The sequence below is a fragment of the Ruditapes philippinarum genome, unplaced genomic scaffold, assembly GCF_026571515.1.
Source record: "Ruditapes philippinarum isolate M1 unplaced genomic scaffold, ASM2657151v2 ctg2706_1_1_1_1, whole genome shotgun sequence".
In the NCBI taxonomy this organism is placed as follows: domain Eukaryota; kingdom Metazoa; phylum Mollusca; class Bivalvia; order Venerida; family Veneridae; genus Ruditapes; species Ruditapes philippinarum.
The window spans coordinates 21,062-93,150 of record NW_026855930.1 but is presented as its reverse complement, the minus strand read 5'-3'; the positions used below and the strand labels follow the sequence as shown (position 1 = coordinate 93,150).

The window sequence follows — 72,089 nt, the reverse complement described above, 5'->3', positions numbered from 1 at the left end:
TTCAGTAAAAACATTTACCTATTATTCTTATATATACAATGTACATATTTTAAATAAAAATAAAAACATATAAAAAGACACATCAGAAAAAGAGAGCAATTTGTATGTTCTTATATGTAAAGGAAAGTTACCCTTCTCTTAAGTATGTCAAAGCAGGTTTTGGCAATATACCGTACACAACTCGTATTTGAAAATATAAAAATAAACTTCTCCATAGTTGTCATTGTGTGAAAATGTGGGTTTTTGACACTCACTTTTTCAAATAGATCTACACGAATATCTTCATACATAAAACATTCCATTACAGTATGAAATTCACTTTCTACCTTGTCATTACAAAAAGGACAAAGCCTTTCATTTACTGGTAGGCGTTCATATCTACCTGTCTCTATTCTTAATGGTGCAGTTCCACATCTGAACTTAGCAAAAGCGGACCTGTGGCAACGCGGAAGTATGATTTTGCAATATTCCTCAGTTCCAAAAGTTGTCTTAAACTGCCTATATGTGCGCAGTTTGTTGCCACCGACCCCGCTTCTACTTCTTTCAGATGTAACATTAACATTCCACTTTGCAATAAAACTTTGCATTGTTCTAGATTGAACTTTTTCTAACATAGCTTTTTTTGATACTATATTATCAATATTACAAAATTCTGTACATTCAAGATCATTAAAAATTTGTTTTGTTCTGAAACGCCAGTTTTTACATCTTGTACTACCAACTGAATTAGCATACCTAAAAACTTTGTAGTTTATTCTGGACCTAGGCATTATACATAGTCTGTGCCAAAAATTAGAAACAGTTATCATCTGTCTACTTAAAGTTGGTTGCCAGCCCATATCACCTATCAGGGCTGCTGACGGAGGGAAACGGGATGTCCCTAAGAAAAGACACATAGCACGGTGTTGAATTGAGTCAATACAGGAAAACGATTTGTTTCCCCATATAGATGCTCCATATGCTACCACTGACCAAACCAACGAGTCAAATAACTTAGTAAAGACATTGTAAGGCATTCCCCCTAGAGACTTGTATTTAGCTATTAAGAGACCTAAAGCTCGGCTGGCTGACTGAGCAACAAACTTTGCTGTGACAGAGTAGTCTAAATTCTCTTGAAGTGTTAAACCTAAGTATACATATTTTGGAACACATTCAAGATTATCTGGTCCACATTTAAAGACAAAATTGGTCCTATTTACATTATTTGGTCTAAAATGCATTACATTGCTCTTTGTCGAATTAATTTTCATATGAGAGGCGCATGATCATTCATACAGAACATCTAACATACTTTGCAAATCTTCCTCAGTTTCAGCAATGAAAACAATGTCATCAGCATAAAGAAGTATACACAGCTTTTCTTCGTTTCCAATGTCAACACCTAGGCCTAATGCCTTTAGTCTCACAGCAAGATCGTTAACATAGAAATTGAAAAGGATTGGTGACAAGCCACAGCCCTGACGAAGGCCGTTGTTTACATTAAACCAATTTGTATGCAAATTGTTTACCCGTACACAAGCTGTTTCTAACTGATAACATTCACACATCGGTATTAACCTTAACTTTGAGGAAAATGACTTTCATAATGCTACTGTAAAACTTCCAACAAATATCAATCAAAAGTAATAACATTTGGTTGTGAAAATTTAGCCACAATAAGCATAATGTTTAATTATCAATAGGGAGAGTAGTTGCCCTTTGGTCTTTGACGTCATTTCAATTTTCAAGGGCTTAATTATTGGTCATAGTTGCTTTAACAAATTATTCTGCAATATTAAATTTACCATCAAAGAACACACTATAGTCAAAATTGGTACTTTATTTTTTTACAAGTATACAGAACTTGAAATATTTCAACCAATTTTAGGGTAGATTTAATGATTAATGCTTTGATTAGAATCTTTTCACTTAGTACATATAAAAATATGAAAATACTATAGACCTAGTATTTTTACTTATAGAATCACGATTTTTTTTAAGTATTATTTAAAATAGTCGGCCATAATTTGTGTCACGGGTAAACAGAGGGTAAACCATTACTATTTTGTATAATAGTTTATATATATCTGGAATATTTTAAAGAACAACATTTGACATTTTAAATCTATTTTGTATCTTGGAAACTTCTTTGCGTTTGTAAATATTTGTAAACAATCAATATTTAAAACATCTCAACATTCTAAAAATTCTAAATAATTCTAAGATGTCCTTTCATAGTTTGAAACATTAATATATTTGTTAATATTTGGAAAAAAAAATGAAATTAATTTGTGTCGTGGGAACTACTTTACTATATAAACGTACATAAATGAAAAAGCTTAGTTTTATTGAAGACCACTACTTGAAATGATTTAACTTGTGTTTGAAAAATCACTTGAAATATCTTTACTTAGATTGAGCCTGGAACAAAACTTCAAAACAAATCTTAACATAAGTTGGGTTATGAAGAATAATTGAAATATTTTAATTATGTCTTGAACAATAATTAAAATATCCTAACAAAGTTTGAGTTTTTTAACAATACTTGAAATATCTTAACTTAGAGTCTGGAACAATAATTGAAATATCTAAAATGAGCTTAAGTCTGGAAAAATACTTGAAAAATCTTATCTTAGCTTGAGTATTGAACAATACTTGAAATATCTTAACTTAGTTTGAGTCTGGAACAATACTTGAAATGTCTCAACTTAGTTTGAGTCTGGAACAATACTTGAAATATCTTTACTTAGTTTAAGTTTTGAACAATACATGACATATCTTAACTTAGTTTGAGTCTTGAAGAATACATGAAATATCATAACTTAACTTAGTTTGAGTCTGGAACAACACTTGAAATATCTTAACTTAGTTTGAGTCTTGAACAATACTTGAAATATCTTTACTTAGTTTGAGTCTGAATAATACTTGAAATATCTTAACTTAGTTTGAGTCTGGGACAACACTTGAAATTTCTTAACTGAGTTTGAGTATGGAACAATACTTGAAATATCTTTACTGAGTTTGAGTCTGGGACAAAACTTGAAATATCTTAACTAAGCTGAGTCTGGAACAAACGTTTGAAATTTCTTAACTTAGCTTGTGTCTAGAACAACACTTGAAATATCTGTACTAAATTTGAGTCTTCACTTAGTTTAAGTCTGGAATAATAATTGAAATATTTAAACTTAGTTTGAGTCTGGATTAACACTTGAAATATCTAATCTAAGCTTGAGTTTTGAACAATACTTGAAACATCTTAACTGAGTTTAAGTCTGGGACAACACTTGAACTATCTTAATTTAGTTTGAATCTGGAACAATACTTGAAACATCTTAACTAAGCTTCAGTCTGGAACATATACTTGAAATATTTTAACTGAGTTTGAGTCTGGAACAACATTTGAAATTTCTTAACTTAGCTTGTGACTGGAACAACATCTTAACTTAATTTGAGTCTTAACTTAGTTTGAGTCTGTAATAATAATTGAAATATCTAAAATAAGCTTAAGTCTGGAAAAATACTTGAAATATCTTATCTAAGCTTGAGCTGTGAACAATACTTTAAATATCTTAACTTAGTTTAAGCCTGGAAAATACTTGAAATATCTATATAAGTTTGAGTCTGAATCAATATTTGAAATATTTTAACTTAGCTTGTGTCTGGTACAACACCTGAACTATCTTAACTGATAGTTTGAGTCTTAAAGAATACATGAAATATCATAACTTTACTTAGTTCGAGGCTGGAACAACACTTGAAATAGCTTAACTAAGTTTGAGTCTTGAACAATACTTGAAATATCTTTACTAAGTTTGAGTCTTGAACAATACTTAAAACATCTTAACTGAGTTTGAGTCTGGGACAACACTTGAAATTTCTTAACTTAGCTTGTGTCTGGAACAATACTTGAAACATCTTAAGGTAGTACACCCCTAATGGGCACTATAAGGAATTGTAAATTTGACAACATAGGACAGTTATATGCCTTAAATGACACCTGTATGCAAAATTTAACCAAAATTTACCGTGTGGTTTATGAGTTATGGACATTTTTATGAACTAAAACTTTGCCATTAGAAGGGATTTTTTCAGAAATGAGGAAACTCTAAATAATCTATAATATCATCATTATGAAAAATGTTTTCCTTTTGCTCTTTGTTAAGAAATAAATAATGACATTTAGGTAACGAATTAAACAAGCAAAATGATTGTTTTTAAACGAAATGTTTTTAATATGTATAAAAATGTAACCCTACCCCACCCCCTTTTAACACTAATTTGACCATTTCCCTATGTAAAAAGCCTTATTTAAAATATCCCTAAAATTTTCCAAAATGAGGGGCTATTTTCAAAGTTTGCCTAAATTTTCTTTAATGTATATTTGTTGGTCTTGCAAAATATAAAATACTTTTACCGTTTAGTTTTGATTTTATTTAACTTTGAAAATATCTGGTATCATATTTGCTATTAAATTTGGCACTATTTAGTAAATAAATACTTACAATAATTATATAATTAAAATAAAACACTTTTTTCTTCCATAGGGGGTATGAAACCTTAATAAATAATGTTAAAAAGAAAAAAAAGAAAAAAAAAATTGCCCCTTCTGGGGTTTGAACCCACGCCCCCTCAGTTTCAATACACTTTACAGTGATTTTAGCCTATTTGAATACTCTTCAAAGTGGAGACAGTGCATTAGGGGTGTACTACCTTAACTTAGCTTGTGTCTGAAACAACACTTGAAATATCTTTACTTAATTTGAGTCTTAACTTAGTTTAAATCTGGAATAATAATTGAAATATCTAAACTTAGTTTGAGTATGGAACAACACTTGAAATATCTTAACTAAGTTTGAGTCTTAAAGAAAACTTGAAATATCTTAACTAAGCTTCAGTCTGGAACAATACTTGAAATATTTTAACTGAGTTTGAGCCTTGAACAACACTTGAAATTTCTTAACTTAGCTTGTGTCTTGAACAACACTTGAAATATCTTTACTTAATTTGAGTCTTAACTAAGTTTGAGTCTGGAATAATAATTGAAATAGCTTAACTTAGTTTGAGTCTGGAACCACACTAGAAATATTTTAACTAAGTTTCAGTCTTGAAGAATACTTGAAATATCTTAGCTTTGTTTGAGTCTAGAAGAATACTTGAAATATCATAACTTTACTAAGTTTGAGTTTGAACAATAATTTAAATATCTTAGTTTGAGTCTGGAACCATACTTGAAATATCTTAACTTCGTTTGGGTCTTGAAGAATACTTGAAACATCTTTACTAAGTTTCAGTCTAGAACAATACTTGAAATTTCTTAACTTAGTTTGAGTCTGGAATAATAATTCAAATATCTTGGTTTAAGTCTGGGACAATACTTTAAACAGCTAAACTTAGTTTGCGTCTGGAACAATACTTGAAAAATCTTACCATAGTTTGAGTCTGGAAAAAAAACTTGAAATATCTTAACTTAGTTTGAGTCTTGAACCACACTTGAAATATCTTAACTTGATTTAAGTCTTGAAGAATACTTGAAACATCTTAACTTAGTTTAAGTCTTAGAGAATACTTGAAAAACATAACTTGAAGTATCTTAACTTTATTTAAGTTTTGAAGAATACTTGAAACATCTTAACTTAGTTTAAGTCTTAGAGAATACTTGAAAAACATAACTTTACTTAGTTTGATTTTTGAACAATAATTTATATATCTTAGTTTGAGTCTGGAACAATATTTGAAATATCTTAACTTAGTTTGAGTCTGGAACAATATTTGAAATATCTTTACTTCGTTTGAGTCTTGAAGAATAGTTGAAATATCATAACTTAATTTGAGTCTTGAACAATACTTGAAACATCTTAACTTAGTTTTGAAGTCTTGAAGCATACAAGAAATATCATAACTTTACTTAGTTTGATTCTGGAACAATAATTTAAAAAACTTAGTTTGAGCCTGGAAATTTCTTTATTTATATTATTGGAAAGTTAGTTATATATATATTTTTGGTTAACAGTCAACATTTTGAAATTATTTTTGAGCTATATACATGTATTAGATAGTCAAAGCATTGGCCCGAAAATCAAATATTTTTCTAAACATATTTTGGGTTATTGGCATTTGATTACCGTGTAGGATGGTATTTATTATACAACAGTACTTTAAATTCTTTTCGGGTTTTTATACTCTGAATTAATACTATGATTGAACTTGTTTAGTATACTAGGAAATAGATGACTTACGAATAATTCATTTCATCTATTTGAATTTCAATAGGGTCATGGAATAGTTTCTCAGAAAGAACGTTAGCGTTGTGGATTTTTGCGTCCCTGTAATATCTTTAAGTGTAAAAGTAAATTCATCTTATATGCTGAGGTTTGAAAATAAACGTCAGTTGAGTCGTGAACGAAAACTTGACATTTCTTAAATTTATTTTAAGTTTTGAACAATATACAAAACAAGTCTAAATCCATCGGAACTAAGTTTGAGCCAAGAAATCTTACTATTTACGAACATGCAACAGTTTTGTCTTTTATGCAGTTGTTTGATATCATTGATTATGTAAACAAAAACAATTACAAATATTTTTGTATTTAAATTATTTTCAAAAACGATGAAATAGTACTGGAATTAAAAAGGATTTTTCTGAACGTGTTAAGTTATCTTTCCTTAATCTTTAATAGCGAGCTCGACGAGCTTGCCCGAAGGGCCTGCTCGCAAAGCGAGCTTTACGGTAACGCGAGTACCTGCTAAGTGATGGTTTTGAAAACTTTCGTCCAAAGTACCAAATTGGACACATCGCAACCTTTCGAATTTAAAGATAACGATAAAAACTGAGGAATTCTGACTAAAAACGGATGTGTAGACTGGTCACCCGCGCACGTCTATGGGAACCATAATTGGACAGGGAACCAGAATAGCGGAAGCTGTGTATAAAAAATGAAAATCGAAGGCGCCATTTTGTTTGAAATCTGATAAATAAAAACAATTTTTTGTCGAATTTTGTTGTGAAAACTATCTAGAATGAATGAAAATGGTCTAACTAAGAAAATGAATCCGAACACCAATATCTTTTATTCAGTCGTTAACGCTGTACAGACGTTAAAATTATTGTTTACGTGACGTCACAATGTAGCGCCAAACAGCACGTGCAAAACAAACAAATCAAGTACGCTATTTTAATGTCGCAAACGTATTAAGTTTTACATTTATTTCACTTTCAATAATCTTTATTTCGCTTGAAAAATTATAGAGTGAAATAAAATAAACAAAGTTTTATCAACGTTTTCAAAACTCGTTATTCATTTCACGACAGGGGCGGAACCATATTAAACACAGTACGTGTGACGTCACACGCACTCGTTACTGCATTTGAAATAAAAATGAGCGATTATTTCATACTATTTCACGTAAAAAGTACATCGAGCTCGCTTTGAGGCTTTGCCTTTTTCATATTATGAAATTAGGTGCTACCTATGGCGCGGAAAGCTCTTATGTATTATGATTTGAGCATAACATGTTTAGTTTACATGTAAACAAGATCTTTTTTTCAGGTTTTTTGTAGCATAAACAAAACGAATAAATTGGTGGTGTTCAACCTATCATCGGAACTTAAAGGGGGACCACTGCGCATGCGTCGGCGTTTGGAAAATCCCGTCCGCCATTTTTGTTAATCTCTAATCACAGTTGTTGTTTAAACGTTATTTTTAATGTGCTTATTTATCAAAAAGGATATGTTGAAGTATTTTTTTTTATTTTTATAATCGTTACTTTAATTCTAATCAATGAAATGCAGGTTTATTATCTGATTCTGTACATCATTCTTTCACCGGAAGTTTTACTTATCATGCGTCTGCTAGCAATAGTCTGAATAATGTAGACGCTCATTAAAAGCACTCTGATATCTATATTTAGCTCAAAAGGATTTCAAAATGGCGGCGCCCATTAACTAAGGATTTTTTCACAGCTCATTAGGTATAGGATATATATATTTTTTGAAATTTTCAGTTAGTTTTAATTTGATTTCATTTGAATTGATACGCGTCATACATGTTATCTAAGAGCGCTACAGCCCTCGGACTTTCCGCGTATTAATAAGATACTTATATCTAAAATTTGTCAGATAGAGTAACCTCCCCCGAAAAATAGAATTGGTAAACACGCTTATCCTTCATTATAAAGTCTATCTGATAGTGTAACCTCGACTGAAAATAGCAAATGGAGTGAGAAAGCAAAGGCAAATCACCATTAGCTTTCATTATTAAGCCAGGTAGAGGAATCTCCCCTGAAAAAAAACAAAGGGAAATCATTCTAACCTTTTCCCTTTATGAATATAGATAACCCCCCCCTAAAAAAAGGAAATCAATCTTTTTTTTTCATTGATAAGTGGGATAAGAACCCCCCCGAAAAAAAAAAGGGGAAATAACTCAACCCTTTAAATCTTTTAATCCAGATACAGTAACCTCCCCTGAAGAAAACAAAGGGAAATCACTCTTACCTTTCATAATTGGGCCAGATAGAGTAACGTACCCTGAAGAAAACAAAGGGAAATCACTCTAACCTTTCATTTATCAGCCAGATAGAGTAACCTCCCCTGTAGAAAACAAAGGGAAATCACTCTAACCTTTCATAATTAGGCCAGAAAGAGTAACCTCCCCTGAAGGAAACAAAGGGAAATCACTCTTACCTTTCATTAATAAGCCAGATAGAGTAACCTCCCCTGAAGAAAAGAAAGGGAAATCACTCTTTCCTTTCATTAATAAGCCAGATAAAGTAACCTCCCCTGAAGATAACAAAGGGAAATCACTCTAACCGTTCATAATAAGGCCAGATAGAGTAACCTCCCATGAAGAAAACAAAGGGAAATCACTCTAACCTTTCATAAATCAGCCAGATAGAGTAACCTCCCATGAAGATAACAAAGGGAAATCACTCTAACCTTTCATAATTAGGCCAGATAGAGTAACCTCCCCTGAAGATAACAAAGGGAAATCACTCTAACCTTTCATTTTAAGTCAGAAACAGTAACCTCCCCTGAATAAAACGAAGGGAAACTTAAATTATTAAACCAGATAGAGTAACCTCCCGTGAAGAAAAGAAAGGGAAATCACTCTAACCTTTCATAAATCAGCCAGATAGAGTAACCTCCCCTGAAGATAACAAAGGGAAATCACTCTAACCGTTCATAATAAGGCCAGATAGAGTAACCTCCCATGAAGAAAACAAAGGGAAATCACTCTTACCTTTCATAAATCAGCCAGATAGAGTAACCTCCCCTGAAGATAACAAAGGGAAATCACTCTAACCTTTCATAATTAGGCCAGATAGAGTAACCTCCCCTGAAGATAACAAAGGGAAATCACTCTAACCTTTCATTTTAAGTCAGAAACAGTAACCTCCCCTGAATAAAACGAAGGGAAACTTAAATTATTTAACCAGATAGAGTAACCTCCCCTGAAGAAAAGAAAGGGAAATCACTCTAACCTTTCATAAATCAGCCAGATAGAGTTACCTCCCCTGAAGATAACAAAGGGAAATCACTCTAACCTTTCATAATTAGGCCAGATAGAGTAACCTCCCCTGAAGATAACAAAAGGAAATCACTCTAACCTTTCATTTTAAGTCAGAAACAGTAACCTCCCCTTAATAAAACGAAGGGAAATAACTCTTAACTTAAATTATTAAACCAGATAGAGTAACCTCCCCTGAAGATAGCAAAGGGAATTCACTCTAACCTTTCATTTTAAGTCAGATACAGTAACCTCCCCTGAATAAAACGAAGGGAAATAACTCTTAGATTATTAAACCAGATAGAATAACCTCCCCTGAAGAAAAGAAAGGGAAATCACTCTAACCTTTCATAAATCAGCCAGACAGAGTAACCTCCCCTGAAGATAACAAACGGAAATCACTCTAACCTTTCATAATAAGGCCAGATAGAGTAACCTCCCCTGAAGAAAAACAAAGGGAAATCACTCTAACCTTTCCTTAATCAGCCAGAAAGAGTAATCTCCCATAAAGAAAAGAAAGGGAAATCACTCTAACCTGTCATTTTAAGTCAGATACAGTAACCTCCCCTGAATAAAACGAAGGGAAATAACTCTTACCCTTCATTAATTAGCCAAAGTAACCTCCCCTGAAGAAAAAAGGAAATCACCCTTACATTTCATTATAAGTCAGATAGAGTAACCTCCTCTGAAGATAACAAAGGGAAATCACTCTAACCTTAAATCATAAATTCAGATAGAGTAACCTCCCCTGAAGAAAACAAAGTGAAATCACTCTAACCTTTCATTTTAAGTCAGACACAGTAACCTCCCCTGAATAAAACAAAGGGAAATCACTCTAACGTTTCATTATTAAGTTAGATGGAGTAACCTCCCTTGAGAGGAAAACAAAAGGAAATCACTCTAACCTTAAATCATTTATTCAGATAGAGTAACCTCCCCTGAAGAAAACAAAGGGAAATCACTCTAACCTTAAATCATAATCCAGATAGAGTAACCTCCCCTGAAGAAAACAAAGGGAAATCACTATAACCTTTCATTATTAGGCCAGATAGAGTAAACTCCACTGAAGAAAACAAAGAGAAATCACTCTAACCTTTCATTAACAAGCTAGATATAGTAACCTTCCCTGAAGAAAACAATGGGAAATCACTCTTATTTTTCATCAATAAGCTAGAAAGAGTAATATTCCCTGAAGAAAACAAAGGGAAATCACTCAAACCTTTCATTTTTAAGCTAGATAGAGTAACCTCCCTTGAGGAAAACAAGGTAAATGACTGTTACCTTTCATTAAATTCAGAGTAACCTCCCCTGAAGATAGCAAAGGGAATTCACTCTAACCTTTCATTTTAAGTCAGATACAGTAACCTCCCATGAAGAAAACAAAAGGAAATAACTCTTACCTTTCATTAATAAGTCAGACAAAGTAATCTCCCCTGAAGAAAACAAAGGGAATTCACTCTAACCTTTCATTTTAAGTCAGATACAGTAACCTCCCATGACGAAAACAAAAGGAAATCACTCTAACCTTTCATTATTAAACCAGATAGAGTAACCTCCCCTGAAGGAAAGATAGGAAAATCACTATTACCTTAAATTATTAATCCAGATAGAGTTAATCACTCTAACGTAAATCACTCTAAAGTCAGATAGAGTAACCTCCCCTGCAGAAAAACAAAGGGAAATCACTCAAACCTTTCATTATTAAGTCAGATAGAGTAACTTCCCCTGACGAAAACAAAGGAAATCACTCTAACCTTAAATTATTAATCCAGATAGAGTAACCTCCTATGAAGAAAACAAAGAGAAATCACTCTAACCATTCATAATTAGGTCAGATATATATATAGAGTACCCCTGAAGGAAAGAAAAGGATCTCTCTAACCTTTCATTAAGTCAGATAGAGTGACCTTTCCTGAAGAAAACAAAGGGAAATTACTCTAACCTTTAGGACCAAAGGGAAACCACTCTTTCCTTTCATTATTAAGTCAGATAGAGTAACCTCCAAAAAATTGCAAATGCTGTAAAAATCGATAGGGAAATCACTCTTACCTTTCCTTATTTAGTCAGAGTAACCACTCCTGAAAATTATAAATGGCGTTACGGACCAAAGGGAAACAACTTTTACCTTTCATTATTAAATCAGATAGAGTTATCTCCCCTAAAAATTGCAAATCATGGAATAAACCAGAGGGAAATCACTGTTACCTTTCATAATTAATTTCGAGTAACCTCCCCTAAAATTTACAAATAACGTTTGGCCCAAAGGGAAACCACTCTTACCTTTCATTATTTAGTCAGATAGAGTAACCTCCCCTGAAAATTACAAATAGCGTTAGGTGTCAGAGGGAAACTACTCTAACCTTTCAATTTTAAGTCAGACAGAGCAACCTCCCCTGAAAGATGCAAATGGCGTTAGAAACCAAAGGGAAATCACTTTAACGTTTCATTAAGTCAGATAAAGTAACCTCTCCTGCAATTTGCAAATGGCCCAAGAAACCAAAGGGAAATCACTCCTACCTTTAATTTTTTAGTTAGATAGAGTAACCTCCCCTGAAGAAACCAACATCCTTTCATTATTAAGTCAGATAGAGTAACCTCCCCTGAAAATTGCAACTGGCGTAAAAAACTAAACCATATGTGCTCAAGAGATCCATAAGTGATGTAGAAAACCATCTATAAAGCCATGTACACTTCAATATAATCATTAAATAGCCAATGTAAAGGAACAATTAATGTTTCGTAGCTTTGGCTGAAAGTTCAATAGTAACATTAGTGTGTTTGATCGCCACAATGACAGGGCTTACTAGCTTATGCTAGCATTAGAAACATTAAAAGGCCCGAGTACATGAAAATGTTGACGCAGAGAGTATAGTACTCGTATGATTCAATAATAAAGGATATTGAACTTGGACAAGCTGAACTGAAAGTATTGAATTTTGTAAAGCTTTCAATTTCTCAATCACCCTTTCTTAATCATTTATTTCAATCAAAAACTGTGCTATGGCTACCTTAACGCGAGTTTTTTCATTTACAAGTGATATATATGAATAATGATTGCAAAGATAAATGTGGTTTAAATGAAGTCATTTTTTCTGACAACGTCAAATATGGCTCATGACGTTTCGTATTTTGAAATCTAATTGTGGCATATTGTAAAATGTACGCTTAATAAAGCGCCTATTGTCAGCGCAAACTTATGCACTGCGCCGGGTGTGCGTTGGCATGGGTTTTTTTTTTGATTCGCTGTTACGTACAAATTATTTGTTATCAAATAAGATATGGTATAGTTTTCCGATTAATTGTGATATATAACAATAAGTGATAGTTTGAAAATTATTCTTCAATTGACAGCCCAAGTCCTCGTATGTCCTGAAGACTTTGAAATCTTTTCTCATTTTTAGACACACATATATATTTATAAGGAGGATTAAGCATATGCACTTTTTATAAGTGACATTCACAGGGACACTGATCAAGTCTATCAGGATGATAACGCTTTATCAGAAATTCGTGCTTACTTAATAGGCGGGGCTAAATATGCTAAGTGTTCTATCCCATGATTCAAATTATCGAATAAATATTTTTCAGTACTGTATCCAATAAATGTTTAAAATTATACAATATTATTTTCAAATATAGAACATATATATAGAAAAAAATTATCGCACACAAATATTTTTTGATGAACAAATATTTTTAATAAGATAGAATCAATATTATGTTATAGCATGTAAAATTTAAATTATACAATATAAATATTGGATATAGACCAAAAAATTAAATTTATTGAATATTGCAACGTTTAACATGCCATACATTTCAGGCTTTTGAACCTCAGTGGAGTTCCTTTAGTAAGAAAAAATAGGTCGAGGCGGTTGCTTTATTCTATGATTTTGATGATTGATTTGTGCATTTTTCAACAGTTTTGTGAAAGAAAGCAACGTTCTAGTTTTCTGATAATTTTATTTTATATAAATACTAATTCTGCTGTTCCTTACTAAGATTTGAATAAGGAATCAGGAACTAGTTCCCTATTCCTTATTCGAAAAAGGAATAAGGAACTTATTCCTTATTCGAAAAAGGAATAAGGAATAGGGAACTAACTTTATGTACATATTTTCAATTTATATACACATTTATAATTTCAAGTCCAGCAAATTATTCTTGTGTGCCCTATTTACAATAAATATGTACATTGAAAACAACAAATTATCTTAGATTTATTGATTAATATAATCCCTCTATCCCTGTGACGTTCAAAACATATCATATTGTCATAGGTGTAAAACTGACTTAAACACAAGGCATACAAGTACAAATGTTGTTGCAATGCAGCAGTTGAGAAATGCGCTCATTACACAGATACCTTACCAAATTATTCCTGCGCACAGTCATTTTCTATTTAGATTAAGAACTAGTATATATTATCGAAGGGCATCCAAGCAAGAAATGCAGCAAGTGTCGATGACTTTGTAGACATCTGATGACCGGATATTCTTATAAACTTTTTCAATAGTTAATTGGATTTTACCAGAACTGTACCAGAATGTATTAACGGGGTACGTTACGATACCGAAATCAACTTGATTTCGGTAAAGTTACCGAAATCAACTTTTCATTACCGAAATCAACACGTAAAAACCAAACTAGTTAAAATATTGCTATTATTTCTTCATTTTTTGATGAAAAATAATGAAATAGACTTTCAGTTAAAAAATCTATTGAAAATATTGTATTTTAATGATGTTATTAACAAAAATGTAATTATTGAGTTACTTCCCTTTGTTCTCAACAACCCGTTATGTTTTTAGCATTACCGAAATCAGCTGTGAAGTTTAAATTATGTATATAATTAGTAGATAATAGATTAGATAACTCTAGTAGAGCTCTGTAACACCGCACTTTGGGGTCAAACGCACTTTGGGGTCGGAACCCAAAGTGCGTTACGTACTTTGGGGTCCGACCCCATAGTGCGTTACGTAGTGCGTTACGCACTTTGGGGTCCAATTTCGACCCCAAAGTGCGTTAAACAGGTACATATGCATTTTTAACATCAGGCAAACGACCGCACTTTGGGGTCATAGAAAATTAAAGTTCATTATGTTTTAAATTATATATTGTAGTCAAAGCCAATGGTAAACAAAAAAATCAAGGCATTAAATAGACACAAACATGTGCCCTGAATTATAATAGAATCAATAGGGATTTAAATGATCTTGATTAGTAAGTGAAGAACTTTCACCAAATAAATCACCAAATAAAGAATTTGTATCTATTGTTAAGCTTAAAATATTTTTTCTCAAATTTTCCATGTATTTTAAAAGAATGTACACCTTTCATTAACTCCATTGTTTTTAGCTAAATGCATTATTTTCCCGTTTTTTATTTACACATTTTTAAGAAATATGATAGTCTTAGCATAGACAAAGGTATAAATTCTGGGAAATCTTAGTAAGACATTTCAGTAAAAAATGTGCCTGATAATATGTTGAAAGGGCCATTTATTTAGCTAAATGTGACATATAAGAAACTTGACTAGGTGTAGATGCGGCTTTAAGTAGTAGTCCGTACAGGCAGTACTAAAAATGTCAACTATTTAAGTAGTCGCACATTAAGAGCGGAGCTTCAGAATAATGTAAAATTCTCTTTGGGGGTATAGAGGGGATTGTGGGGTATCGATCCCCCGAGGGTTAAAAATAACGTTTTAAAGGCACATTATGCTTTTATTTGTTTTTCTTAAAAGCTTTTTTATTTTGATGTTCTTCTATATTATCAAAAAAAACAACACATTGGCCAATTACCTGAACCATCTTTTTCATCTGTTGCTTTTTGGCAATGATGAGTACAGTTATAGTGAATTAGTATTTTATATGGAAGTCAAATACTACAGTGTTTTGACTTCTTTTATGACGAATAATTTCACAGTTATCGCTACTTTATTCAGATAACAAGTATCTTACATTTCTCAGATACCATTATTTTAACATTATAAAATTCATGTTTGCTCTTTCTTAAGAAGTATGTAAGATTTCCCATAAAAAAAGCCTCTGGCGAACGGTTGTTCTGGAGCTTACAAAAACCCTTAAGTTTGTTGATAAGCTTAATAATGTTTTTGTAAAAATCACTATTTATAGTCCGATCGAAAAAAAATTTCACCAGAACATTGCAATAGAGTATATTTATAGTTCTTTGAAAAAAGACATTAACTGCATTTTTTTCATTCCCAACATATTTAAAATGGGGCTCAATATGGCACCAAAAGTTATCAAGTAAATGACCGACAGAACGGGATACTTTTCGCAGCATCTTTTAATTCTAGGAATACAATATTTCTGTACTAGAGTATTTTGAACGATGGCATAAAAGTGACATTTGTATTTTTTTCTACTTTTTTTGTTTTTCGTAACATTTTTGTTTGTTTGTCGTAGATATGTTTTTACTTGTAGTTTTGAATACATACTTTTTTTAGTTTTGCATACATATTCTTTTTTAGTTTGCATACACATTTTGTTTTAGTTTTGCATACATATTCATTTTTAGTTTGCATACATATTTTATTTTAGTTTTTTTGTACATATTTTATTTTTGTTTTTTCGTACATATTTTTACATGACGCCATTTGCTAAGTAGAGGTTTGGATAATTACACCATTTGTTAAACACCATTTTCAAACACTTCGCCATATGTAAATTAGTTTTATACTCAACTATGGGCTGAGATTTGAAGGCTGTTTTGATTGGCTAAAATATGTATGAAAAACAAAAATAACATATGTATCAAATATGAATGCAAAACTGAAAAAAATATGTATGCAAAACTAAAATAAAATATGTATACAAAACTAAAAACAAAAAAATGCAAATGTCACTTTTATGCCACCGTAATTTTGTTATATGAACACAATTTTTAGATATTTCTAGTAGTAACATTAATGAAACTTTTATCACTTAAGCATCATAAAGTATTGACTGCCATCTTGAACTCCAACTCAAATATTCCAATGTCGCAGATAGAAAATAAGTCAGTACTCAGTATTTAAGCAGAACTCAGATTACACCTTTAGACCGCTTGAACCCAAAGTGCGTTGACATGTAGCATATTAACGCACTTTGGGGTCAATTTCTCGATTTTGACCCCAAAGTGCGTTTGACCCCAAAGTGCGGTGCGAAGTTTAACGCACTTTGGGGTCGGACCCCAAAGTGCGTTTGACCCCAAAGTGCGGTGTTACAGAGCTCTATCGTAACGTACTGGTATTAACGAACTACATTGTTCATGAACTGTGGTAGGCTTGCTAGAGATAAGAATATTAAATGTATTTTTTTTTTTTTTTTTTTTTTGGAACATACAAAACATTGGTCAAAATAAACAAAGTCTGTTTTTTTATTTTGATAATTGTAGCAAATATACAAACAGATGATAAAAATAGCAATAAAAGGGAGCAATATAGTAATATTACATGCATTTTTTCATGTCAAATTAACACAAACCCATTTATACCGTTATGATCATATCCAGAATATTCTGAGCATTTTGAACTCAAAAACTATCACTTTGCGTGTGAAGTTTGCCTACACACAAAAACGTAAGGATAATGATATTTCAGCAGCGTACACCCCTATTATGGTGTAGACAGGGTTCGGGTGTGCGAACTTATAGTTTGGCTGCAGTCGCGGTTTCAGTGATCTATCAGAGAGACCGAGATATGGCGGAGGTTCAGCTAAATTTGAGTAAGTCCGAATTTTATTTAAAATCTTTCCGTAAATAGTTTAGTAAATAACGTTACGTATTATATGGACATACGTCAGAGTTGCCTGACGTCACAGACTTGACGTCGTATCTATGTAACATACGCCAGTTGTTGGAACCGTTACTAAAGGACAATAGCAGAATTCTTTTGAAGTTGACTTATTTCCAGCAAAATCTAAGAGCATAAAGGTAAGAAATTTAAAATAAATACTGAACATTGTTTGGAAATACATGCTTAAAAATAACAATAAGTAATCTATGAAATGTAACATCGCGATTAATATATTTAATCAATAAAATAATCAGATTTTGCAACCATGTAAAAAAATGGAAATAAAAGATGAAATATATTTAATTGAATACTGTTCCTTTCACCAAAATATTTACAGACTAAGTTTTGCCTGTCATTTTTAAAATGACATCACAATTTAATGACAGAGTTAAAGTGCAGCTCAAAGTGTTCAAACCGCTAGACTGCTATCCAGGTGGGGCCAATGACTATTTTGTTGCTGTAGTGGGGTCAGCTATTCAACTCGGAAATTACAATACCAAGATGGCACCGAGATGTAACCAGGTTGGACGTAACTTCTGGTGTAAAGATATATGGTAATTATATATTTTTTTAATCAGCAAAAATTTAGCTAAAGATTAATTTCTTATTCATGTTTTGCCTGTTTGTATCAAAGAATTTTTGTTTTGTTACCGTACTAACGAATAATATTTTCTCCATTAGGATGCCAAAGAACAGTACTGTACAGTACAAGTTTCTGGTGGTTCGAGCCTGCACGGGAGATGTGACTGACATAGAGTCTATACAATCACACACAATTTATGTCGGACAAAAGCCCATCATTGTTGAACACACGTATAATGAAAAGGCATTTGATGGAAAAGAAGGTATTTTTCTACTAATTTCAATTATTGCATATGTTGTAAAAATAAATTTTATTTAACCTTACGTCAGTTTGTGTTTAGCTTAATATATGAATAAATTCATGTTTTACATTAACAAGTACATGTAGATAGATTGTGTGCTGATGAAGAAATCACAACAATTTCTCTGTTAAATCAATGAGCCGCGTCATAACAAAACCAACATAATGAGTTTGCGAGCAGCATGGATCCAGACCAGCCTGCGCATCCGCGCAGTCTGATCAGGATCCATGCTGTTCGCTTTCAGCTTCTATACTTGTTATAGGGTTTGTAAGCGAACAGCATGGATCCTGATCAGACTGCGCGGATGCGCAGTCTGGTCTGGATCCATGCTGGTCGCAAACGCATTACGTTGGTTTTGTCGTGACGCGGCTCAAATACTTGAAATCGATTGGTGTATTCCAGTGGATAGTTCATCAACAGTGACAAGAGAAAGGGAGTCCTTCCACAAACCACATCGCTCTGTTTCTTTGCATACGGATAACAAGGACCATGCTTCACTAAATGAACAGAGGTATACACGACAACTAAACAACAAAGGAAACTTGCGGACGGTCAAGAAAGCAAAAGGTAAAACAGAAGTCTTTTGTTACTGTTATTGTTGTTGTTATTTTTATTTAAGTATTGTATGGAAGATTCCACCTAGGCTACAGTTTCTTGAAAAGTATTTAAACAGTAATCTGTAATTTGGTCTAAAGAGAGCTGAATTACATGTCTATCTTGCTAATCGATAAAATGCTAGTCAATAATGTATTATAATCTATTTATTAAGGTGAATGGTATCATTGGATAACCATTTAATACTGTAATATAAATCCGTGTTTTAATGATGCATTTAATTTTGATAAAGCAAACTAAACAGGTCACATCTAATATGTCTTATTTTCAAATATGCTCGTGGTCTAAACATATTTATGATTTCGTCTCAATGATATAATGAGGTTATTATATGAGAATATGGATCGTGTGTTTGACTCGACGCCAGGATCACACGAGGCACAATACATATTTTACTATCGCGTCATATTTGTCCATGTTACTAAAAGCAGAACATTAACAGGTTTATAATAAATATATTCAATACCCACCTACCCCTTATAATATAGAGTTTTTAGCTTGAGCCGATAGCGATAGACGAAGACGGAGACGGCTAATGTTTTAAGGGGGCGTTTCAAAATGATTAAAAATAAGAAAACAGAAGGCCCAGCCAAATGTAATAATTGCATTTATTTCTGTTACAAAAAGCCGTTGTTATGTGTTTTCTGAATATCTAATTTGATTCACCAGAGTATTTCTCCACATCAAGCTAGTGAAGCAATCTTAATTGAAACTTTGTTTTAAATAAAATCGTTGTAAAATAATTGATTTTCCCAAATAATGTCAGCAAGCGACCTCATTCTTCTTCTCCGTTTCTGTGTACGTGGGGGAGTAAGGTCTTCTTCTTCTTTTCCCTTAAATCAGATGTTTCTGGTTGATTATCCTAATCTGACGGACCTGCTACTTGACTGGCCTCGTGTTCTCTTGTGTCGATCCCGGCATTCTAAAGATGGTGCGCAATAGCATCTAATTCGACTCCTGTACAAGATGACCAAACTAAAAGACGTTTAATGCGCATATTTGTATGCTACAATATTTATTACATGCTTTTCTGTGGTTTATAAAAATAGATCAGTGTATAAATCTGATAATTTGACTGTTTTAAACAGTGATTTATCAATTTGATAATTTCACTGTTTTGAATTTAAGCACCTTACGTCGTTTCAGTGAAATACCAGCGTGCACAGTACTGGGGACCAACTTAATGACGTGACGTCGTAAATGCCGACACGTTGTATTATTATTTGGCGCTTTTCATTCAGTATTAGGTTTTTCTAAAACGTTGTTTTCATATATTTGGCGCGCTTTTCATTCAGTATTAGCGCGCTTTTCATTCAGTATTAGGTCTTTCTAAAACGTGTTTTGCATATAATAAAACGAGATTTGTTTAGTTTAGTGTAAGATCGAAATATATTTGACCTTGTGAACACCAAAAGTTCATATTTCACTCCTTGCTGCGCCACTCGTGAAATATACCTATTGGTGCTCACTCGGAGAAATATATTCAGATTTTACACTGAACTGAACAAATATCATCGATAACAAAAAGCAAAAGGATAAACCGATTACAGAAGCAGAATATGAATTATAGTGTGAAAAAAACTCATTCGAGAACCGCCTAACCCGATACTAAGTAAAAGTTATATATTTCTTTTGGAATCGTTAAAGACATTTTAAGTGGCAGAAATGTGTTTTCTTTTATCTTTTTCAAGTGACCGGGTTGAACTGCTGAGACATTTTTAGATCTGTTAAAAACTATTCGTATTTCATCATACAAACCTCTTAAACTTCTTGCTAGAAACAGAGTTTATTTGTGCTGATGGTTTCGAACATACCAGAAGTTTATGATGCTTTCGTCATTGTTCAACATATCAGTGCCAAGTGCGATAATGCAATATATCCCGATTTTCTATCTACGTCTAAAACATTTGTCGTTTTGCTACAGGTTCATGAGTGGTTAGCCATAAGAGGCACCAGGAACAGAATTTTGATAGCCGTGATAGCAATTGATGGAACTTCTTATGGAATCAGTAGCCCTATGCACGAATGAAACACACGAACAGTTTTATTCGGGACATCGAATATAATGCCCAGTAGTATTAATTTTACCTAAAATCGGCATTAATTTTCCATTTTCACAAGAGTGCGTTGAACTTGTCGATAAAATGTATCCGACTTATGCCCATATTATGACACCATACACGTCAGCTAAAATACGCCGTAAATAGGAGCCTAAACGAAGAAGTGCCTAAAAATTAACAGAATAGTTAAATACTGTGTATGTCTTGAACACGCTATATAGCAGAGATTAAACGTTCAGGCCAAATTCTAGTGAATATTTGTACTTATCTAACTTGCCTTAAAAAGGTTACAGCACTTACTGTATTTAATTGAATGATAAATATTTTGAGATAACCCCCGGTTATTATAACTGTTGTTCGTCTCCGGCTATCGTTAACCGTACAAGCTGTAAATCTCTAATAATTACATTCATTTCAGATGCGTGCATGCATAGTGTTTTCGCGATGATATTATTATTATCATTGTAACGTATATATGTTCATCTTTTATACATAGTTTAAAACATGCTAAGTTATCTTATTATATAACTACCAAAAGTATATATACTCTATATAATTTTTAACGGTATAAACGTGTAACGGTATTTAATCAATTGATTTTCAGAAATGAGCATACTTTTTAAAAATATGTTTTCTTTGTAATTATTGTTAAATCATTATCCAATGTTTTAAATAAAAGTCTTGAAAGATGCTTCATTTTCCCGTCAATAGAGGAAAGATATTATTAATTCTAACACATTTTCGACACACTATATAACTGTCTTTCAGATAAAGATGTTTCTTCTGAGACAGAAACTAACATACAAGAAGATTGGTACACGACAAAGGAAGACAAAACAGATCTCACGGCAAAGGAAGACATAACAGACCTCACGACAAAGATAGACAAAACAGATCTACATACAGGAGTTCTTCAGATAATGACAGCAGGTATTTGTTCACTTATAAAGACGTGTAACCAAAGTATGTGTATACACACAAACGAGTTAAAATTTATCAAAATGTTGACTTCAAAAAGATTTTTTAAATAGCTAGTTCTACAACCCCAACACAATGATGCAACATATCTTACTGTATTGATTTTCAGGTATGGTGTCACATCCTGAGAGAGAAACTGACACAAGGGAGGATTCTTTGCCAATGACAACTGAAAGCATCGAAAAAGATATAACAGAAATTGTAGCAGAAGGTGACCATATTACATGTATAACAACAAACACTAAAGGTATGTATTGTTACTTTTAGTCAATGCTTTTACTTACGAAATCGTTTGATTCCAAATAATTAAGAACGAAAAATACGTTTTACACCAGTTAATTGAAGACAGATAAAACACAATAATATATCATAATTCTAAGATTTGACTTTCAGATATTGCCTTACGTTCAAGTGGAGCTAGTATGAAAGAGGACTGCAAGGAGAACGCATCTTTGACAGATACACGTGATGTCAATCTGTACCAGGAGGATGTCACAAACACATCGGAAACAGTTGTACAAAATATGACAGCAAACAATATTGGTATTTGTTAAAGACTTGCAATAGATTTTATTTCCTCAGAAATGCTGGTGCACATACACACTCATAACTGTATAAATGATATTTATTATTTAAAAGGAAAGTTTATAAAATCAACCAAATTATGTTTGTTGTAGGCCATTATTTTAGTTATTAACTCATTGTAATCATTTCAGTAGTTGGTGTTGTTTTTTGTTGTTTTTTTATCTTGATTGTCTGTTCGGTTTTAAAGTTAGATTAATTATTTGTTTGTACGATGCTTATATATCTTCATATTTATATTACTTTATTCAAAGATATAAAAATAAAAATAATAATTATTATTTTCAGACATAACAATGACATACCAGAATGCCACATTCAGCATTGAACGCTGCACCGAGCACACAAATTTTAATGTATCACTAATCTCACGTAGTGATGTAACAAATACACATACAGTTACTGATCCATCTATGAAAGACAGTACAGATACAGGTTAACATGTTTTACTTTGATTACTAGTTGAAAATTGCCTCGTCACAGCCTATGTTGTGCTGCCTAACGTCCGCGACCGAGTGGTTGAGATCGTTGACTTCAAACCACTTTCCTTTCACCGCTATTCCAGCGTATTCATTCATTTGAGAAAGTTGGTGGTTCTACTGAGGTGTCCGTTTGTGCTTGAACTAATGCACGGAAGGGCACCTATTAGGTCTTTCTAAACCAGTTAAGCTGGAAAGTCGCCATATGACGTATACTGTGTTTGTGCGTCATAAAACCTAGCCAAAAATAATGTAGTGCTATATATGTGCAAGATTTAATTTAAACCTATTTTCAGTATCATTTATTATAATAACTGTTTCAATGCGTCTTAGCCATGTCAATTTATATCTACCAACAGACAAAGAGTTAAATTATTCTTGAGAATATAATCAATGTTCGACCACCAGTTACTAGAGATAACTTATAATACAAAAAACCTCTTCTCTTTCACAATGTTTACTAGAAAATGTTAACAAAATAATCCACGTGTTGTTTCGTCACTTCAGGTCGTGTCAACATGCCTGAGGAAATTGAGACTGATCTAGCAACTTCCAAAAATATCACAAATGCATTACCAGAACAAAATATACCAGATATGGAAACACAGAACGCCGACAAATCATTAAAGGGCGACCACTCTGGATACAATTTCAATATCAATTGCAGGAATGTTGCAGTTGTCGCCGCTGGAATCACAGTTGTTTCATGCATTGGCTACTATGTATTCTTCAGAAAATAAAGTCAGAAATGCTAAGGGATTACATTGCAATAAATATATACGATTTTACTTCTCTTTCGTTCTATTTTTAGAAACTAAAAACAATCTTTGTTTGAGCAAAAGTGTTAGGGATAAATAAAAAATAAGATTATGCCATAATGTAATAATATACATGTAATACATGTACTAGGCATCCAACAATATTAGAGTTTTCTTTGTTCTTTAAAAGAAACAAAATCTTTATATTTGTGTAATTTATTTATATGACTACTTATTTGATATAGATACCCCATTAAACTTTATATTTTGCGAATTACAATCATAAAGTTAAAATGTGTGTAAGGCATCTGTACGAATCAATCTGCATGTACAAATAAAACTACTAGTGTACTTGTCTGTTTTCAGAAATAGGTACACACTATACATACTACAGTATGTATGAGGTTTTTTTTATATCCATGTATAAATTTGTATTATTATTGTCACAAAAGCGGTGAATATCTTTGTTCTAAAAGTGTCATTTTCAGGGTGTTCACTGATAACAGACATAATGTTTACTTTACTTTATCTAATATTTATATTTTACTACTCTATTGAGCAAGAACAAATTCTTATTGTGAAAAGTGAACAATTGATTTCAATAGTGTACATGTGTGCGTTATTGTTTTGTTCTAAAGGGGAATCAACGGAGTAAATAGATAACTTCGCTTACATAATAACACTTTACCGGTACATTCCCTATCATAATTTATATTTATATAACTTCTGTTTTATATACAATCATGCATTCCTGCCTCTTATCTGTAATAATAAATTTGACTGTTGTTGATGCCAGGGTGTGTTAAATTACTGCATAATATATACGCTTTATGATAAATTACACTTTAAAACAAGTATACACTCATATTTCCCCCAATAAAACAAGTATGAACTTCATTATATAAGTATACACTCGTGTTTCTTTGGTGCACTACACTTACCCACTCGTCTAATATAACACCTTTGTTCTTCAGCAAGGTAAATTGACATCGTACGAACAAAAAAACCCAAAGATTTCTCAAATTTTGATCGTTTACCATTTAAATTACCGAACGTTTAAAAAGTGACCTGCAAAATAAACCGTCAAGTTGGTGATTGTATTTCATTTATTAGTTATGAAAGTAGTGTTTTCTTCTTTTATCTTCGATCCATAAATCTACAAATGTTATTATTAACCTGTTACATTTATAATATATTTTGCCTATGTACTTTAAATTACATTCATATTTTATGATTTGACAACTAACCTTGAATGCATTGTATTTAATACATGGCCATTGCTTGAACGTGCCATTGTTTGGCACATCCACAACCATGTTTGGCTTACAGTTCAATGCAGTACATATTTGTTGGTTGTCCAAAAATGTCAAGTTATCGTTTCTTTGTGCTCTATATGATGTAATGACCTGGAGTTCACAAAAAAATATGTTTAACGTCGAAAATTGAAATAAAAATTGACTACAAGTATATGTATATCAAATACTGGGATATCGTTCCTTGTTCCTTGAACCGCCAGGCGAGGTAATTAAAGCTGGAACTGCAGGCGAGGTAACGAGGGAATTTTATCTAAATAATACGTCGATAAATGATCACTTCCATATTTATCTTAATCAAGTTTTCTGACCTAAAAATGTCGTGATGTGTCTTTAAGTGTGATTCGTTTAACGTTAATAATTCGATTTGCCAAGGGTAACGATTTGTCATGGTAAATGATCATATAGATAATAAAGGCGCATTCTTTATTTATTGTTACAAGGTCAATTTCGTTTTCGGATTAAATACTATCTTACAAACATATCTTCAACAAGGCAATACACTTTGTCCTACCATATTTTAAAATCCACACAGGAGCGGTTATTAATGTTGAAAAATGGTAAACAGAATATAAATGTATACCAAGTTTACCTTATTTACTGTTTTGATGCCGTATTGTACATAACATGATAGACAGAAAAAGCAATCGAGTGAAATAAAGAAATATAATCGAGTGAAGTAAAGATAAAGTCAATTTCTTTTCTGAAATTAGTAGAATAAAAATAGAGAATTTGTATAACATATTCGATTTAATTGATGTTATTACTATTAAAATACATTACAAAAATTAATGTACATGTTTTGTACATACATGTCTTTTTGGGGCTGCTCATATCTGCATAAATTAAATGATTCTAGTAAGTCTTTATATGTTGTAGGAAGCTGATTACATGTATATCGTTGTTTTTCCCCGCTGTCACGCGAGTTAACTCACACTAGTAACACATGGAAAATGTAATTAAACAATGATATGCTTTCATAATATATTCAACTGTTTAAACTTTTATCTTTAAATATCATAACTCTTCGAGATCCCTCTGTCACAAAAACTTTCTTTTCACTGGAATCATAAACTATTCCCATGGGATTCATTAATTGGTCCTTGTGTCCCAAAACCACGCCTATTCTCTCTCCGTCACACGACACTTTATGCACGTTACTTGATTCACATCCAACTATAAATAAATTTCCTGACTTATCTAAAGTAAGACCTTTTGGAATTTGCAGGTGACTGCACATGTACTTATAAATCTCTTTTATTGATGTCATTGTCGAATTTTTCAGATCGAAGCAGACGACAGAACCTTTCAGCCCGTCTGAAACAAATAACATTTGACCTTGCGGATCCACGGTGATGTAGTCTGGAAAACCGAATAACTCCTTTCCGTCGTCATCATCTTTGAAAACTTTTTGAACAGAGCCCTGATAATCTAGGATTTCTAGCTGCCAAATATGTTTATCAATCCTTAAACTGACTGCAAGGCCGTCGGCAAAACTGCCAACTCCATAACACATTCCTTCCGTCGGGATTTCTTTTAAAACAATCAGTTTGTTTTCTTTCAGCTGGAATTGATATATTTTAGAATCAAACGGATATGTGACGAAAACTTCAGACTCATTAATCGCCGACGAACACACTTCATATGGAGGCGTTGTCGTCTCGTAATAATCCAAAAGTTTCAACATTTTCCAATCGTAATATTTCACTCGGTGGCCAACATAATCTGCGACTACAATTTTCCCGCCATTTATGCACGTGATACCGCTACAACTACACCTGTCTTCACGGTCAATATTAACTTCAACATCGAGAAAAGGCACGAGATGTCGAACATGCTGATGTTTATGATGCGCGTGAAAATTTTCTTTAGAATTGTTTCCTCCCATCGCCTTTAAAGTTATTAAACATTGAAATATTTATAAATATCGCCTATACAAATTTCCGATAAAATCCGTCTGTGAAATATTCTTAGTATACTGATAAATTCCGACAGAATCCTCTCCGTATCTTTACAACAATATCCAATTTAGCTAATTAACGTGCCCTCGGAAACTAATTAAGTGCATATTTTCTGCTCGGGAAAAATCCATTGATATATACACGTTCATAGAAATACGCTCATGTTTTATGCAAAAACAACGTTTTCCTGGTTATGATGTGTCCATTTTCATTAAACCCTGGCTATCACTTCCACATTTTCTGTAACCGAATATACAGGAAACGATTTTAAAGTAAATCAAAACAAATAGCAAAATACGCGAATTTTCCCCGGTAAATCAAATATTCTAGAAAACCATTGACAATGAATATACATTAACTTCCTATTTTTGACGCAAACTCGACGTTGATTTAAATTAATTTGTCGCTTGCATGTTAGAACAACCATAACATGTTCTGCTTAATATGTTCTCAAAATAAACCGCCAATTTTCCATAGCACTTGTTCACTTAATGATATTTTTCTTTTCACCAGGTACATTATAAAGACAGCTCAATTAAAGGACTAATTCCTTATGAAAATATGATACACGCTAGAGGGCTACGTATTTTATTTACAATATACATTATCACAAAGATTTTACAACTAGGTGCGCATTTTTAAAACTGTTTTAAAACATACATTAAATCAGTAATGGAATATATCATATATAGTTAGAAATTCATGGTAATGCCCGGTCATGCAGATGATGTTTCCATTTAATGTTTGTTGTTGTTGTAATAATAGATAGCTAACATACTATCTTACCAAGTAATTCAAATAACATCAGAAAAGTTCAACCGGAAATGGTTATGAAAACAGACAAGTGATGTATGAAGTATGTTTGATTGAAAACTTTATTCAACGTGTTCAAAGTTCCAAAATAATTAAAAGAACAAGAAAACTTGTTCTACACGTCTTTCTTTTAATTTAAATGAGCTCTGCATAATGGTTTTGGCAAAGCAATTCATTATGTGGGGGAGACATTTCTCAAAAGGAAATACCAAGATGAAAGTGAGCGTTTGTAACGTAATATATCTGCTTGAAAGTAAGACGATCCAGAGACAAACAAACAATTAAAAAAAATAATGAAAGCCAGTACATGTATTCATTAATATTAAATTCTAAATCTACTTCAAAATAGTTCTCTTTTTACCATAAACAAGTTAATTGTTTCAATGTAAATTATTCATGATGAGATATTTGAGAAAGCTTTAAATGTCGACATTTTTATACATCTTTAACAAAGAAAAGTCAAATGGAATAGTAAGCCCGTGATACATTGTATAAGTGTGATATTTTGGGGTAGGGGTTTAAATTACACCAACACTCATTATATTACGGGAATATCTATAGATTTAACAAATAAAGTCTATAAAATGCTAAAATAACCCAAAAACCTTGACCTGTCAGGAAATATTGACAACGAAGTTTAACGTTTTAGTACACATGAAAAAAAAATCTATTTTATGATTTTAAAAGATCTTTTTTATCAGTACATGTATCAACTCTCAAGTGTCTCTTACAGGTATATTTTCTATTTTACTTTGGTGTCTACACTGTGGTTTTAAAGATCCTAGAATGTCTTACGTACCACAAGTGAGGGACCAGAAACATATATGCAAAAAAAGAAAAAAGAAAAATGACTCAAAATTAATTTACAATTTAAAGTTTTGGTCTATTCTTAGTCCGATTTGAGTTAAAAGAGTTTTAACATTTTTCATTTTTTGAGTCATTTTTTACAGTTGCAATAATTTTTCTGGAAAAACTGAGTGATCTGAAACTTTTGCACGCTAGTAAATGGTTATATCCATCTTATATAATTTATGCCGGAAAAGGTCGAGCAGTTAAAAGAAATGCATGTGTTAGCATACGAATTTACCTATCTTCCTAACTTTTACGTATTAGCTTGCAATTCACTCTTAATTTTGCATTTTACTTGAAGGCCATAATCCTTTCAAATCTTATATTTGATTAAGATATATGTATTGATAATGGAAACAATAATTGCCTTTATAATACACTCAATCAGACAGTGGCATAATTATGTCTACATTTGTAATTTACAATTGAAAGAATACTAGATATAATTTTATATGAAAATAATTTAATATGTAAAGTTGTATGCCTTCTTTCCGTTTTTAACTCTGAATAAAAACGTAGGAAATTATAAGTCTCATTTTGTGTTAGTGTCAGCATAAAAGGGTATCAAGCTTTTTTGGACTGTCTGTCATTTGTAGAATGTCTGTTTATATTTTGATAAAAATCACACTAAAGTATAAAAGCTGAAATAATCATGTTTGAAAAATTTATATGTGACGAATGCTTTAAGTAAAATATGATGGATATTTTATTATGGAACGTTTTTCCACTTCGGCGATGAATTTGTTTAAAGACCTGTCAAGAATGTTATTTTTATATACATGTACATGAAACAAAGCTATCTCTGTCATCCAGGGAGCTTTAGTTTGCTGCTACCGCTAGTGGGTATTTGACAATGATAAATTAAGATATATTGTATAAACTGCAGATCAGTCTCCCTGTCAGGCAGCACAATAGGTTAAATAAATTAAGAGAATAATTATTCAACCGTAATTTTGCCAGGATTTTGTATTTCCCCGGATATATTCATGCTGTACTCGGCTCCGTTGTTAATGACATAACAGGGCTAACTTCATGTATTTAAGTATACTGTATTCATTATCAATCATCCATTAGTAATTTTTTTTTATGAAAGGCTTTAAAATCCCCTAAATATGTGTATAGAGTATAAAACTCAATTTGGTTGGGAAGACATTACTGTAACTGTGCCTTTAAAAATTATTTTGGTGATTTACCTCGTCTGTCTTTCAGACAAAAAATCAATTAATTCCTCGAGATCAATAGATATAATTTGATATCAGTCGTGAAATAGTTAATGACTTTCAAAATTTGTTATTATATGTTAGAGTTATTTCATATGTTTTTATAACCTAATGTATTTGTTTTATTTATTGTTCTCGTTCTTTTTTGCACTTTTTTCACGTTGATAAAAATAACTTGCCCTGAATTTGAATTTGCAATAGTCCGTGAGTGATCGAAGGGATTTCAATTTCAGTATACGTAAGTTGATAAGCCAACAGATTTAGGACAGGGGATAAGCAGACCTCTCTATTTCTGGTTATCTCCAAAGGTATATGACCCTTAATTGTTTATGTTTCCACCTATTTCCACTATAGAAATAATCTTTTTCCTTATTATAACTATCAACTATCGCTTGCTGTAATCTATGGATGCTTCCACTGCTGTTATTTTTACAGTTGCTAATGTTCACTGCTGATGTTACTATTGCTACTGTTACCTTGATATGGTTTACTGACACTGCTACTTGTTGCTACTGTTAGAATACTGCTGCTGTAAATGCTACTGCTAATTCTGCTGCTTCTACTGCTGCTGCAGCACCTTTGCTGGTGCTATGTCTACATTTTTTCTTCAATATTTATGTTTCTGCTTCTAACGTTTTTTTTTTATATATATGACATGAAATTTGTAAAAACTCAAAAAAAAGTTTGCCTTCATTATTGGATAAGTGCCCCTATTCACCCTGCAGTTTGTCATTTGAATAAAAGAAGTCTCACTTTACGTATTTACTGCCCTCGCATATACCTCGCGACCTCACAGCGTCCTTACTGCGACCTTGCTACGACCCAGGACGCAGCACAGTCGCCATGGACGCAGCAGGGACGCAGCGAGGTCGTAGCGAGGAACCCAAGGACGCACAAGGTCGCAGACCGTCGGCGACTATTTTGAACACGCACAAAACAGTCGCAGAAACTCTGTGTTCTTGCTGAGTCCTGGTTAGGTCGCCGTGGGATCGCACAAACTCCTCACACTGATTACCTCCCTTGGCAGAATTGTAATCACTGCCTTCACAGACGCCACATGATGATGAAAGTCACATGACGTAACGTCGAAATTCAAATGTAATTATCGACCGTTACATAGAAAATCTAACGTCATTTTTCTCTTTCTGTTTTATTTTTAACTTTTTGTACCTACGTCCGTTATATTTTATCAAAAAATTATCAAAAGTATATAAAATAATTAAAAATAAATTAAAAAGCTAAAAAATATAAATATCCAAATATTGATATTTCAATGTTTATGATGACAGAGATCTCTGTACTGATAAGGGGAGATCACTGCGTAGGAGATTGGGGATCGCAGTGGAGTCGCCATAGTCGCAGCAGCATCGTAGTATGGACGCAATAAGAACGTAATACACTCGTACTAAGGTCGCCGTAAGGTCAGACTCTGAATGAAATTTACTGGTAAAAAGTATTGTTTTTATAGACGTAGCAAGAACGTAGTAGGGTCGTCGTACAGTTGCAGGACAGTCGCCGGACAAACGCAATAGTCGTCGTAGAGTCGCCGTAAGGACGCAGAGAACATAGCACAGTCGCAGCTGGGTCGCCGATGATCGCCGTGGGGTCGCCTTGGGGACGCAATACAGTCGCAGTGGAAACGCCATGAACGTAGAAGGGTCATATTCAGGACATAGAGAAAACGTACTGAACACAAGAGTGCAGAGCCCAGGACCGTCTGCGAGAGAAATTTGAAAGAAAACCAACGATTTTCGAAAGAAAAATGCTATTTTACTAGTTTTCAGGTCGCAGTAAGGTCGTGGTTTATGTGTGTGGGCACCTTACCACACATCAGATTATCGGCCATCATGGTATTATTTATGGAGGGCGTTCGTTGCCAAAATTCCAGACATGTAAAGTGTTCCTTTTTAAAATGACTTTTGAAAATGCGAACTTGTATGCCTACCATTTTTTATTGTACCCGTGCATAGCACACATAATATGCCTCTTAATTCAATCTTTTTATTGAAGGTTCCCGTCTTTATATAACAAGTTTACATATATATCGTAACAACTGACCTAACATCTAAAGCGACAAGAAATTAACAAGTTCGTATCTTCCATTGCATGCAATACATATGCATGTTTGCACACTTATAGATCTGAAATATAGAAATGAAATGTAAATCTCAAATACAGAAAATAGAGTTTAAGAAAACGTGTTACCAGCTGTAGAACTACAAGAGTACGTTAACCGATAACATGTTTAAAATGACAAAAGTAGATTTACAAAGTTAAACGATTTTCAGTCAAGCATAACGCCCCGCCCCTCTCGGAGTATTTACGAACTTCTATTGCGGACAGGTATAAAACAGCGTCTCTCCCATATTTCTAAATAAAACTGAAGGAGAAAATACGGCATTTTTCATAACATATAGTTGTTACATTTGTTACAAAGGTTTTGTCTTTAACAACATCACTTTAAAATTGCTGATTTTATCATTTATGATGAAGATAACTTATGCATTAACTTATTACTTAACATCGTGTTCTTATCAGTTACAAATTATTTATCATTTTAGTGATTAGCCTGCTCTGTCTAGTGCCCTGTCCTGTGTTTTGTGTGGGGTCCGCCTGGGATCCTTACCACTTGTTCTTGTTGCTGGGTCATGTGGGGTTGCGTTCATTGAGCGTTGATTTTGTTTATCATATATTCCTAAGAAACATCGGTGATTAGGAAATTTTTAGGGGAAACTATGACCAACTTCAAGGGAGAAATTTTAATGATAATCTAAGAACCATCCAATATTTTTAGGTATCATTGAAAAATGTATTGAAACAAATTTCATTTTCAACAAAAACTATGCAAGTATTTGCAAAAATAGGATTTTAAAGCGGCCACCGAGATTTCCTTTCCGAAATCATAAAAATTCTTATTCGTAGCACATAATGTACAATCTTTAATAAGGTATTTTCAGTATGAATAAAAACTTTTTGCACTTGTTCATTATCCCTCATGTACAGACTCAGTCAAACCGAGTCTGCAATTCTTATGTAATTTTTTGTGATTAATGCTTCCGAGGGATCACTTTGTTTCCAGATTTTTATGCTTCACAACAGCAGGTGTCAAGTGCCGTGCGGCAGCTGTAAAAAGTTGTCCCGTACTTCACTTCAGTGTTGTTATATTTTTCTGGTCATTCGGGATCATTGATGCCAGCGCTATTAAGTGTTGAGAATTGAGTATCGTTCAAGCCGGTGCTAGGGAGCGTGAGGGATGTTGCAATTATTCATTTTCCCTCATGTGCAGACTCTATAAAATCGAGTCTGCAATTCTTATGTAATTTTGTTGTGATTTATGCTTCCGAGGGATCACTTTGTTTTTAGATTTTTAATTTACTTGTTCAAAGCTACGTCTTCACTGTCATTCAATATTCATTTTCTTTTTTGAATAAAGTATCTGAAGGAAGCGATGTGATTTTTTTCCGAATATATGAGTGTGGTTTTGAGAGTGAAAAAATAAACAGTGATAAGTTTGAAACAAAATTTTTAATACTTCTATGTAATTAATTTTCATTTTTAAGGCATCACTAGAAAGTTCGTAAAGGATTCTTTTACTTGAGTCTAAAATTATCAAAAAATATGATAAACAAGATCATCAAGGAAAGGCGGCGTTCAATGAACGCAGCCCCCATCCGACCCAGCAACAAGAGCCAGCGGCAAGGACCCCAAGAAGACCCCAAACAAAAACAGGAAAGGGCACAAGGCAGAGCACGGGCAGGCAAACCACTACCTAAGAATAAATAATTAGAAACTGATAAGGAACTAACAGAAAACAAATAAATAATTGAATATTAGGCCCATAAATAAATAATTAGGCCCCTTAAATTATCAAAACTGACCAACAAATGAAAAAAGTAAGTAGGGGCGCCATGTTTCTCTTACTGAATTTCAGAGTGTGTTTTGTTTTTTTACTTGGGGACCATATGCCGTTTTTCATAGTATGGCACTTACGTGTCACATTGAAGGTTCCATGATAATCGCCATATGAACACATCTGCGGATGTTTCAAAATTCATAATTGTACCAGTTCATGTTGAATTTTGCTTCAGCCGGTGCTAGGGGGCATGGACGGTAACTTGCTCTTTTCATTACCGTCCATGAACAGGCTCATTCAAACTGAGCCTGCAACATTCTCAATTTTATCGTTTTGAGCGTTCTTTAGGGATTCTTATTTTCTCTATTTTACAGAAAGAAACATGATCAACTTTTTAACGGAAAGTTAATTCATTTTGATTTAATTCATTTTTATTTTTTAAGTATTATATAATCATATACCATAAATCGTATGAAGCACACTTTTATTTCAATCCAAAATTGACAAAATTGAATACGAAAAAAAAAGGGGGGGTTTGGAGGGAACGCCGTGTTTTTCTTACCAATTCGAGAGTGTTATTTTTAGAGGAAAAAATGATAAATTTTGAAACAAAAATTTCAATTCATCTATTTAATTCATTTTTATTTCCGATGCACTCATAGAAAGCTTATGGAGTAATCTTTCATTTGATACCAAAAATATTTGACTTTTTATAGAAATAAAAAAAAAGTTAGAATGGACGCCGTGTTTTCCTTCACATTATTGAGAAATAGGAGAGAGGCGACGGGTATTATACCTGTCCGTACATTTCCGTAATAGAAGATCGTAAGTACTCAGAGAGGGGCGGGGCGTCATGCATGACTTAAAATCGTTTAACTTTGTAAATCTACTTTTGTCATTTTAAACGTGTTACTGTGTAAACGTACTGTTGTAGTTCTACGACTGGAAACACGTTTTATTTAATTCTATTTTCTGTATTCGAGTTTTACATTTCATTTGTATTTTTCAGGTACAGATAGATATCTACAAGTGTGCAAACAGGCTTATGTATTATATGCAATGGAAGATACGAACTTGTAAATTTGTTGTTGTTCTTCATGTTAGGTCAGTTGTTAAGATTTACATGTAAACTTGTTATATAAAAGCGGGTGCCTTCAATTAAAAGATTGGATTAAGAGGCATATCATTTGCTGTGCACGAATACAATAAAAAATGCTAGACATACACGTTCGCATTTTCAAAAGTAGTTTTCAAAAGGAACACATTACATGTCTGGAATTTTGGTAACGATCGCCCTCCATAATTATTATCATTTACATAAATATTTCATACAAGTGATTTGCTTTAAAAATATCTCTTGGTTGACACTTATGTTCTCTTGTTCCAGCTCCGACTAGATATTAAGCTAATTACATGTACAAACTTATCACACACCCGTGCCGATTTTGCGACTCCGTAAAAATGGTATTGCACGGCCGTGCATATATTTTGACGTGACGTCATTAGCGTTATACAAACATAATGTAAAGACGCGCTAAATGTTAGCGTTATACTATAGGCGCGTCAATGAAAAATGGCTATTATTTCACTGTAAACAATCTGTATATTGGGTATGCGATAAATAGAATATTAAATTCGTGTAAGTTCATTACTGAATTTATTGCACTCGTTGAATAAAATAATATTATGCTCGCCAGAGGCTCGCATAATATAATTTTTTATCATGCAACTGCTATGGTAACTGCCCGATAACACTTGCCTGATAATTATTTTTGATATCACGTCAGTAACCTGATATCAAAAATTAGCCCCGCTCATTTTAACGGACTTTTTTCAATTGCTTATATTCGAGCATTTTCATCAGCATGTGAATTCTACAATGTAATCTCATACCCTTACAAGTCTTGAATCAATATGCGAAATTTATTTATTTATTATTTCGATTTCAATTATTCTCTATATTCAACTCGTGCAATAAATTCAGTATTGAACTTACACTCATTCAATATCCTCTATTTATTAAACTTGTCTGCAAAATCCCTCTATGTTTAACTTGTCTGCAAAGTCGTCTGCAAAGTATACCAACCCATAAACAATGAAGACTATTAGTTTTTTTAAATTTGACCCTGATCCTGAAATCTTGTGAACACGAGCCTGGTCATAATATTATGAATCCGGATAAATTGATTAAATTGTTCTCTCTCTATAATGAAGCGTAAAATGTTTCGTGAAAGACCCAATACTTTGATACAAACCGTTCAAATAACATTTATGTGAAGCGAAAAGCATAAAAATTTCCGCATAGCACGGTCGTTTTTTGGACTGGAGACTTGTTCTTTGGACTGGCGATTTGTTCTTTCTCTATATATAGTGTTTTTGTTTTTGATTTTTGTCACAATAACCCACAATATTGTGTTATCAATCATTTGTGTGATTACATTGCCGATTAGAAATTCAATTAGTTTGGAGACTCTTTTTTACAGCAATATAAGGCACCAAGTTTTAGCCAAAGAAATATGGCCACAAGATTTTTGCAAAGCATGGTCGTTTTTTAACCGACGATTGTAATTTCTCTATATCAAGACTTAGTGTAAATTAAAAAAAAAACACTATATATTTTGCTACCAACTGTTCAAACACCATTTCTATGATTCCGTTGCGGATAAGATATTCCATTAGTTTGGGGGTTCTCCTTTACGGAAGACGGACAAAAACCCACCAGTTAAAACCCCACCACTCAAAATTTTATAGAGTGGACAAAACCCCACCACTAAATTTTATACAGTGGACAAAACCCCACCACTAAATTTTACAGAGTGGACAAAACCCCACCACTTACCAATTATTGGGCAAGATTTGGTGAATTAAAATATATATAATATACAGTACACATTTTCACATTTTATTTTTTAATTTCAATATAACATTTGTGTAATACTGGTATTAGAGATTATACAAATAATTTACAAATTGTTAAATCAACATCAAAGAGTAGTCATTTATTTGAGACTGTGCCACATTTATGACTTTGAATTATCCATTATTTTAAGTTTCTTCAAAGTCATGTCTTTAATTTATTTATATAAAAAATAAACTACTTACTATTAATCAAGAATGTAGCACATTTTCATGATTTAATGATTAGAAAATAGCACATCCTTTACAGCTCTACTCCAAAGCATAGAGGCCGGACATTTTTTTTTAGTTTTTGACAAGCAATTTTGTTCTGTCTCTATATCAAGTGTACAAAGTAAAAAAACATATTCTGGTACCAACCATTCAAACACAATTTGTGTGTTTCCGTTGCAGATGAGAAATTCCATACTAGTAAGGTAAAAAGTCTTCGCATTATGGATATGATACTTGGAACTAGGTGGGCTGCAACTATATACCTTTTGCATATGAACGTCAGCACTACTTACTCTGCTTTGATATGTGGAATCAATCGGAACACCTCGGGCGACTTCAAGAATTCGCCTCGGATATAATACGGGATGCGCCATATTGACGGACTATATTCAAAATGGAGACGTATTTAACTTTATAATGTCATTACAATGATTGTTGTTGATAAAGTGCATGCCTGATAACCCCGACACACATAGATAAACCCAACACTTAGATAATTTAGTTGCTTTTAATTTTTTTTTCCCAAAATCATGCACACTGGCACTTTTTTTTATCACAGACAGTGTCTGTTGATCTTATCAAATTTTATAAACTAATGATGTGGTTATAAAACACAATAAACAAGATCAACAAGGAAAGGCGGTTAATATTAGAATTAAGTTTACACATACTGCTTAAAAACTTCTTTTTACTTAACTATTTTATAGGTAGTTAGCATTATCACCTTTTTTTCGCAAATTGAACAGGCCAGGGACCTAGTATAATATCAGACATTACAGGCTTGTTATAGTTTATGTCAGTCAAGTCTTATGTCTAATAGTTATTGCTCATATCCGATACAAAATTCAAGGTAACCATACGGCTATTTTAAGTGTAACGGATGAAAAATTCCCCCGAAGAGTCGTAAATTCTTTATGAAATATCTGAAAAAGGCTCATTTGGGTATATCAAAATTTTCATGTTTAGAAAAAAATTCACAATTTGGATATATCAAAATTTTCATGTTTAGAAAAAAATTCACAATTTGGATATCGTTTTCACAATTTCACTGTATTCATCATGTTAGGATAATGAAAAGCAACAAAAAATGGTCATATTGACTGTTAACATAATCTTCCCTTTTTTCTCACAGTTAAGTACTCATTTAATGATTATGAATCATCTCAATGTCAATTTGTTGATATCACATCAGAGTTTTTTTGTTTTCGTTTTATTTTCAAAACAACCTGCGGCTTTCTGAAGAGAAAAATAGATATGTTGCAAGATAAATCAGAAAAAGGGAAAATCTGAAATCAAATTCCAACAACTATGAATGGAATTTACCTACACATTTAATTAAATTATTAATTCAATTTAACATAAATGGTACATAGCATAAGTTATCTGCTGTTAAGCCATTGTTCTGGTGAAGAATGTGCACAGGGCATTTCAGTTGAAAAATATCATTTTGAGGGGGAAATGTCTGGGTTTTTTTTGGCTGTAAAATATAGGAAAATAATCACTGCACATAAGTAAGGTAGTAAACAAATACCAGCCAACATAAGTAAGGTAGTAAACAAATACCAGCCAAAAATACTTTAATTATATCTATTTTATTATTCTAATAATTAAATTATTTTGTGTGTAAATTTGTAGAAACATTATTAGTTTTCTATAAAGATTGTGGCTGATACTATGTCTCCTATAAGTTTAATCAGTAAAACACCTCTGGTTTATTGATAAATCATGCAAACTAAGAGGAGTTCTGAGTTCAAATCTCAGTAGGAGCAAGGATATTGGCTATAAAATCAAATCTGTTAAAGGATAAACATACATAAATGTTAAATTTTCAGATTACCTTTAGACCAATGTTTTAATAAACTTCAGAAATAATTGCTAGTAAAATTTTGCTATATGAACTACCATATTTGGAATATTTATTGATTAATTAATTTATTTATTTAAGATATAATATTGTTTTAGTACATGTTCATAGTGTTAAAGATCTTAAAAAATATATTAAGAATGTGGAGTGAGTAATAGGGAATTGATGATCACAGAATTTTATTTTATATGGGGAAGTCAAGGGCCTTTGGCTTGTCCATCTATAGACTAAACGTTTATATTTAAAAGGAAATCAAATAAAAAACAATTAAAAAATATATAAAAATTTCTTTCAATGAAATTTTCAGTGTCAGTTATAATAGGGTGCCACAACATTTACTGTAACTCAATGATAATAGGCTGGGTATTCAAATAATGGAACAATTGCATCTTATTTTTAGCTATTAAGACCTTTTCAACCCTTAAAATAAAGAAAAACTTATTTGGAAACTCATCACTTACTGCTGTAAAAAATGAATTAATTTTTTGTGAAGTACATTTTATTAAACATTCTGAAATATTTAGATATAATTAATACTTATATATGAAAATAGTCTGAATTAGTATTATACAAGTAACAACCAGATCAGGGTGTCATTGAACCTGAGGCCTTCCTATAACCCTGTCTATACAAAGTCTAGGATGCTCTACCAGCTGAGCTATCTGGTTAACTTGTAATTGTATTTTTTATATGATATATATATATTTTTTTACATGAATATATTACTTTTTCCTTTAATTTTCCTTTTTTTGTACATTACAGGTTACATGTACTAACTTTAACCCATTTTTAAATTTCATATCTTAAAGTGGAACTGATAATTACTGTATACATGACTGTAGATACTTTAGTTACAATGAAAGATTATTGAACTAAATTACACAGTTGATATTAAGCATTTTTTATAGTATCATTAAGGTGAAACAAGTCACATTATAAAATGCACCACTAAGCATGAAAGTTCCTCTCATGAAATCCTCTCAATCTTTATGAAAATTCTGTTAATTTACACATTATCTAAAACTTTATAGACAATTTATGAATATACAACTTTCCTGGACCTGTACAAGTACATATTTCATATAATGATCACTTGCAAAACAATGTTGAATAAGGTAAAACAAGAGGGCCATGATGGCCCTGAGGTCGCTCACCTGTATATAGCCCCCCCCCCCCCCCTGGGGGCCAATTTTTACCCAAGGGCTTTTATTTGAACAGACTTGGTAGACACCCATAAGAAGATGTTTCATGCTAAACATCTAAATTCTAGCTCATTGGGTTTTTTAAAAGAAGATTTTTTAAGTTTTTACTATACACATATAGTTAAAAACAATGACACCCCTGGGGCAGGGCAAGTTTTGACCCCCGGGCTTTTATTTGAACAAACTTTGTAGATATTTACTTAAAGATGTTTCATGTATAATATCTAAACTCAAGCTATTTGGGTTTTTTCAAAGAAGATTTTTAAGTTTTTGCTATACACATATAAGGAAAATCAATGACCCCCGGGGCGGGGCCAGTTTTGACCCCAGGGCTTTTATTTGAACATACTTGGTAGACACCCATTAGAACATGTTTCATGCTAAATATCTTAGCTCTAGCTCTTTGAGTTCTTTAAAAGAAGATTTTTAAGTTTTTACTATATGCATATAGGGAAAATCAATGACCCCCTGGGGCGGGGCAAATTTTGACCCCAGGGCTTTTATTTGAACAAACTTGGTAGACACTCATTAGAAGATGTTTCATGCTAAATATCTTAGCTCTAGCTCTTTGGGTTCTTTAAAAGAAGATTTTTTAAGTTTTTACTATATGCATATAGGGAAAATCTATGACCCCCTGGGACGGGGCCAATTTTGACCCCAGGGCTTTTATTTGAACAAACTTGGTAGTCATTCACTAGAAGATGTTTCATGCCAAATATCTAAGCTCTAGCTCTTACGGTTCTTTAAAAGAAGATTTTTTTAAGTTTTTATTATATGCATATAGGGAAAATCAATGACCCCCCGGGGCGGGGCCAATTTTGACCCCAGGGCTTTTATTTGAACAAAATTGGTAGACACTCACTAGAAGATATTTCATGTAAAATATCTTAGCTCTAGCTCTTTGGGTTCTTTAAAAGAAGATTTTTTAAGTTTTTACTATATGCATATAGGGAAAATCTATGACCCCCTGGGGCAGGGCCAATTTTGACCTCAGGGCTTTTATTTGAACAAACTTGGTAGACACTCATTAGAAGATGTTTCATGCTGAATATCTTAGCTCTAGCTCTTTGGGTTCTTTAAAAGAAGATTTTTTAAGTTTTTACTATATGCATATAGGGAAAATCAATGACATCCTGGGGCGGGGCCAATTTTGACCCCAGGGCTTTTATTTGAACAAACTTGGTAGACATTCACTAGAAGATGTTTCATGCCAAATATCTAAGCTCTAGCTTTTACAGTTCTTTAAAAGAAGATTTTTTAAGTTTTTACTATATGCATATAGGGAAAATCAATGACCCCCGGGCGGGGCTAATTTTGACCCCAGGGCTTTTATTTGAACAAACTTGGTAGACACTCATTAGAAGATGTTTCATGCCAAATATATAAGCTCTAGCTCTTACGGTTCTTTAAAAGAAGATATTTAAAGATTTTTCTTTCGGTTGCCATGGCAACCAGAGTTCTGCATGAAATGGAATTCTTTGAACAATCTTGATAGAGCTTCATACAAAGAGTATTCCTGCCAAGTTTCATTAACATTGGCCTTGCTGTATCATAGAAGATGTCCTTAGAATATTTAAAATGTGGACGGACGGCTCTTGACGTTTCAGCCTCAAAACCCTGGTCTTTTTGGCACCCTTTTTAAGTTTGATAAATATATAAAATAAATACATTATGAGTTATAATATCATATGTAACGTAACGCATACTTGCACACAATTACATTTATGATATAAAGAATATATTTTTTTGTCATAAAAATAGTGAATTTTCCCATAAAAAATAATTATTAAAATAATAATTTATATGAGTTCTGAGAGAATTATCAGCTATAAGTCTATATTTATTCATTTTTTTTTTGTTGTCAAAAAATTAAATACCATAAGACATTGATTAATTAAAATATTTTTTTATATTTATAAGAACAATTAGAAGTGTGAAAGAATTTGTTAAACACTGGTTAATTAATCAGTTAATAAGCACCTTTATAAGTGTGTTACTTATACTTCACTGTTTGTGCGATCATTTTCTTATAGTTTGATGTTGTTTTTTCTTATATGGATATGGATAAATAAATTGTGTCTAGTGCCTGTGAACTAGTGATGGTGCATGTTTATATTTTTTTCTGGTGCACAGAGGGGGCTATATCCTGGATTAGACCCCGTGGTCTAAACCAGGAGTATATATATGGTTTATTCCGTTTTCTTTAGTGTTTTATGTACAAGTTTTAGACCTGAAAAATACATAGGAGTCTAATCCAGGAGATTGCCCACAGAGGAGCATCCGAGTTCTCGAATGAATACTCATATAGATCTATGTCTATTGTATAGTTGATGTATAATTCATGTTAAAGACCTGGTTTTAATACCGGACTCATGTTCTCTTGCGCTTTTTCTTGTTCATGATTTAAATTTAAATCTTTTTTTCATTTCTTTCAATGCATATAACAAACAGCTGAGAGAACTCCGCCATCTTTGTTTACATCAATAATTAAAATCGGTGCTTCGCCGGGCCGTATAACAATTTGGTGTGTTCCTACACTTACATACGAGGTCAATCTCCGAACTTGACAGAGGTTGCCGAGTTGTTACGATTGATGTTGAATAAAAGCACTTAAATATTTTCTATACAATGGTATTAGTAATGATTTTCCCTTGTGGTAATGACTATTTTTACGCTTTGGTGATACAGCTAAAAACATTAAAACCAATCGTCTTAATTAATTTATGGATAAAGTATGCAAAAATGGCAGATCATTATTTTTGGACAAAACATGCATCATTGATAAGCAAGTGAAATCAGTTTGATATATTTATTTCATAAAGACAAGCAATATAGCTCTTACAATTGTAGTGTAACGCTCAGATCTGAATAACTCAATATGAATAAGTCAACACAATATCAAGTTTATAAACGTCAGATATATTATATTTATTATTCTATAAGATATAAAATATTATTCTATAAGATAAAACAATTGCTTAACCAATGTCTTTAATAATTTCACAATTCTTATACAAATACGTAAAACAATAAGAATCAATGTCAATTGCGTATTTAGCATAATTTAACCTAAGTGTGTGAGTCTGTTTTAACATCAAAAACTACACTGAATAACATAATATTTTGCTCACTTAAATAATATACGCCTAAGACTTAATAACTTCACAATTCATAAAGTATATATGCATTAATGGACAGCTAACAATTAAATAAACAATTGAGCCGTGTCATGACAAATCCAGCATAGTGCGTTTGTGACCAGCATGGATCGAGACCAGCCTGCGCTTCTGCGCAGTCTGATCAGGATCCATGCTGTTCACTATCAGTTTCTCTACTTGTAAAAGGGTTTGTAAGCGAACAGCATGGATCCTGATCAGACTGCGCGGATGGGCAGGCTGGTCTGGATCCATGCTGGTCGCAAATGCATTACGTTGGTTTTGTCATGACACGACTCAATTATGTTTGCACGATATAGGTACAAATCCCCGCTTAAGTGATGACAGGCCCATCAATTAACTAAATTAAGCATAGTGTCCGGTGACAGCTAATTATATTAAATATATATCCGCTTATGTATTGTTGACTAATAACAGGCTAATTTCCGTTATTCCACACAATAAATGTCATTTTGAGATAAAAATGATACGTTTCCAAATCAATGAATCCCATGATTAGGAATGAAAATCCAACCAGATTTATTTGGCAATGCTAAACAAGTAGTTACAAATTAAACAAATAATTAAACTTTTTTTTTTTAAGGAGTGACTTCTCCAAACTATAACGTTACACAATTCTTCTCAGAAAAAAATAAGCTTTTAAAAATAAACTAAAGATCAGAAATTTTACCAAATATCATTTGTTTTCAAATATAAAGATTAATAAAAATTTGACAAAACATCAAACAGTTTAAAATATAAAGATCACTACAAATTCGACAAAATATCATTCAGTTTAATCACTAGAAATTTGACCAAATACTAATAAGTTTAAAATAGAAAAAGATTATCATTAATGATATTATTGTAAGTTGAAAACACAACATTGCCTTATTATCTAAACTGGAGTTGCACTGGTTTTGTCTAGGTTTCTCATAAGTTAAAAATAAATATGTTTTTTAATTTCATTTATCATGTGCCTATATATTTATTTATAATGAGTCAAGTATAAATAACAATGTGGCCATACCACGTGACTTTTCGGGTACGGAACACGCCGATTTTTCACCCGATTCAGGTATGTTTTTTATTCATAACTTATTTATTACTCAACCGATTTTGATCAGATAAGGCGCAGAGTACCCGTAATTATATCAGCTATCCACGGTATATCAAAATTCTGAAAACCCCTGAATGGTTTTTGAGAACATTCGAGTACAGTTTTCTTTTCATAGCCTTGGCCGAGGGGAACGGTACACACTCATTTGTCATAACAAGTAATTTCTAGCAAGTCATATGTTTTTGACACTTTTTCATAGAAAAATACATGTTAAATCTGATATATTTACTATGTCCAATGTATCGAGTGAATGTAGTGATGTTTTAGCATATTTTCATAAAGTTATGTTGCAATGGTACGGAACACACTGTTATTTCAAAAGATACGGTACACACACATTTTCTGTCTTTGTAATAATTCTAAAATAAAATATATTAAAATTTAATTTAAATTATAATGTGACTGATTTTTTTTCATAGTTTTACATTTTATTGATTTAAACGAGAACCCAGGGACCTGTTTTGTAATGTATCATAATGGTTACTTTTAATGTTTATATGTATTTGTGCACTATATTTCAAGAGATCACGCTTAACATTTACAACCTCCATGTAATTGTCCTATTTAAAATCACCTAGGGTATGTTAAACACTGAATCAGGTAGTTGCGCTCTATAGAAAGAAAATGTTGTTATAAAATGCTATGTTTATTGTTGTTTATTGTTTTTTATTTATTTTAGTTTAAGTGAAGTAAGATATGTCTTTCTGCTTCATCCTGAAAAAATAAAACAAGGTCATGACCTAAATCGCTGAAAAGTATCATTACTTGATAGCAATTTATATATATTTATATTTTTTTAATAATAAGCAAGTTATTAGGTACAATTTTGCAATATCATGGTCATGTTTAATTAAATCAATTCACAGAAGGCGCTGAATTTGTTTGGGTCTCAGAATGTCAGAAAGGTGAAGGCTGTGAGATTGTAAACCAATTTGTTTTTGTATAGTTCCACCAATGTTGTTTCAAGTGTCATAACTGTAGTAAATTGGCTATAAGGCTTATTGCAACACTGATATGTAATTCATTGTTTATTTGGCTTAAACAATTAAAAACAAAGACAAAAAAACATGAGTTGCCTAAACTTGGATTTGAACTCAGGACATCTATCTTCCTAAACGAACGTGTAACCCTTCGACCACGGGGAAATTATAAGATAACAGCCTGAAGAAAACCATATCATTGTAAATTAGGGTTTGTAACCCTTATTAATTTCGTTTGACACTGATGTAAATAATCATGGAGCTTAATATTACTTGTATATCTGTAAAGAATTACACATTATTTGAAATCTTTGACCAATCGGGAACTACTTTTTCTTCTCCCGAGAAGGCTTGAGTCATTTGACAATCTTAACACAGTGATCCCCCCTTATTTTTTCAGCGTAAGAGAACATATAAAGGTAAGTAACCGCTTCCAGGGGTTTGGACTACTTTCTTATTTTACAAATAAGCATATCAGAGCCTGAAATTTCGCTACCATTTTTTGTTTGGTCTGACGACCCAAACAAATAAAAATGTAGTCGCCATTGCTTAAATTTTTAATGTTTAAAGGCATGAAGCTTTAAAAATAACTTTTAATTCATGTAATTAGGTCAGTTTTGGTTTGGTTTCACGGCTCATAAAACTGACATTATCATGTGGCGACTTTCGAGTTTTACAAGTGCCCCTTTGGGTATAAATAAAGGAACGAACGGGCACCTGAGTAAAACGACCGACATTCTGTACTGTAGTAAGAAAACTTTCTCACATAAAAAAATCGAAACATCGAAGTCACTTGTAGTCTCGTATACCTACTTCATGTAGTATATAAAACAGAACGCAGCCTCCAAAATCCATAGCATTTGATTGACAAAATGGGTATTATTAAAATATCATTTTATTTTTAACACAAACACGCAAGCACATATATCCATGAACTCGAGTGTTAAATGCATCTTGAAATGAAAGTCCAAGATAGGCATAATTTTACCAAATTTCCTAACATGTATATCCTTACATGTACACGTATATGTAACAAGGTTACCTTGTATAAACTACGTTACGTTATATAACAGGCCTTGTTCCCATATGGGTTCTTCAAATTATCAAATTATTAATTTTGATTGCACGTAAAACTGCGAAATATATTTGTCCATATGTAGATAATTTGATAATTTAGATACATGTATGCAGTTAGTTTGGGACCCTGGCAGATGATTCATACCAAATATCATGTGGCCGAAAAAAACTTTAAACTTTCCGTGATTTAAAAAAATCCACTTACATCAAAACCAGCGTTTTTTCTCCAAATTCGATTATTTAAACAACATTTTGCAAGGAACATAAATTTCCAACTTATTCGTAACTTCTAATTGTTTGTTAATATATTCATACTACGTTTAGACAGTCATTTATATATTCGAACAAACAAATTAAATGAAATAATAATCGCACATAACAGATGTCCTTGAATTTCACAATTCGTTTTATAATCCAAAAGAATATACCTAATTGTTTCAAATGAAAATCAAAACAAAACAAAATTTTTGAATGTCTCCGTATCCCTCCCTAAAATTTTAACATTTTATAGCCAAATATTAATTGCTCAAACATATAAAATCGAATTTTGCGCGCACGTACTCTCAAAAATGTTCTTTTATTTTTTTTGAATAATCCTGTTTACATCAAAACTGTAGGCATAATGATACTTTTGCAAAACAAGGTCCCAGGGTTCTCGTTTAAATTAATAAAATGTATAACTATGAAAAAATCAGTCACATTATAATTTAAATTATTTTTTTTTATATATTTTATTTTAGAATTGTTTCAAAGACAGAAATTGTGTGTGTAACCGTATCTTTTGAAATAACAGTGTGTTCCGTATCATTTCAACATAACTTTATGAAAATATGCTAAAACATCACTACATTCACTCGATACATTGGACATAGTAAATATATCAGATTTAACATGTATTTTTGTATGAAATTGTGTCAAAAAACATATGACTTGCTAGAAATCGCCTGTTATGCCAAATGAGTGTGTACCGTTCCCCTCGGCCCAGGCTATGAAAAGAAAACTGTACTCGAATGTTCTCAAAAACCATTCAGGGGTTTTCAGAATTTTGATTTACCGTGGATAACTGATATAATTACGGGTACTCTGCGCCTTATCTGATCAAAATCGGTTGAGTAATAAATAAGTTATGAATAAAAAACATACCTGAATCGGGTGAAAAAACGGCGTGTTCCGTACCCGAAAAGTCATGTGGTATGGCCACATTGAATAAAGTCTAACAAAGTTACGGCTCAAACTGAAATTATGCAGCGTGACACTTTCTATTTTTAAATAACAAAGGGCAATAACTCCTCAACAATGTGTTGGATCATGATGGCATTTTAAACAAAATTCCGTCTCATTTCAAATAACAATCTGAACAACTGGTTGTAAGATATTGATCACAACAGGAAAATGGACAGAAAGATGGACAATATCCACCCTTACAATATCATCTTTCCCATAAAAAGATCTTGAATTTACACATTTTTTACACTTAGACGAAGTATCTTCAAGCATGAACATTGCATTGTGTTCTAATATCACAGAATATCATATTATCTGCCATTCAAGATTCATTATCTTGGACAAAAAGCATTTCATTCTTTCCTAATCCAGCTTCTTCATATGTTATTGGTTCAGGATATTCACTTGTTGGTTCACATGGTAATGTCTTTCTCAGGAAGTTTGTAACAATGTGGACAATCATCTGGACAATCTTCATGACAGAATGTGAAATAATACAGATACTGAAATATATAAAACAACAAAACATTATACCACATTTCAGGTAAAGGAAGTGAAATAAACAACTACGGGGATATAATGGCTCTTAATGTCATGCCTGAAAACAATGGTCAAACATGGTCATAATTCTCATAATGCCAAAGTAATTTATTGTAACTATCATGTTTAAGGTGATCAAAGAAAAAATTTGTTTACTTAACCCTAAGAGAATTCGAGTATGAAAAATATTAAAGACAATAACTTCAAAAGTAAGTATAATAGAGAACATACATATACAGTACTTTAAATTCAGATCAGTTCATGTGCATATGAATATACCAGATTTCAAATCAAACAAATAAAATTTGAATTTTCTATTAAATTTGAACCAAAGTTTGATAGAACTGATATCATGAAAATCTCATATTATTCTAGGTAATTAAATATATGAGAGATGATTTTTAGCAAAAAGTGAAAATAAATTTACTTTTAATGACCGAGACTTCAAAAACAGCCTCTCTATTCTTGTTCCATTAGGTGTTTTAGAACAACACAAACAGATTCAGCATGACCATTCTCAGGTTCTGGAGGAATTTCATTCTTTAGCTCCTCCTTGCGGTTTTCTTTCCTGAAAATACAGTACACATAAACTAGTTATAAATTAGCACTGCCACAGTACTGGATCAGATACTCCATGCATGCTGAGGGTTTTTAATTTTTTATCTCAGGCAACAGATGTGCTTATTAAAACAACTGATTTGGCTATGGGTCTAGGGGTATATTTTAATCGACAAAAAAAACAAGAGGGCCATGATGGCCCTCAGGTCGCTCACCTGTATATAGGCCCCCCACCCCCGGGCCAATTTTTACCCAAGGGCTTTTATTTGTTTATTTGAACAGACTTGGTACACACCCATAAGAAGATGTTTCATGCTAAACATCTAAGTTCTAGCTCATTGGCTTTTTTAAAAGAAGATTTTTAAAGTTTTTACTATACACATATAGTTTAAAACAATGTCACCCCTGGGGCAGGGCCAGTTTTGACCCCCGGGCGTTTATTTGATCAAACTTTGTAGATATTTACTTAAAGATGTTTCATGCTTAATATCTAAACTCTAGCTATTTGGGTTTTTCCAAAGAAGATTTTTAAGTTTTTGCTATACACATATAAGGAAAATCAATGACATCCCCCCCCCCCGGGCGGGGCCAGTTTTGACCCCAGGGCTTTTATTTGAACATACTTGGTAGACACCCATTAGAACATGTTTCATGCTGAATATCTTAGCTCTAGCTCTTTGAGTTCTTTAAAAGAAAATTTTTTAAGTTTTTACTATATGCATATAGGGAAAATCAATGACCCCCTGGGGCGGGGCCAATTTTGACCCCAGAGCTTTTATTTGAACAAACTTGGTAGACACTCATTAGAAATGTTTCATGCTAAATATCTTAGCTCTAGCTCTTTGGGTTCTTTAAAAGAAGATTTTTTAAGTTTTTACTATATGCATATAGGGAAAATCTATGACCCCCTGGGGCAGGGTCAATTTTGACCCCAGGGCTTTTATTTGAACAAACTTGGTAGACATTCACTAGAAGATGTTTCATGCCAAATATCTAAGCTCTAGCTCTTTGCGTTCTTTAAAAGAAGATATTTAAAGTTTTTTTCTTTCGGTTGCCATGGCAACCAGAGTTCTGCATGGAATTAAATTCTTTGAACAATTTTTAAAGGTGACCACCAAAGGAACATTCCTGTGAAGTTTGGATGAAATTTGCTGAGTGGTTTATGAGGAGATGTCATTTGAAGCAAAGGTTTACGGACGGACGCTGGACGAAAAGCGATCACAAAAGCTCACCCTCTCACTTTGTGACAGGTGAGCTAAAAATCAAAAGACACTTTATATAACATTTATCATCTACATGCTAATAAAACGTACATACAACTGAATACATGAAATTAAGTCCATCAAACTTAACCAAGGGAAAGAACTCACATAATATTACTAGAACAAGAAAAAGTTATCTTCTAAAGCATCTTTATAAAAAAAAAATGAACATATCGTAAATATAAAAAAAAATGTAGTCAACATTTCAAAAATGGACTTTCACCAACAGCCCCACCATCTAAATGTTTCTTTATTTTCCTAAGAAGATAATCCGCTCTTGTTTTTAATTGTTTTGCTTGTGGAGTTTTACCTCCGTCTGGTAAAATCTGAAATAATGAAAACATCTCTTGTCAATAACTGGTGTTTTTTTTCAAAATAAATGCTACACGGTCTAAAACAAGAGACCTGGCAGACTTATACTTCTATAAGTGCAGGCTGACAAGATGAACGCTCAATACTGCTGGGTGCTCTGTTAATATATTAAGCATTTGATCTGGAAATTTAATCAAAGCAATCTATTATCAACAGAGCCAGTCAGTTAACTGGATACAATCATCATGCTAAGTAAAGATATAAGGTAGGATTGTGCTGAAGTATGAAATCAGCAAATAAATCATAGAATTTACATAACAATAATATGCCAAGCTGCAATGACTTACAATAATTCAAGTATGTTGTGGCTATTATATTCCTATGTTTATATGTCACCATTTCTTCATGTCGCTCAATCATGACTTGTTATGAAAACTTTGTATTCTTCAACAAAATTAAAATACAATTTAAATCTTATCAGAAAGATAGAAACATGTTTAACTCAGAAATAAAAAGAGCCGTGTCACGACAAAACCAACAAAGTGGGTTTGCGACCAGCATGGATCCAGACCAGCCTGCGCATCTGCGCAGTCTGATCAGGATTCATGCTGTTCACTGTCAGTTTCTCTACTTTTTATAGGGTTTGTAAGCAAACAGCATAAATCCTGATCAAACTGCGCAACTGCGCAGGCTGGTCTGGATCCATGCTGGTCGTAAACTTATTATGTTGGTTTTGTCATGGCGCGGCTCAAATATCAAACCGAGAGAGAGAAGATAAATACCTTATCATACAAGCCAAGCTCTTGGTCCATTTTGATTTTTTCCCAGTTACCCATACCATACTCATATATACCCTTGAGAAGGTTTGAGTCATCCTCAACGTCCCAATTACAGTCATACTGTTCCTTCTTAGTATGGAAGTCTATACGGAACCTACATAATACATGCATACTTTACTATAATAACTCTGATAAAACTTTACATTTGAATACTTTACAATAAAGTCATTGACATCTCAATAAAAAAATATATTAGAAATGGTCCAATATTCATTCATTCATTCGTTAAAAAACTTTGGAAGATATTAAAGTTCTTATGGTATCATTAACAAACTTAATAAATATCATTATGTTAATAAATATTTGCAAAGACAATATGCATAATTATCAAAATGATTACATTTAAGTTTCATTTCAAATAAGGAGGCGATACTTTGATGACAATCTTCATTGTTATTTTTTCAATGCAAAAAGGGGTAGATCTGTAACTATTTATAGTCAAAATACTTTTTGTTTACACATCCTTTACTGTTAGTATTTTTATTCCAGACACCTCCTAGAACTTACTTTTTACGTTCTGTTTTGGTTTTAGGTATATATCTGACTAAGGGTTCCAGTTCAGCATTGGCTTTCAGGATGGATTGAAAGTTGACATTTACACTTCCAATTTTACATAGGATTCTTGGAGATCCTTTCTTGTTGCCTGTCCCTGAAGTAATAAAAGACTTGTGTCTTTACATAATATAACCAAACACATTATCTTGGTAACCTTTTATGAAAAGTACAAACATACAATGATAGCACACTGATCAATATATAATGTAAACAGTGGATCAACATTGTATATATCATTATATTGTTTGACACAATAATGTATAATCATGTTATGGACGAGGAGCGAAATGCTTAAGTGTAAAAAATATAAACCTTTGTTCCGACAAATTTGAGAAAGATACTAATGTGTAAACAGCATACATAACATATAAGTCTTAAACTCTCTCTTGGTCAATACTGACATCTTAAACAGTCACTATTTACTTACATCTTACACAATTTCACAAACAAAATTATGTTAATTCTCTAAATATTTGCTGTTTCTAACATATTTCGAGACTCACCTTCTGGATTCTCCTGTTCCTGTTTTTTGGCATTTGAGCGGTTCTGCCAACTTTCTCAGATCAAATTCTGACTGTCCGAGTTTTGCGTCACAAGCAATATCAATTAACCTGTAAAACATAGCCAAACATTATAATATAGCTTTACATAACCATATATATATATAGATGTTCTAAAGAAACAAAAAACAACTATGAATTTTTCCAGTAATACTAAAACTCTTAAATGCGCATGGCATTCCTTCCAATGTGATTCAAAAATCTATTATACTTCAATGCAAACTAGAACTATCATTAAATGTGATTAATACCCTCCCCCTCCCCCCCAAGACTGCTTCAGAAATGAGAAAGTTACTAGTAACAGAATACCTTGCTAAAGAATTAAAATAGAGTTATGGTTGTGGGCAATTATAGATAGTTGTGGTTCTTGTATGTTGCATTTCCTTTTAATGTGGTTGACCAATGATGAAGTTTTATTGAATTACTCTGTAATAAGGCCAGAAAGAGTTACGCTTCTTGAGCACTGCACTTCCTCTCATTTGGCTTGACCATTGTATGAAGTTGCATTGAATTCTAAACATTAGTTTTTAAGTTATAATTCAGACAAGGAAAAGGAAATAAGGGCAATAACTCTAAAAATACTAAAGATGGAGGTATGGTTATAGTACACTGCAGTTCCTCTCATTTCCCTTGACCATTGTATGAAGTTGTATTAAATTCCAAGATTAATTGAGTCAAGAAAGAGTTATGGTTTCTGTGCACTGCGCTTCCTCTCAATATATTTGACCATTGTATGAAATTGTATTGAATAGTAGTTTTCAAGTTATGCTCTGGACAAGAAAAAAGCAATGGAAAGGTAAACAAGAGCACCGCTAGGCAGAGCATTATATGCCCGAAAGTTTTTTTTTTTTTTTAGTAAGGATGAAACATTCATTAGACATGGGAATTAGCTGTTCATCTTATAAAATTTTACAGATGTAGGTTGATTAATATTTAAGTCATTAATAATGACCTTAACCTTTGACCTTGTGACCCTAAAATCAATAGGGGTATTTTACCTTATATGGACAATCATCCTATGAAGTTTGAATATGTGGGTCAAATGGAACTTAAGTTATGCTCCGGAAACTGTTTTCAGTATCAAAGTAATAGTGATCTTGACCTTTGACCTTTTGACCCCAAAATCAATAGGGGTCTTCTACTTAATATGGACAATCAACTTATGAAGTTTGAACATTGTGGGTCAAATGGAACTTAAATTATGCTCTGGGAAACTGATTTCTGTATCAAGGTAATAGTGACCTTGACCTTTGACCTTGTGACCCCAAAATCAATAGGGGTCTTCTACCCAATATAAACAATCATCCTATGAAGTTTGAACATTGTGGGTCAAATGGAACTTAAGTTATGCTCCAGAAACTGTTTTCAGTTTAAAGGTAATAGTGACCTTGACCTTTGACCTTGTGACCCCAAAATCAATAAGAGTCTTCTTCCCAATATGGACAATCATCCTATGAAGTTTGAACATTGTGGGCCAAATGGAACTTAAGTTATGCTCCAGAAACCAAATTGCTAACGGACGAATTGCTAACGGACGGAAACTGTTTTCAGTATCAAGGTAATAGTGACCTTTACCTTTAACCTTTTGACCCAAAAATCAATTGTGGTCTTCTACCCAATATGGACAATCATCCTTTTAAGTTTGATAATTGTGGGTCAAATGGAACTTACGTTATGCTCCGGAAATTGTTATTAAGTTTTAAGGTAATAGTGACCTTGACCTTGAACCTTTTGACCCCAAAATCAATAGGGGTCTTCTACCTAATATGGACAATAATCCTATGAAGTTTGAACATTGTGAGACAGATGGAACTTAAGTTATGCTCCGGAAACCAAAGTGCTAACAGACGGAAACTGTTTTCAGTATCAAGGTAATAGTGACTTGACCTGACCTTTTGACCCCAAAATCAATAGGGGTCATCTACCCAATATGGACAATAATCCTATGAAGTTTGAACATTGGGGGCCAAATGGAACTTAAGTTATGCTCCGGAAACCAAATAGCTAACAGACAAATTGCTAACGGACGGACGCCAGGGGGTATAACATAATATGCCCTTTCGGGCATATAAAAAGGGCAATAACTCTATAAATACTGATAGAGTGATGGTTCTTGTACACTGCACTTCCTTTTATTGTGCTTGACCATTGTATGAAATTGTTTTCAATTCCAACCATTACTTTTCAAGTTATGCTCCGGACAAGGAATAGTAACAAAGGGCAATAACTCTGTAATAAGTCAAGAGAGTTATGGTTCTTGTACACTGCACTTCCTCTTTATGTGCTTGATGATTGTATGAAGTCATATTGAATTCCAACCATTAGTCTTCATGTTATGCTTCAGACAAAAAAAAGCAATGGAAAGGTAACAAAGGGCAATATCTCTGTAATTACTTCAGATAGAGTTATGGTTCTTGTGCACTGCACTTCCTCTTATTGTGCTTGACCATTGTATGAAGTTGTTTTGAATTTTAACCAGTACTTTTCAAGTTATGCTCCGGACAAGGAAAAGTAACAAAAGGCAATAACTCTGTAATTAGTCAATATAGAGTTATGGTTCTTATTCACTGCACTTCCTCTCAATATGCTTGACCATTGTATGTAGTTATATTGAATTCCAATCAGTAGTCTTCAAGTTATGGACAAGGAAAATGCAACGGACGTCTGGACCGACAAAAAGCAACTCCTATATACTCCCCCAAACTTCGTTTCGGGGGTTTAATAATTCAATGAAGTAATTCTAAATGAATAAATTCATCCAATTGTAGGTAGTTTGCTAATCTATCATTATTCACAGCATAAAAATTTGAATTCTCAATGAAACCTACAAATAGTAAAACTTACAAGAGGTGGCATTCTCTGTTGAAGATACTGGAATTCTTCCAAGTTGCACAGCTGGGGTTGCTGTAATCCCTGCAGACCTTGTAAACCCTGTAATCAATTGAAATCATTAACATAAATAAAGATGAGGAATATATTAAATAGGTTTTGGACACAGAAAGTACACCTTTTGTAGTTTCAGAGTTATGTCCCTGGAAAAAGTTCAAAGTGCAATAATTCCAAAATTAGGCAAGGCAGAGTTACTGTTCTTTGCACTGCACTTCTAATCAATGTGATCTATCAACCTCAAAGTTTCTTGATGATATCTCTTATGATTTCCGAGTTATGTCCCCGAACAATTTCAAAAAGCAAAAATAAACTAAGGGCAATAACTCCAGAATAAGGCAAGGCAGAATTATGATTCTTGTGCACTACAAGATTTTTCTAAAAGGGGAGATAATTCAAAAATGAGGCTTAACAGAGTTATGGTTCTTTTGCACTGCACCTCTACTCAGTGAGATCTATCTACCTACAATGTTTCATCTTGATATCTCTTATAGTTTTAAAGTTATGTTCCGGACAAAGTTCAAAGTGTCACTGTATGAAGTTTCAACAAATTATCTCCAAGGGTTTTCAAGTAATGCTCCGGACAAGACAACGGACAGACAGACGGACAAGGCGCCGACTATATGCTCCCCCGAAATTTTTCAGGGAGCATAAAAAATTGGTTGGGTTAATATAAACACAGTTAACATAATAATGTTAACTTTCCAGTTTTTATTGCTGATGGAAGACCTGGAAGAAGTATAAATTTACTGTGGCGATGCTAACACCACCACAACCATAAGGGATTAGCTTTTACCACCAGACATACATGCTAGGTGACCAGGCTCTATACTGTTGGTTGCTCAAGACAACTTTTGTATTTGAGACACGTCATGACAAAACCAACATAATGTGCGTTTGCGACCAGCATGAATCCAGACCAGCCTGGGCATTCGCGCAGTCTGATCAGGATCCATGCTGTTCGCTTACCAACTCTATTACAAGTAGAGAAACTGATAGCGACCAGCATGGATCCTGATCAGACTGCACGGTGAACTTTAAAGGTACATTAAAGGTACACCTGGTGGCAAGTTGGGTGGGGCTTTGGATGCTTAAATAAAATAAAACATTTCTTTTTATTAATTATTGGGTATTTGTCATTTAATCATAGAAGAAAACAACAATCAAATAGAACAAGAGCCACCAGCGGTGCAAGAATTTCGACATGACAAACATTTATTTTTTTTGTAGGTTAAAAAAAGATAGAACTCATGTTGCAGATTCATTGGAGAAAATGTTACAACATATACTTTTTAGCAGTTGAAACTCAATGAAATACATGTCCATTATACAAATTAAAGGGGAAGAGATTTCATTAAATAAATAATTACAAGAAATTGATACATACAGCTATACATGGTGTTTCCATTACTAAAATCCAACAAAACAACATGATATTTCTTAACTTGAATATTTCATATTTAACTTGGTTGGGGTTTGAAGTCTCATCAACACTTTAATAAGGTCATATGGTGACTTCTCAGCTTTACTGGTGGATAAAGATTTTGGACAGAAGCCCTCTAGTGCATTATTTCAGGCACGAGCAAGTACTCAAGTTCAAACACTGACGTTCCATAAGCTACCTGGATAGCTTCCTTACACAAAATGATAAATGAATAATATAAGACCATTACTGTATGATTATGCAAACTAGAGGGGTCAAAGGTTAAAAGATACACTTACAAGCAGCTGTAGCAGACGGCAACGTTGAGATTTTTGTTGTCGTACTGCTGATCACAGTCGTACCAGTGGATGATATAGCTGAAGAGGTTGTACTAGATGTCAATGATGTTGCATTTATTGTCGCTTTAGACGCACTCGACACACTATCAAACTGAAAACAGAACATTTCACATTATAACTGAATACCTTCTATAAACACTCATTCCTTATTTTACAACTGTATAATAAAACCCCTGGAATCCTGTACAGGCTGTACATGTGCAATTCTGAAACTAATTGTCAACATTTTAACTGTGTTATAGGGTTAACACCGTTTGCCACTATTCCGTAATTTAACGTCGCTCAGGGCATGTATGGTAGTGCTTTTTTTTAGAAAATCAAGTCTGTAGGTTTCAGTTGTAATGTTTCTAAATGATAGTGTAAACGTCTCTCCAAATATAGAAACAATTTTATTACAACTTAGAGCAATAATGTGACAAAGAGTATCTAAACAAATTAAGCATCTACAAGGTTTGTCAACTCCTATGATATTTACCTGGTTCACTAATCTTATGAATAATTCATTTCAGGTAACAACAAGAACCGGTTGAACCGGGTGATGCTCCCCGAGAAGGTTCTGGACACAGGAAAGTATAAAAAAAAATGAACAAAGGGCAATAACTCCAAAATTAGACCAGGCTTTGTTTAGCTTCTTGAAGCGTTGCAGTTCTATCCAATTACATCTAGCTACCTACAAAGTTTCATGTTGATATCTCTAATAGTTTTAAAGTAATGTCCAGGACAAAAGTCAAAAAGTAAAAATAAACAAAGGGCAATTACTTCAAAATAAGGCAAGGCAGAGTAATGATTCTTAAGCACTGCACTTCCACCCAATGAGACCTATCTATCTACCTAGTTTCATGTTAATATCTCTTATAATTTTAGAGTAATGTCCCAGACAAAGTTCAAAGTGTCAAAATGAACAAAGGGCAATAACTCCAAAAGTAGGCAAGACAGTGTTACAGTTCTTGTGCACTGCAAACTTACTCAATGAGATCTATCTACCTACAAAGTTTCATGTTGATATCTCTTATACATTAAGAAATATGTCCCGGACAAAGTTCAAAGTGTAAAAATAAACAGAGGGGGGTAATTCAAAAATTAGGCAAGGCAGAGTTAAGGTTCTTGTTCACTGCACACCTACTCAATGAGATCTATCTACCTACAAAGTTTCATGTTGATACCTCTTATACTTTTAGAGTTATGTCCCGGACAAAGTTCAAAGTGTAAAATAAACAAAGGGGGATAATTCAAAAATTAGACAAGGCAGAGTTACGGTTCTTGTGCACTGCACACCTACTCAATGAGATCTATCTACCTACAAAGTTTCATGTTGATACCTCTTATACTTTTAGAGTTATGTCCCGGACAAAGTTCAAAGTGTAAAAATAAACAAAGGGGAATAATTCAAAAATTAGGCAAGGCAGAGTTACGGTTCTTGTGCACTGCACACCTACTTAATGAGATCTATCTACCTACAAAGTTTCATGTTGATACCTCTTGTTGTTTCAAAGTTATGTCCTGGACAAGAAAAGGGGACGGACGGACGGACGGAGGTGGCGACTATATGCTCCCCCGAAATTTTTTCGGGGAGCATAAAAAAGCAATGGAAAGGTAAACAAGAGAAGAGGGCCATGATGGCCCTGAGGTCGCTCACCTGTATATAGCCCCCCCCCACACACACACACCCATAAGATGATGTTTCATGCTAAACATCTAAGCTCTAGCTCATTGGGCTTTCTAAAAGATTTTTTTAAGTTTTTACTATAAACATATAGTTAAAAACAATGACACCCCTGGGGCGGGGCCAGTTTTGACCCCAGGGCTTTTATTTGAACAAACTTTGTAGACACTTACTAGAAGATGTTTCATGCTTAATATCTAAACTCTAACTATTTGGGTTTTTTCAAAGAAGATTTTAAGTTTTTGCTATACACATCTAAGGAAAATCAATGAACCCCTGGGCGGGGCCAATTTTGACCCCAGGGCTTTTATTTGAACAAACTTTGTAGACACTCACTAAAAGATGTTTCATGCTTAATATCAAAACTCTAGCTATTTGGGTTTTTTCAAAGAAGATTTCTTTAAGTTTTTGCTATACACATATAAGGAAAATCAATGACCCCCGGGGCGGGCCAATTTTGACCCCAGGGCTTTTATTTGAACAAACTTGGTTGACACCTATTAGAACATGTTTGATGCTAAATATCTTAGCTCTAGCTCTTTGAGTTCTTTAAAAGAAGATTTTTTAAGTTTTTACTATATAGGGAAAATCAATGACCCCCTGGGGCGGGCCAATTTTGACCCAAGGTCTTTTATTTGAACAAACTTGGTACACCCATGAGAAGATGTTTCATGCTAAAGATCTAAGCTCAAGCTCAATGGGTTTTTTAAAAGAAGATTTTTTAAAGTTTTAACTATACACATATAGTTAAAAACAATGACACCCCTGGGGCGGGGCCAGTTTTGACCCAAGGGCTTTTATTTGAACAAACTTTGTAGACACTTACTAGAAGATGTTTCATGCTTCATATCTAAACTCTAGCTTTTTGGGTTTTTTCAAAGAAGATTTTAAGTTTTTGCTATAAACATATAAAGAAAATCAATGACCCCCGGGGAGGGGCCAATTTTGACCCCAGGGCTTTTATTTGAACAAACTTGGTAGACACCTATTAGAACATGTTTGATGCTAAATATCTAAGCCATAGCTCTTTGAGTTCTTTAAAAGAAGATTTTTTAAGTTTTTACTATATGCATATAGGGAAAATCAATGACCCCTCTTGGTAGACACTGATAAGAAGATGTTTCATGCTTAATATCCTCGCTCTAGCTCTTTGGGTTCTTTAAGAGAAGATTTTTTTAAGTTTTTACTATAGGCATATAGGGAAAATCAATGAACCCTGGGGCAGGGCCAATTTTGACCCCAGGGCTTTTATTTGAACAAACTTGGTAGACACTTATTAGAACATGTTTCATGCTAAATATCTTAGCTCTAACTCTTTTGGTTCTTTAACCCATTACTTCATGAGCATTTTGTGAAAAATGGCTGTTTTCATTGAAAAGTCTCCCGTTACAAGTTCAAATTGCTATAATACTATAAAAACTGCTTCAACACTAATCAAACTTGGCACAAATGTTGACTGGACCATTGCCCTTGCAACAACATGATCAGGCTTAAATTTTCTGTTACCATGGCAACGAGGGGACATCTCAAAATTGCCAAAAATCACTATTTTGCGTTGATTTTTTCCATCAAAATTGATTTCAAAGTGCTGCAACTTCTCAATGGATTGAGATAGAGTCAAATGCTTTTCAACGTTGGTTACATGTTACCTTATGATCAATCTGGGGTCATTTACAGCCTCTCACAAGTCCAAAATTTTCTTGGCGATGACGGGGACTCCGCCGCCCTTCAAACCCCCCCCCAAACAGAAGGGGGCACATCCCCCTTCTGGCAACCCCCTGATGTATCTTTTGGTTGGGGGGCCGCGCCGAAAAAGAGGTCACTTTTTTTAACAACATTTCTCAAACAAAAACAAGTGTTTGGGGCCTGAATAAGGCATTTTTCATCATTTGAGACAACAAAAAGGGGGGGGGGTGAAAAAGGCGTTAAAAGGCGTGTATATGAAGTAATGGGTTAACAGAAAATGATGAAAAATACTTGAAATTACCCTAAATCACGTTTTTTCATGTTTAAACATGGCCTGTCATATAAATTTGAAGAAAAATTGTTGTTTTGTAGATTTTTTTATTTTTTTCATTAACCCATTACTTCATGAGCATTTTGTGAAAAATGGCTGTTTTCATTGAAAAGTCTCCCGTTACAAGTTCAAATTGCTATAATACTATAAAAACTGCTTCAACACTAATCAAACTTGGCACAAATGTTGACTGGACCATTGCCCTTGCAACAACATGATCAGGCTTAAATTTTCTGTTACCATGGCAACGAGGGGACATCTCAAAATTGCCAAAAATCACTATTTTGCGTTGATTTTTTCCATCAAAATTGATTTCAAAGTGCTGCAACTTCTCAATGGATTGAGATAGAGTCAAATGCTTTTCAACGTTGGTTACATGTTACCTTATGATCAATCTGGGGTCATTTACAGCCTCTCACAAGTCCAAAATTTTCTTGGCGATGAGGGGGACTCCGCCCCCCTTCAAACCCCCCCAAACAGAAGGGGGCACATCCCCCTTCTGGCAACCCCCTGATGTATCTTTTGGTTGGGGGGCCGCGCCGAAAAAGAGGTCACTTTTTTTAACAACATTTCTCAAACAAAAACAAGTGTTTGGGGCCTAAAGAAGGCATTTTTCATCATTTGAGACAACAAAAAAAGGGGGGGGGGGGGTGAAAAAGGCGTTAAAAGGCGTGTATATGAAGTAATGGGTTAACAGAAAATGATGAAAATACTTGAAATTGCCCTAAATCGCGTTTTTTCATGTTTAAACATGGCCTGTCATATAAATTTGAAGAAAAATTGTTGTTTTGTAGATTTTTTTATTTTTTTCATTAACCCATTACTTCATGAGCATTTTGTGAAAAATGGCTGTTTTCATTGAAAAGTCTCCCGTTACAAGTTCAAATTGCTATAATACTATAAAAACTGCTTCAACACTAATCAAACTTGGCACAAATGTTGACTGGACCATTGCCCTTGCAACAACATGATCAGGCTTAAATTTTCTGTTACCATGGCAACGAGGGGACATCTCAAAATTGCCAAAAATCACTATTTTGCGTTGATTTTTTCCATCAAAATTGATTTCAAAGTGCTGCAACTTCGCAATGGATTGAGATAGAGTCAAATGCTTTTCAACGTTGGTTACATGTTACCTTATGATCAATCTGGGGTCATTTACAGCCTCTCACAAGTCCAAAATTTTCTTGGCGATGAGGGGGACTCCGCCCCCCTTCAAACCCCCCCCCAAACAGAAGGGGGCACATGCCCCTTCTGGCAACCCCCTGATGTATCTTTTGGTTGGGGGGCCGCGCCGAAAAAGAGGTCACTTTTTTTAACAACATTTCTCAAACAAAAACAAGTGTTTGGGGCCTAAATAAGGCATTTTTCATCATTTGAGACAACAAAAAAAGGGGGGGTGAAAAAGGCGTTAAAAGGCGTGTATATGAAGTAATGGGTTAAAAGAAGATTTTTTTAGTTTTTACTTTATGCATATAGGGAAAAATCAATGACCCCCTGGGGCGGGCCAATTTTGACCCCAGGGCTTTTATTTGAACAAACTTGGTAGACACCCATTAGAACATGTTTGATGCTCAATATCTTAGCCATAGCTCTTTGAGTTCTTTAAAAGAAGATCCCTGGGCTTTTATTTGAACAATCTTGGTAGACACTTATTAGAAGATGTTTCATGCTTAATATCTTAGGTCAAGCTCTTTGGGTTCTTTTAAAGAAGATTTTTTAAAAGTTTTTACTATATGCATATAGAAAAAATCAATGACCCCCCGGGGCGGGGCCAATTTTGACCCCAGGGCTTTTATTTGAACAAACTTGGTAGACACCTATTAGAACATGTTTTCATGCTAAATATCTTAGCTCTAGCTCTTTCGGTTCTTTAAAAGAAGATTTTTTATGTTTTTAACTATATGCATATAGGGAAAATCAATTTTTTGACCCCAGGGCTTTTATTTGAACAAACTTGGTAGACACTCACTAGAAGATTTTTCATGCCAAATATCTTAGCTCTAGCTCTTTGGGTTCTTTAAAAGAAGATTTTTAAATTTTTTACTATATGCATATAGGGAAAATCAAATGACACCCTGGGGTGGGGCCAATTTTGACCCCAGGGCTTTTATTTGAACAAATTTGGTAGACACTCACTAGAAGATGTTTTCATGCCAAATATCTAAGCTCTAGCTCTTAGGGTTGTTTAAAAGAAGATATTTAAAGATTTTTTCTTTCGGTTGCCATGGCAACCAGAGTTCTGCATGGAATTAAATTTCTTTGAACAATTTTTTAAGGTGACCACCAAAAGGAACATTCCTGTGAAGTTTGGATGAAATTGGCTCAGTGGTTTTATGAGGAGATGTCATTTAAAGCAAAAGTTTTACGGACGGACGACAGACGGACGACGCCGGAACGAAAAGCGATCACAAAAGCTCATCCTGTCACTTTGTGACATGTGAACTAAAAAAGCCTCAGTTGCCCCGTTGGTGCATTATTTTAAGCACAAAAGGTCACCCAAGTAGAAACAATTTACATTCCATAAGCTAGCTAAATAGCTTTCTTGCATGAAAGAATCCATGGTCCCTTAAAAAGGCCAGAGAAAATTCACACATTTAGCAATGATGACAAATAATTGAAAGCCAGCAATTTAGCCATTTCTGATTCTTATTCCTCACCTGGAGGCATGTAGGCTGTAGCTTTAACCCTTATTTAGCTAAATATCTTAGGCTATCCTTAACAAAAATGTATGTTTGCAGTAACTCGACCAACTCAAAAAATTTGCCCCTACTCAAATTTTTTTTCATGATCTGGATAAAAAAAATTTTTTTTGGTCTCAGAAAAATTATGCCTTGTGCTTTGTTTTCGTTCTTTTAAAGGTTAATAGAAGAAAATAAATGTAAGTTCTTTATTAAATTAGAATTCAATGATCCATTTATTAATTGTTACCAGATTATCAAAGCATATATTGTTCTTCCAAGTACAGTTCAATAAAGAAAAACTAGAAGTGTGTCATCATGCCACGGATGCCCCCGCATGCAGCCAAAATTTCAGATGTTATAATATTTAGTTCCAATTTGTTTGCACAAAATTATTGTTTTCATTTTAAGTTCAAAGCCCTTAAAACTTTTCAATGTTAACACAAACCATTTTCATACAATGTTCAAGGCACTGAAATTATTCAGTCTCAACCTTTTGAAAATAGCATATTTCATATTTGTAGCCAAAATAATGGCTACATACATTTCCACAAAAGTATGAGTGCTGAAAGTTCAAAATTATTCCAACATTCAAGAAAGATAAGTTTGTCCAATATCATTGAACCACGACCAAATTCAAAACTTACACTGCTTATTCCTAAGATGTATCTATATTATTTTCAAAGTGAAAGGGACATAACTCTGCCAAAAAAATCATCGAACCATGACCAAATTCCAACTTGACCTGCCCATTCCTTTGACATATCCATATGTCAAATTTGAGTTGAAATATGTAACACTGTTGGGTAGATAATGAACAGAAAACTGTAAATTTCATATTAATTTCAAAGTGAAAGGGGCATTACTCTGCCAAAAATCATTGAACAATGAACAAATTCGAACTGGGGCCTGGGCATTCCAAAAACATATCCATCTGTCAAATTTGAGTTGAATGTGTTGTACTGTTGGGGAGATAATAAACAGAAACTGAAAATTTCACATTATTTTCAAAGTAAAAGGGGCATAATCTGCCAAAAATCATCGAAACCATGACCAAATTTGAACTTGACCTGTATTTTCTGATGACATATCCATATGTCAAATTTGAGTTGAATGTGTTGTACCGTTGGGGAGATAATGAACAGAAACTGAAAATTTCAGATTATTTTCAAAGTAAAAGGGGCATAATCTGCCAAAAATCATCGAACCATGACCAAATTCGAACTTGACCTGTATTTTCTGATGACATATCCATATGTCAAATTTGAGTTGAATGTGTTGCCCTTGGGCAGATAATGAATGAAACTGAAAATTTCATATTATTTTCAAAGTAAAAGGGGCTTAACTCTGCAAAAAATCATCGAACCATGACCAAATTCGAACTTGACCTGTATTTTCTCATGACATATCCATATGTCAAATTTGATTTGAATATGTGCAACCGTTACTAAGATAATGAACGGAAAACTGATGATGACGGAATGATGGAATGACGGAACAGGATAACACTATATGCCCCGGCCATTACATGGCGGGGGCATAAAAAAACAACCTACCTACCCACCTTGAAAATTCTGGGTTGGGTTACTGCAAACAAAATTTTTTTAAGGATGGCCTTAGTCATTCTTACATGGACTTGTCCATCTTTTAGACTGGACAAAACCATTGATTAACCAATGGAAAATTTTGATACAAGTACTGATTAAATAGCAGACAGTTCAGACAATGAATGGTTCCAGGCTGTCAGCAGACTTAGGGTAAAAAATCCATAAAAGACCATAATACTGCCAAAAATGGTTCAAATGAGAAAATTCCAATAATATCTGCCAAGGCACTTGACTAAACTTATTCTATGAATGTTTAGTTGAAATCCCTCGTGATATGTAGCAAGTTACACTCACATGAAATTGTTTATGCCCAAGTGTCCATAGCGAGATAATTCTGCTAAAAATTTAGACTAAAATATAAACAAAGGAAGACAACGATTAATTTTTTTAATGATACTGAAATTTAAACAATGGGAGATAGGAACTGAACAATTTTACCTCTTCTGTTCCCTGTATTTGTGACTTCATGAAGGTAATTCATGTAAATTCTTCACATGGTAAGTGTCATATTCGCCCAGTCTACATTCTAAATTTCCATTTTTGTTCCTGAAATTATAAAACAATTAACTGTTAAAAGTTCGGTAATTTCTTCATATATATTCCAACATCTTATAATCTATAGAAACATGATTTTTTTTACTAGTTGTGAGTATAAAGATAATATTAGTGACACTATGCACATGAAATAAGAATAATATCATAACAGGGCCGGCAAAATCTCAGAAAATTGTACTTGTCCACGGACAAGTAACCTAAGAAATTTACTTGTCCGTACTCAATGTTCACTTGTCCGTATTTATATTTAATATTTACTGCAAATGTCAATAAAGAAGAGCAATATGTGACAAGCTCAGCGATTTTTGGCCCAAATGGGTATCTGGGCGAAAATGAGTTTTGACCAGTTTCAGGTAGAACAGTATCTGCTTAATTGCTGGAGAACCAATATTTTTTGAAAATTTCTGTTATTCAAGGAAATATTGTGATTTTCCTAACATCACCATAACAACGAAATATGTAGTTTTGAGTTGAAATTTATTGAAACATCTACACAAGTAGATGCCATACTAATGCATGACAAAATAATAAACAATAATAAAATTCATCCCAGTATGAAGTATATGAATAGTTGATATAAGAATTACGAAAAAAAAATTCCAAACTGGTTGCCATGGCAACAAAAAAAAAAACTGTAAAAACATTTAATACAACATTATTGCATGTAACATGAATTTTTTATTCCAAAGTAATAAAAATAATAATAAACATGTTTGCAACTATTAAGGAATTAAAAAAAAAAAAAACAGTGAAAGCTTATGATTTTATCTACAAATGCTTAATTTAACAAATTCGGAAGTAAATAATGACATTCTAGAATGCCCAGAACGGCAATCATTTTTCCAATTCTAAGCTATATAGCACTTTAGCATTCACTCAACTACTTAAAACATATATCTAACATGTTAGCAATGCAACCTATACACATAATGCAGGACAAAAAAATCAGTCATAATATGATCACAAAATATAAAATATTGGTTGCCATGGTAACAAAAATATCGAAATTTTCTCTAAAACTTCACCATAATGGTATTTTGTGTGTCCGTTTCACCCCCCAAATCATCAAATCAATGACCAAAATTTCCTTAGTCCATTGAGAAAATGAAAAAGTAATGCTCAACCTTGCTTTTTTACCTACAGATGCCAAAATTAACATCTTCCAAAGTAAATAATGCCATTCTAGAAAGCCCAGAAATTCAGTAATTTTTCCAACTCTAAGCTATATAGCATTTAAGCATTCACTCAACTACTAAAACATATATCTAACATGTTAGCAATGCAACCTATACACATAATGCAAGACAAAAATTCAGTCATAATATGATCACAAAAATATAAAATATTGGTTGCCATGGTAACAAAAATATCGAAATTTTCTCTAAAACTTCACCATAATGGTATATTGTGTGTGTGTTTCACCCTTAAATCATTAAATCAATGATCAAATTTCCTCAGTCCATTGAGAAAATGAAAAAGTAATGCTCAACCTTGCTTTTTTACCTACAGATGCCAAAATTAACATCTTCCAAAGTAAATAATGCCATTCTAGAAAGCACAGAAATTCAGTCATTTTTCAATTCTAAGCTATATAGCATTTTAGCATTCACTCAACTCCTAAATCATATATCTAACATGTTAGCAATACAACCTATACACATAATGCAAGACAAAAATTTAGTCATAATATGATCACAAAAATGTAAAATATTGGTTGCCATGGTAACAAAAATAACGAAATTTTCTCTAAAAACTTCACCATAACTGGTATTTTGTGTGTGTGTTTCACCCTTAAATCATTAAATCAATGATCAATATTTCCTCAGTCCATTGAGAAAATGAAAAAAGTAATGCTCAACCTTGCTTTTTAACTACAAAGGTTCCAAATTGAAATTATTCTCTCAGTCCAATAAAAAATTGATGAAAAGGAATAGCATGACTTCGCTTTTAAAATTTACACTCATTCCATATCCTTTTGTTAAACATGTGATAAACTTCCTATCATGCACAGGACTGGAAGTAAAGCCCTGCCAAACTATGTTTTCCATACAGTTTTGTAAAATTATATTAATGTTCATTGTTCATGAAATTATTGCATCTTCTCACTTCTCAGTGTTATATAAATACAGGATATTTCAAGTTTCTTCTATAAATACAGGATTCATTTTCATTGACTGGTATGAAAATAAATATTTCACGAGTGGCAGATGAGAGATAAATAACATACTCGTAAAAAATAAACAAAGATCCTCTACTTCTCAAACTTTACTTTTTTGCACGGCCTTGCCACATTTGGCAGAGGACATGCAAACTCACTATTGCGACACAGTGGGCTAATTTCTTCATACAGGTACCACTATCTTAGAAATTTCACATATGTTTCTGTAATAGTCTCTCTGTGTTTTCACATTTTTCACATGTTCATAATAACAAGAAAGGAGCATTTCCTTCTCCTCTTCTGAGAGATTTCCACCATGTGAAATTTTATACACATGTTTCTGGCATTTCAGACACAAATCAGTGGAGGGTTTCATAATCATTATATTTGGACACTGGTTTCCAACCCAGATTCTCTTAAAAGTGGACCCAAAACTGATTTTTTTGTAAGAAACCTTTCATTGTCAGAGTCAAATGCGGTACAGTACAACTGGTATATATCAAGCTTTAGTTTGTCACTTGGCAGAAGCACATTTTTTTCACTTCTGTAATTTGGCATTCTACCTGGGTAAAGGTAATCCATATTGACTTCCATATGTGACAATAAAATGCTTTACAGCTTGAGTTGTTCTAAGGTAACCGCGCATTATGTGGTACCATGCCTTTTATTGCCATGTGTTCTTGGTACAATAAAAGTCGTATCCAATGATTTCGCAATAGAGTCAATAGTTTTTCTGTGAAACCATGGACAAAAGCAAAAAAAAGTGCGACAAACAGCAAACCCTGCAAAAAAATAAGTTTGATGTGGCCGCTGCCTTACATTTCCCAGAAGATTTTGAATCTGGGGTTTTTCTATGATGAAATACTGAACTTTAATTAAAAGGTCTAGTTTCCTCTTTAGACTTTCTCAAGGCATGACAATCTATAATTAATACTTCTCCCCATTCAATTGCCTTCTGAACAAGGTTTCCCATTAAAAAGTCTTGTACAGCCACAAGTATTTGATTTAAAATTTTCCTGTAATACATATTCTCTATCACAAGGTCTTGAAGGTGTACTATTATGAATTGGCTCTATTTCAAGGTTTTTGGTTTAACATTTTCATCATATAGAGCAAAATCTAAATGTATATTCTCATCATCAATTATCATCATCAAAATTATCATCACTTCTTCTGAAATAAACATCGTAGGGGGCTGCTGTCATTCAATTCGGAATTCCCCAAAATATAACTGATGAAACATTTTATTCATCAACAAATTCCTGATTTAAAAAACTAGTTTCCTCATATGGTATTTTACTACGGTATATTATTGAGCATGTGGGCTTGCCATCATTTAAAAGAAATTCATTTTGACAGTAAATCGAATGTCACAAAATATATATCTATATTTAGCTCCATGGGAAATGTTTATAAACAAATTTGAGGTCAGTGGTCGTTCCACCATTTTGTTTCATACTTTCCGGCATTAGTACCCCAATTAAACACCAAAATAAGAATTTACAATCACTAACAGAATGATATTTTCAACAGTAGTATTGTTAAAAAAAGTTGAATACCTTGATATTTATCCTAACCTCAAAATAATCCTAATGTTTATATAAACACAATATATAGCGGACAACTTTTACAACACTTCGCTTGTGTACTGTGTATACATACTACGCCTCGCTAGACAGTCCACCTACGGGCTGCATATAAATTTATTCTAAAATATAGAAACGGGGAAACCTAAAAATCATGCGTAAAATTGATAAGGGTTGTCAAAAAAGTAGTTAAAGTGACAATATTTGCTGACTCCTCTCGCTGACAAATTCTAATAATTACGCGTGTTTTAAAGGAAAGTATGAAAAATTAACACATGTAAACTCGCGTGACTTTGCAAGCGTTTTTCTCACAATGATGAAAAAACTCAATTGGGCCAAAAATCGCTGAGCGCGTCACATATGATTATGAACTTTTCTTTCAATTTTATTAAACATTCTATGCCATATGTTTAATAATATAATTATATTATGATTATAATATAATATATTTATAAAATGTTAACGGCAGTAGATTAAAGTAGGACTAGGCCATCCTTAAAAAAATGTTTTGTTGCAGTAACGCGACTGACTCACAAAATTTGACCCTACTCAAAAGATTTTTTCATGGTCTGGATAAAAATTTATTTTTTTTTAATCAGAAAATTATGCCTTGTGCTTTGTTTTTGTTCTTTAAAGGTTAGAGTGACATTATGCTCATATTTTCATAGTCAAGTTGAGCTGAATTGACTTTATATTTCAAAAGATTGACTGTTAAAATGATGTTTGACCAACTGTTTATATTGGAAAATGTTTAGGAAAATATTTAAAATTTGGCTAAAATATAAAAAGACTGCCCCACTCTTTTTATAAATTGAACGTTACAGGTAAATTCTAAATGATATTTACAGAAATTTCGTTTGGATCAGGCCGCTATTTATTGTTTATTTGAAGTAAATTATTAAATCCAAAGGAATTATGTCAAAATGAAAATTTATTTTGACTCTCACCTGTTCACTCACTATGTACCATTAGATGGGCATAATGTCACTTTAATAGAAGAAAAAAAATGTAGGTATTATTTAATTAGAATTCAGTTATCAATTTATTAATTGTTACCAGATTATCAAAGCATAATTATATTGTTCCAGCATTTTGAAATTCCATGTTTATTTGGGAGTACAGTGTTCAATAAAAAAAAAAAAAAAAAAATCAACCTACCTACCCACCTTGAAAATTCTGGGTCGGAGTTACTGCAAAAAACCATTTTTTAAGGATGGCCCTACAGGATGGAACAAATTGTGTATATTTACTGGAAGGAGCATTGGTCTTTTGCCAGCACTTTTTCAGTTTTCTTGCACCCAAATTGCTTTCAAAGACTTTGTCTTATTTTTTTGCACTCTCGGTACCATTTCTTATTTATTCACTCCTATATTAATTCATCTATATACTATTATTCATTTGGAATCTGTTAAAAAATCATATTGACTTGAGTTAGATTTGTACAAATTGATGACATCTGGTTTTTTAACCGATTATAAATTATAGATTGCCACAGAAGTAATATCAAACGTATAAACGCTTTGGTTACGGCAGATGAAATTGTAAAAATTTTTGACATCATTACCATCGGCGACGATGAAATGACATGTATACATTAACACCAGTATTAGACATTCAAAAACAAGGCATTTTTCCAAGAATCTTTACATAAAATAAATTATAAAATGACTTTGTCCACATAATTCAAGCAGTCAAATTGCGATTATGAGCGTAAATTATTCCGAAGACTGGAAAAGCTACATTTTCAAAAATAAAAGCGGTATTTAAAACAATTGTTGCGGATTGATGCTGTGTCTGCATCTAAACAATAAATGCGCTTGAAAAAGACAAGCTTCAATTCAATTTTATGCAGAACCTGTTCTCTGAAAATATTTTATTTGCAAGGCTAAGTCGGCAGACATAAACCAAAACAAAAACATGTACCCTCAAAATAGTTAATTGCCGGCGATGCAGGCAACTGCATGATAGGTGGAAGAAAACCCAAGCCGTGGTTTGGTCGCTATTTATGTAAAACTTTAAAATAGTAACACCCTAATGCACGAAGCCCTCATTATGAACCTATAAGCACACTTCAATGCACTATTTTCGTATTAAATGTGTGATTTTCCTTGTGTGACTTAATCTATTAGAAAAAGAACTAGACTTTTTCTTCAAGAATTCCCCTTTTAGTCGCCAAAATTTTAAATTGTCCAGGAAAAAAACTGCAGAATTTTACTTACACCGGACCTACAATTTTACGACTTGGAACTCGGCAATTGATTTTTGCCGGCCACTGCAAATATTAAATAAGAAACTATGATGCAATTTTCAACTTTTTGTGTTGGGTTTTAATACATCAAAACAACACATATAGGATCCATATGGTGACTTTCCAGCTTTAACTGGTGGAAGGAAACCTCCGGTGTTTCCTCTGTGATTACGCAACACAAAAAGCACTGAGTCGAAACCATCAACATTCAGAAAGCTAGCTGATAGGCTTTCACCCAAAAAAGGATTCCAAAAACTTGCATGACTCAAATCACAGGCGCGACTAAACCTACAGCAGAGGAAGTGAGTTTGAATAACGACCTTTTTAACCACTAGGAATGTTTAAACATTATCAGTAACTTTGTTTTTCACCTGTAGTGTTTAATTCGCTCAGCAGAGGCATCCTGTGCTTGTTGAGCGACCTTCTCTGGGGATTCTTTTCCTCCTAACAATACCCTCATCTTTAATTGGAATGAAGGCTGTGGCTCCTCAAAAGGTACTAGACATATCTAGGTCTGAGGTGTCTGACTGTTCTGTTACGTAGTTTGTACACTTCTTTTTTAAGTGTTGTAATAATCCTGAGAAATTAACAGATGCTATCATTTAGGGAATATGTTATTTTCAAAACCCCCAATATGCCAAAAATGCTTATCGCTTTTAAATTCTTTAAAAGTATTTATTTTTGGTGTCCAGGTCATAGTGTTAATCCACAAAGGTAATAATTAGCAATTTCCAGAACAATTCGTTTTGCATCTGATGAAGTAAATTAAGATTAACAGCAAAAAATACTGAGAGGAAAATACTTGAAGAACAAAGCCATTAACAACTCGCCATTCCTCTGGCGAAAGTGTTTGCTCATTGGAAAATGTATACATGTATTAGTAA

The 72,089-nt window shown here is 33.1% G+C and overlaps 2 protein-coding genes and 1 long non-coding RNA gene across 4 annotated transcripts; 1 reads left to right on the top strand and 2 right to left on the bottom strand.

Moving 5' to 3' along the window:
• Positions 1-17,274: 17,274 nt before the first annotated feature.
• Positions 17,275-23,662, top strand: LOC132744887 (uncharacterized). Of its 2 annotated transcripts, none has more exons than XM_060733680.1 (9): positions 17,275-17,417; positions 17,618-17,834; positions 17,962-18,125; positions 18,567-18,731; positions 21,608-21,769; positions 21,927-22,028; positions 22,211-22,360; positions 22,688-22,834; positions 23,386-23,662. In XM_060733680.1, exons 2-9 carry the CDS (start codon positions 17,644-17,646, stop codon positions 23,616-23,618), a joined length of 1,314 nt encoding a protein of 437 aa, XP_060589663.1. In that variant the 5' UTR covers positions 17,275-17,417; positions 17,618-17,643; the 3' UTR covers positions 23,619-23,662. The 2 variants fall into 2 exon arrangements, with proteins under 2 accessions (XP_060589663.1, XP_060589662.1); XM_060733679.1 differs by having other exon boundaries at positions 17,327-17,415; positions 17,617-17,834; positions 21,927-22,064.
• Positions 23,663-47,349: 23,687 nt separating this feature from the next.
• LOC132744888 (chromodomain-helicase-DNA-binding protein 1-like) lies at positions 47,350-55,687 on the bottom strand. The gene is made up of 8 exons (XM_060733681.1): positions 55,659-55,687; positions 54,867-54,953; positions 51,966-52,073; positions 51,415-51,579; positions 50,851-51,001; positions 49,992-50,082; positions 48,364-48,504; positions 47,350-47,899 (listed from the first exon to the last, which is right to left on the bottom strand). Exons 1-7 carry the CDS (start codon positions 55,685-55,687, stop codon positions 48,479-48,481), a joined length of 657 nt encoding a protein of 218 aa, XP_060589664.1. The 3' UTR covers positions 47,350-47,899; positions 48,364-48,478.
• Positions 55,688-55,954: 267 nt separating this feature from the next.
• On the bottom strand, positions 55,955-65,310 carry LOC132744886 (uncharacterized). The gene is made up of 3 exons (XR_009627761.1): positions 65,097-65,310; positions 56,631-56,781; positions 55,955-55,998 (listed from the first exon to the last, which is right to left on the bottom strand). It is a non-coding gene; the product is annotated as an uncharacterized LOC132744886 (long non-coding RNA).
• Positions 65,311-72,089: the final 6,779 nt, after the last annotated feature.

Coding starts and splice junctions, on each gene's coding strand:
- LOC132744887 (XM_060733679.1), top strand. CDS start 17,644: ATGACATCACAATTTAATGACAGAGTTAAAGTGCAGCTCAAAGTGTTC. Junction 21,770..21,926: donor TCTTCAGATAATGACAGCAG/GTATTTGTTCAC, acceptor ATTGATTTTCAG/GTATGGTGTCACATCCTGAG. Junction 22,361..22,687: donor TATGACAGCAAACAATATTG/GTATTTGTTAAA, acceptor TATTATTTTCAG/ACATAACAATGACATACCAG.
- LOC132744888 (XM_060733681.1), bottom strand. CDS start 55,687: ATGGTTGTGGTGGTGTTAGCATCGCCACA. Junction 51,580..51,965: donor GGAACAGGAGAATCCAGAAG/GTGAGTCTCGAA, acceptor TATTATGTAAAG/ACACAAGTCTTTTATTACTT. Junction 51,002..51,414: donor ACCAAAACAGAACGTAAAAA/GTAAGTTCTAGG, acceptor TGTATTATGTAG/GTTCCGTATAGACTTCCATA.